Raw genomic sequence first — 72,089 nt, 5'->3', positions numbered from 1 at the left:
ATCTGTGGGATAAAAATCAGAATAATGGAAGAAAAGAAATTTCAAAGAAATACAAAATTGAGTGTTAACCACAAAATGTAACTCATTATTCTGCCTTGATCAAAGAACACCATCACTCATTCTGCTCCAGGAAATGTCATCTCTCATTTTTTCTCAGATATGTTATTAAAAACTATATTGCTCTGAAATTTAGAGGTATGATTTACATCAATTTCAATTTCCTTCATTATTCTGTTAAGAGAGATGAACAGTCTTGTGAATGAGTAATGCACTACCTTATCAATTTGGGGTTGATTCCTTCACCATTTGAGTGGATCTGTAGGATGAAGGTTGTATAATGCAAAGTTTTTACAGCATTATCAAGGGCATCTATTAAAACATACTGTTTGTGGCATGGTTTTTATAAAGAGTAAATTATAGTTATTGACATATAGAGATTACTTCATGAATGTTTAAAATGTCTTTTGCATTTACTGTAAAGTGAATGACAATTGACAAATTAGCAAACATTAAATCCAGTTACAAATAAATTAGATTATACCAAGTGTATGTAAAAGGGCACATACAGTTATGAAGAGGCAGTAATGGAATATTATTATTTCCTAGCAAGAATGCATTTTAGAAAACTGTAGTCCTTCAAATTTTAGGACAAACAGCTAGATTGTGTTAACCAGAAGCTCTCTTGAAATGTGAATTTTATTTTAGGAAAGAAATGAGGCAAAAATATTTTCTCCTACCAGTGTCATATGAGAGTTTTGTCAAGCTCTGAATTTCTGGGGCTTTTCTTATCAATAGACACAGTAAAGTATTCAGCTTTTCCTTTAGATCCATATTTTTCTGTCACCACCTTTGCTCCCTCTCCCCACTCCACAGTCCCTCAAGCTGGACAGTACTACCCCTTTAATCCATTGCCTCCTTTGATAAAACTTTGCTGCCTTGCTCCTAAACCTTTACATCTGATTGTTCTAAAATAACCTGCTTTTATAACCTTTTTTAACCCTCTCTGAGTAGAATCTACTACCAAATTTAAAACATCTAAATCCAGAAGGAACTTCGGTCTCACGTGGTGGCCAACACTCCTTCAACCACAAAGGCCAGTTCAGTCTCTCATGGGTGGTGAGTTCTTCCTGTTTGACGCAGTAGCACCAAGAAGCAGAGACTCTGCCCATCTACCTTAACTAAGTATGAACTTGAATGTGGAGCAGGAGCTTTTGAGCTATTATAGGAAAACATAATTACAAGGAGGACAACTTGGTTCTGGTTTTGAATCCGCCTGAAATTGTAAGCAAATCCCTTGACCCCCACCCTGGAGGTAGAGCCGCAGGACCCTGGGAGAACATTATCTCCTGATGCCAGCTCAATAGACATCAAGAAAAATAAGAAATTTCATGTGTTGTAAAAGATTTTTCCAACACTGTAGAATTAAATCACAAAACTTGAATTTTAACATCTCTCCAGTCCACCATCCCCTAACTGTACTTACTCTTTTGCTTACACTAGGAAAATCTGAATCTGGCCTATTTTGGCTATTATTTAATTTTATATTTCTATCAAGGAATGACCAGTTCTAGGTTTTTAGATGTTTCTGACCAAAATGAAAAAAGGCACATATTTTTTTACATATAGAGATTCTTCTTCCCAAAGGGAGACTTTGTCAGCAACAAATGAAAATAGGCATTTCAACAGTTTTTATGGGGATACTGATGATAGTAATAAAAGATCATATTTTCCAGAGTTGTTGTATTTCTTGTTTAATCTGGTGTATTTTACTTCTGACTTGGCCTGTCACTTAACTCAGCTTTTTATTCCATCTGATTTTATTATAAACTGTTTTAAATCTGCTTAGATTTTAGAAATTGAGGAGAGACATGTCATCTCATCCTTTGCCTCTGAGCATGGCTCTGCCTGGAGACCACAAAGATATATATATATCCATCTTGAATTTAAAAATCCCTCTAAGAAATGCATTTCTTAGGCATTTAAAATTTTAAATAAAAAAAATAACTTATCTTATTCTTTTGGGTGTGGATAGGATTAGAAGGAAGAAAGACCTCATGTCACTAGGTCAAATTCTGGTATAGTAGGAAGACTTCATTCCTCAATAACAATGATCATATACAAGAAAATCAGTTGTTCGGTTGGTCACCCAATATTAATAAGTTCTTTATGTGGAGGACCATGACAGCAATACAGAAAGTCATTTGGTAATAGAGAAAAGCAATGAATTAACTAGAAAATATCAAAAGAAAAGGAAAAAGCTCTGAAACTAGAAATTTGTAGGACAGAAGATTTAGGTGAAAACCCAGGCAGGGGGGAAAATATCAGCTGTAAGAAAATGAGATGTATGTATAGAGACTATTTTCCCAAAAAGGAGAAATTTGCTTGGAATGCAGTAGGCCAGCATCTCTAAGAATCCACACTAGACACATTCAATAGAAGATAACAAATAAATCCCAATAAATGTCCACTAAGTGACCAGATGGCCTCAGAGGTCCAAGGAGTGTTGTAACCTTTATGGTAGATGCAATGGAATGAGCCATATAATATAAAATTAAAACAAGACCACTACTAAAGACTGGCAGTGATTTTTTTTTGTGGAATCACAAACTGTTATTATTGCAGATCATTTCAAAAGGTTTGAGGCATGGAAAACCTACGGAACACCAAAAATATAACCCCAGCTAGTAATTAAAAGACTATATTTGTCAATTGTGGAATCCCTGAAATGATTTCTGAGAATACATTTCTCATTCTCATAAAGAATGTGCTAACTTTGTATTTAAAAAATAGGCCTTTACCACCACAGAGTGAACATTCATGGAACATTCAGGTTATTCACAAAGTAACTGAATAATTAGGTAATAGCATGAAGGAGAAGGTTCTCTTTACTGCACTCTGGTAAGTAAAAATGTGTTTCTAGGTGCAAACACAAAGAAGGTTAAATAAAATTATTAAAGAGCAAGACTAAAATTATCCCTCAACCTGTCCATAAGTAGGAAAGAGTTTTCGTTGGTTCTTTCCTTAACTGTGGCTGGTATTGATGTGCATGACTGCCTTCTAGAAATCATTATAGATTCGCTTCCCCATTCTTAGATATTACAACAGTTTGTGGCCCTTCAAAGATCAACTCTGTCCAACAAAGTCTTATTCCTTAGTACTCAACTTCTCTCCTTAGGGAAACATTGAATTAAATTTACTTTGGTGGAGAAAGGAGGAGCTAAGATGTCAGCGTGAGTAGAGCAGCAGAAATCTCCTCCCAAAACCATACATATTTTTGAAAATACAAAAAATACAACTATTCCTAAAAGAGAGACCAGAAGACACAGGACAACAGCGAGACTACATCTACACCACGAGAACCCAGCGCCTCACAAAGGGGGTAAGATACAAGCTGTGGCCCTGGCGGGACCGAGCACCCCTCACCCCAGCTCCCAGTGGGAGGAGAGGAGTCAGAGCGGAGAGGGAGAGGGAGCCCAGGACTGCTAAATACCCAGCTCTAGTCATCCACACCAGAGTGCAGACACACAGTGTGTGGTGTGCTGGATACTAGGGAAATGGGACAGCAAAACCTACGAGTGGGTCCCTGCAGCTGGTGCCCCTGGGACAAAAGAAAAGCAAGTGCTTTCTGAAAGTCTTAAAGGGAAAGGGGCCCCACAGATGCATGGAAGCACCCTGGCACACTAAGCCCAGCAGCTGGGGATCCTGGGGGACTCCAGGTGCTCTAACCCCCTAGGCGGATGCACAGCTGAGAGGCCTCTCACGGCAATAAACAGCCTCCTGCCCATTGCCCCTCTGGCATGGCTCCGCCATAGCTGAGCAGCCTGAGGCCAGCCACGCTCACAGAAGCAGGGAACAGCTTCATTCACAGCAGTCGGGCAAGAATCAGAGACCCCGTCTGTGTGCAGCTGCCCAGCACAAGCCACTAGGGGTCGCTGTTCTCCCAGGAGAGGAAGGCCACAAACTAGCAGGAAGGGATGTTCTGCCAGCCAACACATGTGCCAGCTCCCCACAACTACCTCTATCACCATGAAAAGGCAGAAGAATTTGATCCAGACTAAAAACACAGAGACAACCTCTGAGAAGGAGCTGGGAGAGATAGACTTAACGAATCTTCCTGAAAAAGAATTAAAATAAAGGTCATAACCATGCTGATGGAGCTGCAGAAAAAATGCAAGAGCTAATGCACAAAGTAGGGAGGGAGACCACAGAAATAAAACAAACTCTGGAAGAATTTAAAAGTTGAATGAATGAGATGCAAGAGGCCATTGATGGAATAGAAACCAGAGAACAGGAACGCATAGAAGCTGATGCAGAGAGAGATAAAAGGATCTCCAGGAATGAAACAATATTAAGAGAACTGTGTGACCAACCCAAAAGGAATAATATCCGCATTATAGGGGTACCAGAAGTAGAAGAGAGAGAAAAAGGGATAGAAAGTGTACTTGAAAAAATAATCACTCAGACAATGGAAGTTCACAGAACTCCCAACAAAAGGGACCCAAGGAGGACAACACCAACACACATAATAATCAAAATGGAAAAGATCAATGACAAGGACAGAGTTTTCAAGGTAGCAAGAGAGAGGAAAAAGATCACCTACAAAGGAAAACCCATCAGGCTATCATGAGACTTCTCAGCAGAAACCTTACAGGCTAGAAGAGAATGGCATGATATATTTAATGCAATGAAACAGAAGAGCCTTGAACCAAGGATACTGTATCCAGCATGATTATCATTTAAATACAAAGGAGAGATTAAACAATTCCAAGACAAGCAAAAGTTGAGGGAATTTGTCTCCCACAAACCACCTCTACAGGGTATTTTAGAGGGACTACTCTAGATGGGAGCACTCCTAAGGCAAAACAGATGTCACCAGAGAAAATAAAATCACAGCAAAGAAAGCAGACCATCCAAACACTAACTAAAGACAAAAAATAAAATCAACAACCCATAAAAGCAGTTAAAGGAAACACAAAAGAGCACAGAATAAAACACCCAACATATAAAGAATGGAGGAGGAGGAATAAGAAGTGAGAGAAATAAAGAATCACCAGACATTGTTTATAAAAACTCAATAACTGAGTTAAGTTAGACACTTAGATAGTAAGGAAAGTAACCTGGAACCTTTGGTAACCATTAATCTAAAGCCTGCAATGGCAATAAGTATGTATCTTTCAATAATCACCCTAAATGTAAATGGACTGAATGCACCAATCAAAAGACACAGAGTAATAGAATGGATAAAAAAGCAAGACCCATGAATATGCTGCTTACAAGAGACTCACCTCAAACCCAAAGACATGCACAGGCTAAAAGTCAAGGGATGGAAAAAGATATTTCATGCAAACAACAGGGAGAAAAAAGCAGGTGTTGCAGTACTAGTATCAGACAAAATAGACTTCAAAACAAAGAAAGTAACAAGAAATAAAGGAGGACATTATATAATGACAAAGGGCTCAGTCCAACAAGAGGATATAATGATTATAAATATATATGCACCCAACACAGGAGCACCAGCATATGTGAAACAAATACTAAGAGAACTAAAGGAGAAAATAGAGTGCAATGCATTCAATTTAGGAGACTTCAACACACCACTCCTCCAAAGGATAGATCCACCAGACAGAAAATAAGTAAGGACACAGAGGCACTGAACAACACACTAGAACAGGTGGACCTAATAGACATCTATAGAACTCTACATCCAAAAGCAACAGGATACACATTCTTCTCAAGTGCACATGGAACATTCTCCAGAATAGACCACATACTAGACCACTAAAGGAGCCTCAGTAAACTCAAAAAGATTGAAATCCTACCAACCAACTTTTCAGACCACAAAGGTATTAAACAAGAAATAAATTGTACAAAGAAAGCAAAAAGGCCCACAAACACATGGAGGCTTAACAACATGCTCGTAAATAATCAATGGATCAACGACCAAATTAAAATGGAGATCCAGCAATATATGGAAACAAATGACAACAACACAAAGCCCCAACTTCTGTGGGATGCAGCGAAAGCAGTCTTAAGACAGAAGTATATAGCAATCCAGGCATATTTAAAGGAGGAAGAACAAACCCAAATGAATAGTTCAACATCACAATTATCGAAATTGGAAAAAGAAGAACAAATGAGGCCTAAGGTCAGTAGAAGGAGGGACATAATAAAACAATAGGAAAACTCAATGAAACCAAGAGCTGGTTCTTTGAGAAAATAAACAAAATAGATAAGCCTCTAGCCAGACTTATTAAGAGAAAAAGCAAATCAACACACATCAACAGAATCAGAAATGAGAAAGGAAACATCACGACGGACCCCACAGAAATATAAAGAATTATTAGAGACTACTATGAAAACCTATATGCTAACAGGCTGGAAAACCTAGAAGAAATGGACAACTTCCTAGAAAAATACAACCTTCCAAGACTGACCAAGGAAGAAACACAAAATCTAAACAAACCAATTACCAGCAAAGAAATTGAAGCGGTAATCAAAAAACTACCCAAGAACAAAACCCCCGGGCCAGACGGATTTACCTCAGAATTTTATCAGACATACAGAGAAGACATAATACCCATTCTCCTTCAAGTGTTCCAAAAAATAGAAGAAGAGGGAATACTCCCAAACTCATTCTGTGAAGCCAACATCACCCTAATACCAAAACCAGGCAAAGACCCCACCAAAAAAGAAAATTAAAGACCAATATCCCTGATGAATGTAGATGCAAAAATACTCAATAAAATATTAGCAAACCGAATTCAAAAATACATCAAAAGGATCATACACCATGACCAAGTGGGATTCATCCCAGGGATGCAAGGATGGTACAACTTTTGAAAATCCATCAACATCATCCACTACATCAACAAAAAGAAGGACAAAAACCACATGATTATCTCCATAGATGCTGAAAAAGCATTCAACAAAATTCAACATCCATTCATGATAAAAACTCTCAACAAAATGGGTATAGAGGGCAAGTACCTCAACATAATAAAGGCCATATATGATAAACCCACAGACAACATAATACTGAACAGCGAGAAGCTGAAAGCTTTTCCTCTGAGATTGGGAACAAGACAGGGATGCCCACTTTCCACACTGTTATTCAGCATAATATTGGAGGTCCTAGCCATGGCAATTAGACAAAACAAAGAAATACAAGGAATCCAAATTGGTAAAGAAGAAGTTAAACTGTCACTATTTGCAGATGACATGATACTGTACATAAAAAACCCTAAAGACTCCACTCCAAAACTAATAGAACTGATATAAGAATACAGCAAAGTTGCAGGATACAAAATTAACACACAGAAATCTGTGGCTTTCCTATACACTAACAATGAACTCATAGAAAGAGAAATCAGGAAAACAATTCCATTAACAATTGCATCCAAAAAATAAAATACCTAGGAATAAACCTAACCAAAGAAGTGAAAGACCTATACCCTGAAAATATAAGACATTCTTAAGAGAAATTAAAGGGGACACTAACAAATGGAAACTCATCCCATGCTCCTGGCTAGGAAGAATTAATATTGTCAAAATGGCCATCCTGCCCAAAGCAATATAGAGATTCGATGCAATCTCTATCAAATTACCAACAACATTCTTCAACAAACTGGAACAAATAGTTCAGAAATTCATATGGAAACACAAAAGACCACGAATAGCCAAAGCAATCCTGAGAAAGAAGAATAAAGTGGTGGGGGGGATCTCACTCCCCAAGTTCAAGCTCTACTACAAAGCCATAGTAATCAAGACAATTTGGTACTGGCACAAGAACAGAGCCACAGACCAGTGGAACAGATTAGAGACTCCAGACAGTAACCCGAACACATATGGTCAATTAATACTCGATAAAGGAGCCATGGACATACAACGGGGAAATGACAGTCTCTTCAACAGATGGTGCTGGCAAAACTGGACAGCTACATGTAAGAGAATGAAACTGGATCACTGTCTAACCCCATACACAAAAGTAAATTCAAAATGGATCAAAGACCTGAATGTAAGTCATGAAACCATAAAACTCTTAGGAAAAAACATAGCCAAAAATCTCTTGGACATAAACATGAGCAACTTCTTCATGCACATATCTCCCCAGGCAAGGGAAACAAAGCAAAAATGAACAAGTGGGACTATACCAAGCTGAAAAGCTTCCTTACAGCAAAGGACACCATGAATAGAACAAAAACGCATCCTACAGTATGGGAGAATATATTCATAAATGACAGATCCAATAAAGGGTTGACATCCAAAATATATAAAGAACTCACGCACCTCAACAAACAAAAAGCAAATAATCCAATTTAAAAATGGGCAGAGGAGCTGAACAGACAGTTCTCTAAAGAAGAAATTTAAGATAGTCAGCAGATACATGAAAAGATGCTCCACATCGCTAGTCATCAGAGAAATGCAAATTAAAACCACAATGAGATATCACCTCACACCAGTAAGAATCACCACCATCCAAAAGGCAAACAACAAAAAATGTTGGCGAGGTTGTGGAGAAAGGGGAACCCTCCTACACTGCTGGAGGGAATGTAAATTAATTCAACCATTGTAGAAAGCAGTATGGAGGTTCCTCAAAAAGCTCAAAATAGAAATACCATTTGACCCAGAAATTCCACTTCTAGGAATTTATCCTAAGAATGCAACAGCTCAGTTTGAAAAAGACATATGCACCCGTATGTTTATCGCAGCACTATTTGCAATAGCCAAGAAATGGAAGCATCCTAAGTGTCCATCAGTAGATGAATGGATAAAGAAGAGGTGGTACATATACACAATGGAATATTATTCAGCCATAAGAAGAAAACAAATCCTACCATTTGCAATAACATGGATGGAGCTAGAGGGTATTATGCTCAGTGAAATAAGCCAGGTGGAGAAAGACAAGTACCAAATGATTTCACTCATATGTGGAGTATAAGAACAAAGAAAAACCGAAGGAACAAAACATCAGCAGAATCACAGAACCCAAGAATGGACTAATAGTTACCCAAGGGAAAGGGACTGGGAAGGATGGGTGGGAAGGGAGGGATAAGGGTGGGGAAAAGGAGAGGGGGCATTACGGATAGTATATATAATGTGGGGGTGGGGCATGGGGAGGACTGTGCAACACAGAAAAGATAAGTAGTGATTCTACAGCATCTCACTAAGCTGATAGACAGTGACTGTAATGGGGTTTGTGGGGGGTGTCGGGGGAAGGGGGAGCCTAGTAAACATAATGTTCTTCATATAATTGTAGATTAATGATAACAACAACAACAACAAAATTTACTTTGGTGATGATGAAGAAAAAAAAAGGTTGAGAAGCACTGTGACAGATGGTCTTTCATTCATTCATCCTTAGTTATGCAGCCAGTATTTCAAGAACATTCAGTGAATAAATGCCCTACATCAGGCACTGTGATGATTGGAGATATATGGTAGATTAGCCCCAGTCCCTGTATTCAACAACTCCTAATCTATCCAGATGGTAAGAGAGAAAAGCAACCAGCCTCAGTAGAGAGGGGTCAGTGCATCACAGGAGTACTTTGGAAACACAGAAGGGGTATTGAACCCAGCCAAGGTAGGGAAAGGAGCTAGGACTGGCTTCTTGAAGAATATGACTTCAGAACTGAGTCCTGAGTGATAGCTCAGAATTAGACAGACAAAGAGAACATGCACAAAAGCTCTGAGGAAAAGACATGGGGTAAAGGGAAGGAAATGAAATCCTTTAGTGTGAGAAAGAAAGTGTAAGCAGTAAGGCTGGAGTCATGTAAGAGTTAGATCCTAAAGGGCCTTCTATGCAACTCTGAGAAGTTCAAATTTTTATCTTGAAGGTATTAGAGCCATGAAGGATTTGATGGATGCAAGTAAGATTTGAGGGTTATGGAACTGATAGGACTACATCAAGGTGAGAAGGGTAAGGGGTGGATAGGTGATAAGAACAACAACCAAGTTTATAGTTTGAGTAATTGGTGGGGCAGGGAACACAAAGAAGGGCGGTTGGGAATTTGAGGTTATTTTGGAACTTCCAGATAGAGATTTCCATTATAAGTTTGCTATTCAACCTGCAGCATAGGAGGAAAGGCCATATTAGAAAAAAGACGGGTAAGTGAAGCCATGGGAATGAAAGAGATCACTCAGAAAGACTGTGGAGAATGAAAAAAGGAAATGGACAAGTATAGAACCCTGAAAGCATAAACATCTAAGAGGCATCTATAGAAAGAGTAGCACAGAAGAGCAGCTGAGAAATAGCAGGCAGGGAAGAGAAAACCAGAGAATGAAGAACATTCATGGGGCAGGGAGGTAGAGCTTTCGAAAAAAGAGGAGACTGTCAGTGACATCAAGTTCTAGGCCTACCACCAAAGTGCCTGAGAAGCTCTCACGCTAGAGAGCAAGCAAGAACTCATTTGGTTTGCCAGAGTGACATCACTGGCAACCTTTATGAAGCAAGTTTCCACAGAGTTGTGGGGGCAAAGACCACATTGCAGTAGGCTGAAATGAACTGAAGGTGAAGAAATTGGGTCATTAAAAGTTGACAGCTCTCAAGAAACTTGGCTCTGAAGAGGAAGAGAGTATGTAGATAAAGGAGGTTTTTGTTTCTTTGTCTTATGAGGGAAACTTGAAAATTTAATGCCAATGAAAGAAAGTCAAGAGAAAGAAGTAAATGACAAACTAGAGGAAGAAAGGTACCTGGGGAGGTGATAGAAAGATCCAATATGATTTAACTGTCCCTCACTCCTCCCGACTGGAATAAAGATCTAGAAGGAAAGAAACAAATTCAGGAGCTTTCCCTTGAAGATAGACACCACATCAAGAAAACAGTCTGTAAGTACTCTGCCCTTAGATCTACCACTGTGTGTTAACCTTTGCCTTATGTTTTGGAAAGGGTAAGGAATTGATACATCTCACTGATATTCAGCTGATGTCCAATTCTATGAGAATGTCCAGTCTCATGCTGACTACCTGTACAGCAATTGAAATAGATAACAGTGCTTGCCCTCCAGAAGCTCACAGTAAAAAACAGATGACATGGATACACACATTCACCACCACCACTGCCACAGGATGAGACAATATTATAGTAAAAGAACATGATGGTTTTTAAATAAGAATTTATATTATGTACAAGTTTGACATTTGTTACTTCTGGCTATAGCATGTATGGAAGTCTTGCTGGGAAACTGGTTAGGGTTAGGAGAAGCATTACTTGACATTCATACAAACAGGAGGCCTGGGAAGGAAGAGGGAAGGGAGAGCTTGACTAGACTATAAAGTCTGAGGGGAAAAAAAAACCTCTCTCTTAAATCCCCACCACCAGGCTTACAAGAACTCAATAAATTACAGTAGTTGACTGATTATATAAAGTCCTGGATCCAGAGACTTATTGATGAAAAAACTAGGCAAAGGTTGAACAGATAAGCCTGGATGGAAGACAGAATGTATACTGAAAATCAAAGGATTAATGGGGTATGAAACTATAGACTGGCCAGGAAATGGTGATGGAGTGTCAAAGCAATCAGGAAGATGGCAAGACAGCTCCAGAGATACTGTAAAGGTGAGGGTTGGTGCCCACACTACATACTACCTTTTGGTTTCAGAGAGAAAGAGTGGTGGAATAAATGCTAGAAATAGTAAAAGGGTTTAGTAATAAATAGAATTTTGGCATGGCCAAGATTTTAGCATTTTTCTGATGAAGGGGAGGAAATTTTGTCATTTATTCTAGAAAATCCTAGGTATTTAAGATTTCAGTTAAGAGCTGCAAAGAGATTTCCCATGAAAATAAGTCGTAAGTCTTATATAGAGCATCTTGAAATTATTCTAGCAGGCAAGAAGTAATAAGTGATACTGGAAAGGAAAGTTGGGGTCATACTTTTTAGGCTTAGAGTTTTATCCAACATCAGAAGCAAGCAAGAGATAGCACCAAGACTTCATCTCAGTCTTTGATTCTAAATCCTGTGGTCTAAATCCAAACTTTTTTGGAAGGGGAAATAGGCAACATTCTCACAATTAGAATGTTACTGCTATAACCTGGCAAGAAGTAATGAGGACTTGAACAAAGACAGGGACAACAAGAAAAGACGGAGAAGTTTGGATTCTAAAGAAATTGTGGAAATAGTGGTACTAGGATTTGACAACTAAGTATATATATTAGGCAAGAAAGAGGGATACATCACAATGAATGTGGGGTTTTCCCTAAAATGACTCATCAAAGAGTGCAACTAGTTGTGGCACGCCAATGAAATGAATGTGTGTTCATATTCCATCTAAGAGATCAATTCATAACAACCTATTTAAATAAAGACTGTTATGATGAGATTGCAACAAGTGTGGTTGGGACAGCCCTGACTATAGAAAAGGAGGAATTAGTAAGGATCTGTGGTTTCTTTCCCTGTAGCACTACTCCTTAGAAAGAATGCTGCAGTGAGCTTGCATGAATAAATCTAGTCAATTTAGAGGTAGAGACTTAGTGTTATGCACTTAGACTAAAGGGCTATTGAAAAGGATATATGTGGCTTATATAACATTGAAAATCAGAGATAACAGAATATTAGAAATTGTAACACCTTAGAGATCCCTTGGATCAATCATTTCCACTTTTTAAAAAAAACTGTTTATAGACCACTTCAAACATACAGAAAAGTGAAGAAGTATCGTGAATTCCCATTGACCTGTCACCAATTCAGTGAACATCAATTTATAATCAATTTTGTTTCATCTTTATCTCTACCCCCAGATAACTGTTTCAACCATAAATATTTTAGTATAAATCTCTAAAAGATAGGAATTCTTTTCTAAAATGTAATATCATACCTAAAAAATGAACAATTTTTTTACTGTCATAAAATATCTGCTCATCATTCAACTTTTCCCCAACTGTTTCATAATCTCTCTAGATAATGTCTCTGAGGTCTTTTTAAACTATACTTTCCCCTTCCTTCTTTTTATTTTTCCCGCTAATAAAATTAAGCCAGATAAGGCCATATAAAGTCTCCCACATTCTGAATTTTGCTGAATGCAGGGACCAGATCTTTCTTAATTTGGCTCTTCGGGTCCAGCAACACTGGCTCTCCATTGTCCTGGTTCTGTGGAAACTCAGTAATTTAAGGTCTGGTAAATGGAACTAAACTCATAGTGTTGAACTGAAACCATTTACTTATATCAATTTTAATTCATGAGTTACTGAAGTATATTTCAGAGAAACACAAAGTAATATTAAAATACTAATTCTTCAACTTCTTTTATTATTCCTTTTTTTTAAATAAACTGATAATATAGGATTCTATCAAAGTGAGTTTTCCTTTCAACCTAGTGAAAACTTGTATAACTGAAATTTTTAAATGGTTAAATCTTTTCTACTTATTTTAATTCAAGCACAGTATATTATTATATATATTCATAACTCAAACTATTCATCTCCATCTAAACCTTCAATTAAATTCCACAATGCAAACCTCTTGGCACTAGAGCCACATTTCATATTTATTCAGCTGAGACTGTTGTCTTGAAAAAGTGTTGAAGTTTGGAGGTTTTCTGGTGAGAGTACATATTCTGACATCACCTTGGCCATAACAGTGATTGGCTGCTGGAAGGCAAAGAAGAGTTTATAGGCAGCAAGAGCAAGTGAATGAGTGGGTGAGAGAGCAGAGGAAATCCTCAATCTGTGTTACTCACTCCTGTGAGCCTGTCTTCCAGCTCCAGGACTTCAAACAGGTAAGAATTAATATGACAACTTCATTATCTTAAAATCAAACACTCCACCTTTTTCATCTCTGGATTTGACTTTAAATTTTTTATTCAAATAATGATATTATTGCACTGTATAGAAAGGCTATGTAATTTAACACTTGTTTATCATTACACTAGCACCTCAGATTTTAGGTTCTTTCTAAATTGCTAAGCTTATTAACCTATGCATGTAAATAAGTTCTTAGTGTTATGCAAATAAACTAAAAAATTATGCTTCCTACTTCTATCTCTGTACCTTATAGATAGCTGTTTGTTTCCTCATTCTGATGCATTCAAAATAAATTGACTGAAATATTATTTTGCATTTGCAAATGTGCCTCAGTGTATGCAGATTTCTCCATAAATTATGCCAAAAAGTACAATCATATACAATATTTTTTTCCATATGTTATACATACATATACATTCAGTTTCAAAGTGTTAATATCCTATACCTCTAAAATCAGTATGGAAAAATATGTAGTACTAAAGAAGTAAATAATATTGGTGGTTTATCATACTCTTACCAATAAAAAGCTTGTACTTAGATTCCCAAAACTATCCTTTAAGAATGTTTGAATTGTTGTCTGTGTTAGTAGTGGTCATTATGGAGGTGTTTGCTTTTGATGAATCAGAAAGTAAATAAAATGAGATTTATATAGGTAGCCAATTGCTGCCTAAATGAATTACTTGTTTGTTTGTTTTTATATTTTCCCTGCTATGTTTATATCATCTAATTGTTTTTAAGGTTTATTATGAGAAATTTATGTAATAAAACCTCTTTCTACAGTTCTTCATATTTAAGTATTTAGCTCTTTTAGATATTGTAGATATTCCAACTCTTTTCATAAAGCTGCAGAGCAATAATCTTTTTTGCTGGTGGGTTTGACCATGGATGGCAAATTTCAAAGTATTACTTAGAGCACCCAATAACAATGAAAGCTTCTGAAACAGATGGGCCCCCTTTAGGGGCAAAGCCTCTTTATCCCCATGAGACAATCAAGAACTTTAGTTCCCAAAATGGAGAGGATTGTGAGTAAGTGTACAGGTAACAAAATCCAAAGACCCACTCCACCACAAAGCAAGTGTGACAGGGCCCAAGACAGCTTTTCCAGGCCTTGAACTTTACTCTGTGGACTGTTTATTTCAGCATCAGATACTCAGTAAGGATGCAGTAAATCTGGGCTCATGATGACAAAATGCAAAATCAACCTTTGGGGTACAGTATATGATATGGGTTTCATACATGTTAAATATTACTTTTCCTAGTGTACTTATGGGGAAGTTTTTATCACCATTACATATTGCTTCTAAAATATTGCCAAACCTGCCACTCTGTATGAGAAATCACTAAGTTAAACATGTATGACAGTGCAAGTTGGGTGGGTGTTAGGTAAGCTTTCAGTTAAGTTCATTTAACTTCTGTTAAAATAGGATTTTATCAAATAGAATAAAATTAAAATAGGATAGGATTTCATTATCTTCATTTTCTTATGAGGGATCTGTGTGGAACTGAGATCTTTGCATGGCTGCACATCCCAGGACTGTCTGGGAACTACTCCTATTCGGAGAGTTGCATCTTCAATTCTTCCATAGAGGTGAAGGTCTCCATGATGCCTATGCCCTGACCCTGGAGAGCCCCTAATCCATCCCACAACAGTCTCCCACACTAGCAATGGAAAGCTTAAATGGTGCTGGAGAATGCCCTTATTTGAAGAAATTTGCCCCTGATATTCCAAGGTAGAATTCTAATGAATTCTTATAGAATCATCCTTAGACTTGGCTGTTTGGTGCTACTTGGTATGAGAATAGTATTTCACATATTATGGATCATTTCACATACATTAAAAAAAATACCAAGTATTCTAAGAAATTTATAGAAAAATGGTTCCTAGGCTCCACTTTATAAATGAACTTTCAGTTCAGAACCTATATATACCGACATAGAAGCTGTAGGAACAATGGTGGAAAAGCAATCATTTAAATGTATTCAAGTTTTGCTTAGTTTTTAGTTATAAACAAAACAAATGGGTCACATAACTACCTAACAGTTCAATTTGCTTAGCTGGTATTCCTGGGCCAATAACATTAGGAGGCCTCCTTGGCTCAATGTGAGGTACACTAAGCATTCAAGCCCTTAGCAGAGATGAAGCAGTCTTCCACTGACAGATCGCAGCAGATCACAAACCAAATATGGAACTCAGGGTTATTTAAATAGATAGTGAAGTCAGTTTTCTACCACCTAAATAGAAGGAATGATTTTAAGACAAAAAAACAAATTTGGTCTCAATTAGCCAAAACTAAAATTGGACAGAAGTGAAAACAAATTAAATACTTCAAAAAAGTTAAAAGAGTAAAAATGTTACACTCTTAGCTTTAATATTTGTTAACTTGACTGCTTTATTAATTCCAGAAGCAATCACCAAAATGAAGACCGCTTTAATTTTGCTCAGCATTTTGGGAATGGCCTGTGCCTCCTCAGTAAGTTCTTTATTAAGAACCTACAGTTATTTCCACTTTTGTCTTTTTATGTAAAGAGAGAATATGTAATAATTAAATGTTCTTCTAAACAGATGAAAAATTTGCATCGGAGAGCCAAATTAGAGGATTCTGAAGAAAATGGGGTAATTAATTTTGGCATGCTTCCTTGGCCTGACTACACTCACTCTAGATTTAATGCACATTAAACATGAATATATCATTTATTTTGTTTATGCAGGTCTTTAAATATAGGCCGCGATATTATCTTTACAAGCATGCCTACTTTTATCCTCCTCTGAAACGATTTCCAGTTCAGGTAAGTATAAAAATTCGTTTTCTTTCTCAGCCATTAGAATTGTTTTAAAATCATCCATTTTTTTATTGAAGTATTTTTGATATACAATCATATTGGTTTCAAGTAAACAACACAATGGTTCAACAGTTACCCATATTATTAAATCCTCACCCCCACTAGTGTAGTTACTATCTGTCAAGTTACTATCTGTCAACACAGGAACATGTTACAGAAACCTTGGCTATGTTCTCTATGCTGTGCTACCATCCCAGTGACCAACTTATATTGTGATCAAGAATTTTTGTGCCCCTTTATCCCCCTCACCCTCTCTACCCACCCACCCTATCCCCTCCCCCATGGTAACATGAGTCGCTTGTCTGTCCTTGAGTCTACTGCTCTTTTGTTCATTTGTTTTGTTTTTATATTCCACAAATAAGTGAAATCATATGTTACTTGTCTTTCTCCACCTGGCTTATTTCACTGAGCATAATACCCTCTAGGTCCATCCATGTTGTTGCAAATGGCAGGATTTTCCTTTTTTATGGCTGAATAATATTTCACTGTGTATATGTACCAAATCTTCTTCATCCATTCATGTACTGATGGGCACTTAGGTTGCTTCTATAACTTGGTTATTGTAAATAATGTGACAATAAACATAGAGGTGCATATATCATTTTGAATCAGGGATTTTATTTTTCTCAGGTAAATTCCTAGATGTGGAATTACTGGATTGTATGGTATTTCTATTTTTAGTTTTTTGAGGAAACTCCATGCTGCTTTCCACAGTGGCTGCATCAGTTTACATTCCCACCAAGGGTTTAGGAGTTTAGGTGTAGGAAGGTTCCACCCATTACAATTCAAAGGGAATCAAACTTAACTACAAAACACCTAAATTCAACTCTCACTGATATTCAGCCAGAAAGACCAGCTACTATAAAAAGATTATTTTTAATATAATAACATTTATTCCTGAGTTGTCTTTGAAAGCAGAGATTCCCACACATGGAGTAAAATTATTTGTGCCCAGTCAAGAAGGATACAATAAAAGCAGACACCTTGGCACATTCGGTTCCAGCATTTTGAAAGCAGACAATTTTATCAGTCCCTGACAACCAAACTAGTGATGGGGCTGCTAACTGTCACTTCGTAGCTGATTCAGGACAGCTGTTTTACATCCAGTGACTTGGAGTCCTTTAATTGGTAGGGGAAAAACTGACTTAATAAATAGCAGAGACCATTTTAAAAAACATTCCTGATAATTAATAGTGATGGCTGAAGACTTTCTGTACCTCAGACCTGTGTAAGTCACTGGGGCAGTATGTCATACACTGGAGCTGAGCTACTGGAGATGTGGCTCAAAAGCTGCAGAGGAAAGAGAGAAATTCATTAAAGCTTGTGAAGAAACAAAACATTCTTAAAATTTGTAAACAAACACTAAAAATAAGAGTTTCTGTTTTACTGGGTTACCTGAAAAGAGGGCCTTTGAAAACTGGAGGGTGTGGTGTTGATTTTAAACATATGACAAACTAGATTTGTGCTATTTTGGTTACTATACAGTTTGGGTTCAGGGCACCAATTATGCACCCTTTGGCCCAGGACTCCTGAGACACTGAGAGCAGTCAGGGGATGCTGAAAACAACACCTCAGCACAGTGGCTTGGCATAACATTCTACCACATGTTGGGCTAAGCCATCTCTAACTCATACAATGATAGGAAATGATCATCTTAAAGTATTTCTAGCACCATAATAATTATGGGGAATGTTGTGGCCACAGAAATATGAGCACACATGATATAAGAGTGTGGGTTTTCAGATCTGTCTTCTATTCTTTGGTTCACCTCAGGTCCATGTGTAAACAGTGCTCATTTGAAAGTGTGCTCTGTTTTGCTCTTAAACTAAATGGAAGTGGTAATAAATTAAAATTTCTACCTAGTCTCTCAACTTTTCTAAAATATTAAGTACTCAGAGATACCCCTACCTAGAATTTTTATAGATATACATGTGTGGTCCAATCCAAATCTTCATAATGAAAAAGTATTAGGAGTGGTTATATGTTTCATTATTGATAGACTCAAAGTTCACAGATCCTTAAATAGATTTTTAAAATTCAAATATATAGTTGTAATGGTCATTACAAGGCTTTTATAATGCAGTTTCTCATTTGCTGTGCACATGACCATAAAAAAAATTTCCCACTAGGTTTTCTTTCTGCCACCTTGTTAGCATTCAGCCTACTGGGAACATGTTATTAACCCTTCTGTGATTTATTTCCACTACCTGGGACTATTTTTATTGACAGTCATCCTCACTTTGGAGAAGCAAAGGTGATTGGCAGTGGAAGGAATCACACCATACTGTTCTTAAAAAATTTATTGACTTATGTTGCCTATGTTACATAATAAAAACAACCCTTTACAGTTAAAAAATTCGAGTATAGTTGGCACACAATATTATTTGTATTGAAATACAATATTTCAAGTATACAACGTAGTGATTTGATCTACACTACTAAATGCTCACCCCTATAGTGTAGTTCCTATCTCAAAATCTCAATCATAATATATAAATTCTCAAATCTAAACCATGTATAATCAGCCACAGGAATGAAAGTAGAGCATAGAGAATATCATCAACAGTTCTGCAACATCACCCTATGCCAACAGATTGTAAATAGATCTTAACATATAAATTTTCCACAAATTATATGGATATGGGTCCATCTTAAGAATGTAGAATTTATAACATAGTTATTTTTAAAAAGAATCCAATAAAATATAGCTCCCAATCCAAAGTCTAATCTAATATTTATGATCTATTCTCCTACTTTACAACATTTGATTTCTAGGAATTTTTCCCTTACATGTCTACTTGTGTATTTTCCACAGCTCTTTATTATTTATTCTCTTAAGTCTACTGGGTATTTGGTGCCCAGATCATCACCCCAAAATGCATTTAGCTGTATTGCTTTTGGAATTCATGTTTTATTCAAACAAATCTCTCCTTATGTATAATCATTTCTCGAATACCAACTTGTGTGAAATATGACATATTTCATGTATAGCTGTAAAACTATCAAGTCTACATAACTTATCTGTAAAACTATCAAGATTACATTACTGGTCTATCTGCTTGGCTACAGAAATGGAAGTATAAATCAGCTTAACACCCTAAGCATTTTTAAATGAGGAAATGGCCTTTTTATGATTTCAATGATATTTGACTAGTGTGTAAACTCTTGGTGGGTAGGAATTTTATCTTATATTTCTTTAATCAGAGTCATCTCAGCTATCACAGTTCTTGACACAGGGAAAATGCCTGTATTTCCAACTTCATCTCGTGCTATGAACCTCATTGTCAATACAAGGCAGAAAAAAGGAATATTCAATTGGGGTTAGCACTGGAAGAAAGATAAAGAATCTCCTCTATTGTCTTAAAGGCTTTGATAACAGATGTTGAGATTTCTATTTCCTTTTAAAAAGTAGTAAAGCTCATTAACTTATAATTAGATATTTATATACAGACTCCTTGGTTAAATTATTCTCATTAAATATTGAGCTCTTCAGAGGGATGGTACTTTATCAATCTCCTAAATGAGTAAGTGAATTAATTTTTCTCTTACATAACTTTTACCTCATTTATATATAACATTATTTATGTATATATGCATACATATATTTACAGATTAATTTTAACTACATTCAAAATGACATATTTCATGCAAAGCTGTAAAACTATCATCTACATAATAATTATTGACATTTCATGTATAGCTGTAAAACTATTAAGTCTACATAATAGATTATTGATATACTCAAAGTTCACAGATCCTTAAATAGATTTTTTTAAATTCAAATATAGTTGTAATGGTCATTACAAGGCTTTTATAAGATTAATTTTAACTACATTCAAAATGACATATTTCATGTACAGCTGTAAAACTAAAAATTATATGCAAATTTAATTTCAAGTCAAATTCTAATTTAAATTCACCAGGAGAGCTCGTTATTTAAGAGAATCATCCAGTAAAAACTTATATTCTATAAGCATCATTTCATTTACATTTTACAAAGAATATAAACAATGTGATCTCTGTCTGCCTGAGATTTGTCTGGAACTGGGTAGAAAAGTCACAAGTGTTCTGGTCTTTAGATTCCTTCTCTACAAAATAAATTGGACCAGTTAACCCTCTTGTTTTCTCAGAGTTAAGAAACTTCTATTATTCATTGTTCTAGTTTTTACATACAAAATGTTTAACCTATTGCTTATGCTTTTGGGGTCAAAAATGAAGTATCTCATTTCATATCTTCATTATTGTAAAATGCTACTTTTTCTCTGATCTCATTTTGTATATGCTCAATCTAATCATACTTTTCTTACATTCACATGAGATTTGTTTTAAGTAAATAAATCAATCAGGATGGTAATACTAATTAGTTTGAGTAAATATTTGTGTGTATTTTATCTTATTTCAATGAGAAGGAAATTTTCTTTGGTGTTGAATACATGAGTATACTCATACATTTGTGTGTGTGTATGAGTTCATATGTATATTCATATTCATATGTATATATTTACTAGAGCAGTAGTGACTCATCTGAAGAAAATGGATATGGTGATAGCTCAGAAGAGGAGGAGGAAGAAGAGGTAAGGAATTTCTGCAGGATTTTTCATAACAAACCAGGCAGCACAAAAAACAAACAGGAATCTAGTCCACTATAGTCTGGGCTCAGCAAATAGCCATTGCCCACAGTGTTCTATTTTGGACAGTGGAATGTTATTTAAATTTTTAAGAATCAGCTAAAATGACCTGTTTAAAACACTATTGCAGTTTGGGGTCAAAGTTTCCTACAAGTAGTGCACAAAAACAAAAATGTTCCCATTTTAAGTGAAGAAAGTGTACATTCTGATAAAAAGGAAAAAGTATTATTTATACTAAAGTGGCTAGAACATAAGACAAGTACATAATAATCCTACATTCAGTGCAATACTTGTTTTAAGGACAGAAGTTAAAAACTCAACTTACTAAGTTGATAGTGTATGAAAACTAATCATATGCTCTACAGTGTTACTGTAATTCATCTGCCTTTCTTGACCCACCAAGTAGCGTTGTTCATTTTCACAGGAATTTCATGTATTTTTGTCTAATAATAAAATTCATGCTCTTACAGAAATGCAAATACTCAAGATGTATCTCAAATAATAAATATCTTCCTATATAGTACTGCAAATTAGTGTGGTTCATGGTTAAAATTCATCTCTATATCTTGGAAATTGTGCTAATATGTTTATAATTGACACTTCTGCACGGGAAACATACTAATTAGGTACATGTTCCTGGATAGTCAATTATAGCTATCCATTGGTTTGGGAACCTTCTAAACTCAGGTATTCTTACGTGCTATTTATGAATGGACAATAACAGTCAAAAATGGATCATGGATACACGTCTGCTATCTTGGAAACAAAACTGTGTGAAAACTTTAAAAAAGAAAGTTAATTTGATTTTTTTTTAAACCATAAAAGCAACGTTTCCAGTACATAATTTACCCTAATAGCTTAGAGGAAGGACTTATAAGAATGTCAAGCCAGTACCAGGAAAAGTGCCACCTACTAAATCCCACAAAATTTTGCCTGGAATTCCACATAGTAATTTTACACAAGAACTAAGCTAGGGTAATCCACTTAACTACAGCTGTGCTATACCGTGATTGTAAAATTGCCTTGCCAGCTAGATTTCTCAGTTAGATTACATATCTTATGGCAATGGTTCTTCACTTGGTCGATGGGGATGGAGGAAGATTGGTAGGAGTCCTTTAGGACCCTGATGAAATCACACACACTTAAAATTTTCTGCCAACAATCTCTGAACATTTATAATCCTCCTAGAACCTGTCTACAAACTTCCCATGACCCAGGGAATAGAGAACATAGATTTCATCTCTGCTTTGTGGGGGAACAGTGGTGTACCCTGTTTTGTATCTCCTCACTGCCTAGCACAGTTTCTTACACATATATGGTGCCCAGTAAATATTTGGTGGTTTAGTTTCAAAAACTTCAGAGGAATAAATGCTCCAAAGATCATCCACTCAGAGTGGATGAATAAACTTTGAGGTCTTCCATCCTAAAGAGATTCTAAAACCTCTTTAACTCCCATTGCTTCCCTAAAATTTCATTGGCAATTCAAGTTAAATACACAGAATCTCTCCAGGAGAGCTGTACTCACATGAGAAGGTACTTGGGCCTTTTGGTGATCATAGACTTTTCCCATTGCTAAACTATTCAGTCTCATTTTCAAAAAATTTTTGTCGAAATATCATGTACAGAACACAATTATTCTAAGTATATAGGTCATTGAAATTTCAGAAATTGGGCACACAAGTGTAACCAGCACCCATATCAAAAAGCAGCATATGCTTTGTGCTCCATCCATACATTAACAAGCACCTCCAAAGCAACTGCTGCTCTGACTCCTAACAGAGAGATTGCTTTTGCTTCTTTTTGTATATTATACAGATGGAATCATGCAGCATACAGTCTCTTGTGTGTGGGTTCTTCCACTCTCAACACTTCCATAGTGTTCTGTAGTTCTAATCATCCATTCTCATTGTCTGTGTTTCATTATGTGAATGCACCACAATGTATTATTCTGTTGTTGAGCAGGTGGGTAGTTTCCAAGTTTGGGCTATAACAGAGGGTGCTGCTATGAACATTCTACTACTCCTTCTGGTGAGCATATGAATTCACTTCTGGAGGCCATTTCATATAGAAGTGAAATTTTTAAGTCAAAAGGTATGTATATGTTCAACCTGAGCAGCTGCAACCCAAGCGATGTACTAATGTGAAACCCACACTATCAGAATATGAGGGTTCTAGTTGCTCCACATTCTCACTAACACTTATTTCTTTCAGTCATTTTAACCATTCTAATGAGTTCATAATACTTTTTAAGCACAAATTACTGCTAGTTGTTATATTCAAAAAGATATTTGGGGCATAGTACCCATCAACAGACTGACCTACTTTCCTTTTTAAGTCATTGCAGCAGGACATCCATAAATAAAGTGTCTAGGAAACGAAAGCATCTTGTAGGAAAAAACATGTAAGTCTATGAGTTGGGACTTTTAGTCATGACCTTGCCACTAATGACCTGCCATCTACTTGAACTCATGTGAGACCTCTGAAATGAGAGTACAGGACCTGACTAGCATATTCTCTTACTCTAAAGACCTTTCCTCCATCTCTCCTGAATGGTTTAGTGTGTTACAATAAAGCTAAACATGAAAAAATAAACAGTATGGTGTTAGTGGGATATTCAACACAATTAGCTTGGAGACTGTTTTGGGGTGGATTCCAGCAGTCCCAAGATTTCACTGAAACAGTGGAATTTATAGATTTGACAAAACAAATATATTCTCCTTTAGTCACTTTGTTTTAGTAATAAGGCAGGCTAAATCTGGGTTTTGTTTGAAGTCTTTAAAACATAGGTTGCCTAGATAAAGTTATCTTAACATCATAATCTCTTTAAAAAAATACACTGAAATGAATTCAGTTTTCCAGTACTCATTTAAGTATGAATTTCTGACTTTTAATATTAACTATGAGGAGATTAACTCAATTAACAAACCATTGCTTAACAACATGGGGTAAAGGCAAGAGAATACAATGTTAAATAAAATTATACTATGACTAATAGTATTATAACAAGCATTCATTTGAAGAGTATTAATTTTTAAAAACATCTTCACACAGTAACATAATATACAGCTAAGGACTTCTTGGAGCATTTAGTTTCTTCACTGTACATAAAATTTGGTTGTGTGTCAAGTGCATGAAATCTGAATACAGCATACAGCACAGAACTGGTTTATATACTGGGAAAAGACTTGAACTAAATATATCTTTTTTCTTTAGATAGGCTTGAAAGCAAATGAAACATATTCATTCTGTTGAGTAGTAAATAAGACATGCAATCAATTTGAAGATAGGTGTTTCTATAAAAAAATTCTTTCTGAAAAAATATCCTTGGTGTAGTACAGACAATTCATATAAATCCTAATCATCAGCAAAAACATCATGGTACATTAGAAAGGGCTCAGCTCTTTGAGTTAGAAAGATGCAGCCTCATTACTACTATGAGACCTTAAGCAAGTTATTTAGCTTTCCTGAGCTCACTTTTCTTTTTCAAAAGAATGAGAGCAGTACCTTACAGGGCTGCTATAAGGAATAATTTTTTAAAAAGGCATTAGTTCTCAGCTTATTTGACAGCAAATATAAGAATTAATTTACTACCATGCCTTAGTAGTTGTTGATAAGACTTTAAAAGCCTAAATCATGTATGGTATGAAGCTTTATTGTCAGATTTGCTGAAATTATCATATGAATATCTTTAAATTGATTAAATAGAATACAGAAATATCTAAAACAAACTATAGTGTGGTAAATAGGCGAGAGAACTTTGAGCTGAGTTCTGACAAGTGAGAAGCGAAAATGTCACAAGATGATTTGCCAACCTCGGGCAATGAGCTGGCTGAGATTTTCCCAGCAGTGGTTCACACATCCAAAAAATCTTGAATTATCTTCCAGCCAAAATAAATTTTCTTGCTCTTAATGTTTTCACCAGGAGACTTCGAATGAAGAAGAAAACAATGAAGAGAATCAAAATTCTGATGAGAATGAAGACGAAGAATCTGAAGCTGAGAACACTACACTTTCTGCTACAACACCTGGCTACGGAGAGGAGACCACACCTGGTATGGGGAATACAGGTCTAGCCGCCATGCAGCTTCCCAAGAAGGTAATAATTCCTCCAAAATGTTACACCAGATTTCATTTCTTTACTGAAGTCTAAGGTTATCCTGACACTATACACACGTATTTTATATTATCTAACTGTGAAACTTACTTTGAAAAAGCTGAAAAAGTGAATGCAGATTCAATTTCCCTGTTTACAATAAAGAAAGATCTTTCCCCAGGCGACTTCTCTCCCCGTGTTGTTACACTGACTTTCACAGACGGAGGGCAAGCATCTTAGCAATGGATAAAATGTCCTGATTGATGCCATCGCCTTTCAGGAAAGAGGTTTCCAGGGCAGAGAAAGTGAGTAGCAAAGCTCTAGGAAGCATCTGCCACAGTGGAAGCTTACCTATCAGGCACATACTTCTACATTAAAAACCAGTGACAAAAATATCATTCTGAATCTTTTTTAAACCTCCACCAATTCTTCTGTGAGTTAAATTGGCTGCAATTCAAAATGACATTTAAAACAAGACTTCCTGTGCAGCCTGGTTGGATAAAGTAATGGCCTTAAGTTTAACATTTGCCTGTCTAGATTTAGATTCTTTCAAACTTTTCCTTACAGGCTGGGGCTGTAAGAAACAAGGCCAAGAAAAAGGAGGAAAGTGACGAAGAGGAAGAGGAAGAGGAGGAGGAAGAGGAAGAAACTGAAGCGGAAGTGGATGGAAACGAGCACAGTGTCAACGGCACCAACAGCACAGATGTGGACAACGGCAAAGGCAGCAGTGGTGGGGATGATGGGGAAGGTGAAGAAAGTGCTACTGAAGCCGATGCAGAAGGAATCACAGAGGCTGGCGAGCAGGGTAATGGCAGCCCTATGGAAACAACTCCAAACGGTGGATTTCAGCCTACATCGCCACCACCAGAGTTCCGGGGTGCCACCCCCATGGCGAGCGAGCTCAGCACCACCAGCTCAGGCGGGGAGTATGAACCCACGGGCACCAGTGAATACGACAGTGGGTATGAAGTCTACGAAAATGGGAACGGGGAGCCCCGTGGGGACAATTACCGAGCCTATGAGGATGAGTACAGCTACTATAAAGGGCGCAGCTACGATGGTTATGATGGTCATGATTACTACTACCACCAGTGAAGGCCGCCTGGGATGAAGTCATCCATTCTGGCGTTTCGAGTGTCTACCATTTTCAAAGTGCAACTCAGGAAGGTACAATATAACAAATGTGCTTATTATAATGTGGAATGGAGCTCCTGTTCCAAAATGATTTCTATAATTGCTTCTGCAAGTAATGGGCTTCCTGTTGCTTTTCCCTGGTATGTTATTGAAAGGCCATTATAAATCAGGGCCATTTATCAAGTAGTTAACCAATCCATGAGATCAAGGTTGATTGAATGTTTTGAGGTTGTAGTTGTATAAATAGTATTTTTAATGTGCCTGCATTATTACTAACTGCTAAAATATATTGTTTGTGCAAGAAGTACTTCTAAGATGAGATTGACATTAATGACACTGTATATAATAAATGCTTATTTCTTTAATCACACTACTTAACACTGTATATTAGGTTTAATTATTATCCTCAAGTATTTTTATGTGACCTATATGTATATTCTATCTATAGGTTTGTACCACAAATAAAAATGCAATACTTCAAATGTGTTATAATTAAGAAGAAAAATGAGAGATTCAGAATTGAAAAAGGTAGGACCAGTAGGGTACAATTCAATCAATGGATAAAAGCTTATTTCCTCTGTGGTTTAAAACTCAGAAACACTATAAACATTTTCTTGTGGATAAATCAACATAGCTGAGATTTTGACATGCATGTGGGAATAGTCAGACATATACACCAGGGTATAAATGTTTTTTATTAGAGTTGCCAGATTTAACAAGTAAAAATATAGGATGCCTAGTTAAATTCGAATTTCAGATAAACAATGAAAAAAAATTTAGTGTAAGTGTGTTCCTTGCAATATTGGGCCTCTGTGAAGTATTTGGGACATACTTATATTAAATAAATGATTCATTGTTTATCTGATTCAAATTTAATGGAATGTCCTGTGCCATACCCTTTTCCTATTTGACTTGACTTTAGGTAGGGTAGGGAGAGGGATGGGGTAGAAAACTCTTAGATGTCTATATGCGCGTACATACACACAAACACACAGGCAACCAAAGAGGACTGATATGAAAAGCCTTAACTGCAATTTATGCCTTGATATAAACCTGAAAGCAAATTTCAAATGGGAATAGTGCAGGAAGGAGACAGTGAGTAAGAGTAAGAAGACAAACATTTATTCATCTTTCAATATATTCATTGAGAAGATGTTTTGGGCATCTGCTATGGAGCTGGGTAATGTTTAGACACTGGACATATGAAAATGAAGAACCCTGTCCTCTGAGTGATTTTTGTCTGATAACTAATGGTTGTAAGGCATCACATGCATCAACTAATTGTCTACTATCTTTTTATTTTGAAAAATACTAAGTCTTCAGAAAAGTTCGAAGATTACTACATGAGCACCCTTATTATATGTTTCACCTAAATTCACCAATGGTTAACATTTTGCCATATTGATGTTATCTTCTATCTATTTCTGTGCGCCTCTGCCTTTCATATACATATACTTTTTTGCAAATGTGGTTGGCAAACATAAAGAATGGTTACGGGAAGTGTGACATCATGATGCTTGACTCCTAAATACTTCAGCATTCAGTATAAGAACAAGGAATTCTCCTACACAGTCACACTGTCATTCTTAAGAAATTTAACATTGATGTAACTTTCTAAAGTACAGTCCATATTCAAATTTTCCCAGTTATTCCAATAATGTCATTTATTACTAACTCATTTATGCCTCACAAAATTCTTATCAGGTGGGTATTTTTATTATCCCCCATTTTACTGATGATTGAAGCTCAAAGAAGCTATGCAGCTTACACAGGGTCACAAGTGGGCAAGCTTGAGTTAAAACAAAGGCAGACTGGCTTTAGAATCTTTGCTCCTTACCAGTATGCTATATTCATTAGTGTATATTCATCAGTAACAGATGTTGAACCATAATGTGAGCAGGAAATCTCAAATGATGAGAACACTGCTGATAAATGAGCCTTGTCTTATTAGATCACAATTTTCTTAGACCCTGACATGTTTTATGACTTGAGCCCTAAAGAATATTTTCAAGGAAAGGCGATCTTCTCCTATTTTTGGTATATCTTTTTATACAGGCAGTTCGGTATTGTGCAAAGTCCATGAGCTCTGGAGTTAGATGGGCTTGAATAATGGCTATCAAAAGTAAATCACTATCGTTTCCTAGTCTTCATTGCCTCATCTCCTACATATGGAGTGTACTTACTGGGTTTCTGTTCAGGATCCAACATGTTATGAAGTACTCAGGATTGTCACCTCCCTCCTCTCCACTCCCCCTTCTGTCTCTCCTAACATTTAGGTGTATTCAATTATAACAGAATTGCCTGGCCATAAAATCTGTCTTTTGGGAATTCATAGTTTTTTTTTGTCTTAATGCATCTTTAATGACAAAGTCAGTTGATTAGGTTAAGGTCTTGGGAATGGTGTGATCAATACAGATAGTAAATATTTTTGACTTTGTAGCCATATGCTTTTCATCACAAATAGTCAGTCTGTCATTGTAGCAATAGCAGCCACAGACAATATGTAAATGAACATGATTGTGTTCCAATAAAACTTTATTTACAAAAACAGATGATGGGGAATATTTGGTCCATAGGCCATAGTTTCCTGACTCCTATTTTAGATGACTGTATAAAGTCATAACCATAAAGAACTGATTAATTTTAAACTTAAGCTATTGGTAATCACTTAGGATATAAACAAACTATCAGTGAGCTCACCACCTTTTCTTTTTTCCCAACTTGAAGCTTGGTCCTTTATTTCAAACTTTATTTTTAAAATTAATTAACATTCATGGTATTGGAAGCAGAAGTCTGTGACTTGTATCCTTTCTGCCACCACTTACTAGATGCTTCTGACAGTTACTGGACCTAAACACCTCAGGAAGTTTTATCTTTGATAAATAATATTCAAAGATAATTTTTCAGTATACTATCTTCTGAAATTTTGAGACAGGGATTATCAGGTATATTTCACCCTTTAGCCAGATGATGCAAAGCTTGATTCTAGATGTAGAATAGCTAATGTAAAATCAATGGCACAACATAAACTATATTTATGCTGTGCAGAATGGCCAGGTCCAAATAGGTAAGGATGCTATTTTCCTGAAAAGCCTTTGCTATCTTTCAAGTGGGATCCCCAAACTGGGCAGTTTTTCCTTGAGCCTTATCTTCCCCTTCCCCAGCTGCTCATATCATCAAATCCAGTAGTCTGATGGTTAATTCATGAGTCAGCATGACTGGGTCAAGGAGTGCCCAAATTAAACATTATTTCTGGATGTGTCTGTGAGGGTATTTCTGGTTGAGATTTAAATTTGAATGGTTGGGCTCAGTAAAGTAGATTGCCTCCCTCACTGTGGGTGGGCATCACCAAATCCATTGTAGGCCTGAACAGAAGAAAAGGCAGAGGAAGGAGGAATTTGCCCCTTTTGTTTCTGTAAGATAAATTCCAGCCGAAATAAGCAGGTGAAGAGAGGCAACAAAGGGCCAGGTAATTTATTTGAGTACCCCCGGGTGAGGTTCCGTGGCCTTCCTGTCACAGGCGAGGGAAGTCATGCGAAAGTAGACAGGCAGCGAGTTTTTTAAAGAAGGTGGGGGGAGGCAGAGCTTATATTTACAGCGGTGCGAGGATTGGCTAGCCTAAGGCACATTTTTCAGGTTGGGAGGGAGCAGCAGCCCGGGACTTTTCATCAGTGTCTGACGTGCTCCCCTCTCCCCCCCGCTCCCCCCCCGCCCAGTGCCTTCAACCTTACATTTCAGCCTTTGGGTCATAATGGGTAATGACTTAATTTGGCTACTTCTGGCTGAAAAGGGGCGTTGTGTCGGAGGGCCGAGGGGGGTTCGTAGCATGTAGCTATATCGCTCTGACTGCAAACATCTCACTCTTTCTCTAGAGGTCCTCACTTCACTCTGTCCAAGCTCATGGTTTTTGTTTCATTTTCTTTTCTACAGATAGAGACTCTAGCTGCTGCTAGGGAAAAGGGGCAACGATGGCTCTGGCTGCTTCATGCTGAGAAGGGACGCAGTGATGGGTGCAGCTAGGTTTCTATTACTGGTTAGTTGAGAGGGCCTCAGAAAGTTGGTGCTTTTATTCTGGAAGGACAAATTTGATGAGATTAAGAATGCATGGCTGAATATGAGAACTAGAAATATGAAGAGTTTAATTGAGAATTATAGCTAGGTATTATGGGGAAACTAAAATTTTGTATTGAGTTTACATTTTAATGACTAGTATTAGGATTTAGTATAGATAAGACTGCATTATTGAAACAATATTTTTCTCTAAAATCACCCTTATTTTTATTAGAAGTAGCTAGATTAAGAAAATAATTAACACGACTTTATTATTTGCATAAGTGCAGCAAGAAGAGCAATTGATTATATAGGCTCTTTTAAATGTGCTTTGCTGGAACTTTTTGTAAGGAATTTCAAATTGAACTTTTAAAGGCCTCTCAAGGCCAGAAAGCCAAGCCAGACTTGCTATCAGGTTTTGCCTGCAGTACCTGTAGATTTGGGTGAATTTTTCTCTTCTCGAGGTTTCCAAGACATCCTGAGGTTCCTGCACCTGCCAGGAAGTGACCTTCTTTACTCACCTGGTAAGGCTGCTGGGAACCCTGTAAGCAAGGTACCAGGCCAATTCTTCCCAGGGGCTTTGTTGGCTTTATATAGTCAACTTTAGTTCCTTAAAGTTCATATCCGAGTTTATGCACATGTCTCTCAGGTATGATGTTCCAGTCAAAACCTTGGTAATATAACCAGTGTTTTTAATTGGTCTTTTTACAAGGAAAGCAGATTCTTATTGAACTTGTGCAAATAAACATACTGCTATGAAATATAAAAATAGTTATTGAGAGTTTTCAAATTCTGGAGGGATCAGGTAGAGAGAAAGATAAGGTTTCAATTCTGCTTATAAAGGTAGTCATTTACTAAACTGTTGTCAGCTTAAGAAAAAAAGCTTAAAACAGTTTATCAACAACATTTGAAACAAAAAGCCACCAAATTATCTTCCTTAGTTTACTTAATCCTATGTAATACCTGTTTAGCTGAAATCTAGTTCTTTACTAGCTTAACAATAATAAAACAGTGAGTATAGATGACAAAAGACTTACAAATGACAATGGTTAAAGATCTGATGACGGCTTACTGTAAGACAGTTGTCATAGGGAAATTCTGATATTTCTGTAACACAAAACATTTAGTAACAAAGTTTAGCATTATTCTTTTTGACAGTGCTTTCTAGGTAATTAAGCAGGTAATTATATATCAGATAAATGAGTTTAATTAGCTAAATACTTTCTCCAATGAGAAAAGGTTCTTCTGACATGTTCTAGGAGCCCTCTGGAAAATATCAGTTAATTAGAGGTAAAAGTACCTTTTTGAATTTGATTTTGGGAAGTTGTCAGAAGAAAGTTTCTTTGGCACTTGCTTAAATAGGATTATAGGTTGCCATGAAGCAATACTTATCTAATTAACTAGAATGACAAGGTACTTCAAAGGCAAATAAAGAAGGCTACACAGTTATTAAAGTTTAGCTTTTAGTCCTTTTAATATTAAGATTTCATTTTCTTAAATATCTGACAACTCATTGAGACTTTAAGCTTGAGAAACTGCTTTGATAAAACAATTAGAAAACTTATTGCAATTTTTTAATATTAAGAGCAGATTAACAGTTAAGAAAACTTTGTCTTTTTAACTGAAAACAAAATTTTAATTTTGCTGTGTATTTGATACTGGGATTTATTTGCTATACTTATTTTTAACTATGCTAGGTTATTTACGAGACCTTTACTGAATATTAGACAAAGCCAAGCCTTTAGGCATTTATTCTTAAAATATTTAGCACATAACATTAACTTAAATCACATTAGGTAAACTTAGGCAGCTGATAACAAGGACATGCTTGCCTCAGCCAAACTCAGATTAGCATTAATGCTTAATACTTTTTATCATATTTCCTGGAAGTTTTAGAATGCCTAATTTTTACAAGCACTTCTTTTTAAATAAAATATTTTTCATCTATACACCTAGACACACAAAAGTACAAACTGAGGTACAACGACTACAGTCAGCAACACCCCCACACACAAAAACATATACACAGAGAGATAAACCAATATAAAGACTTGAGTTACTGATATCCAATTGCCTTCTTTCTCTCCAGCTTCTAGTTCATGGCTTCTGGAACCAGAGGGTGGGAGGAGCGTGTTCCGGTGGGGGAAGAGGGCGGTGAAGGTGGAAGGAGAGGGGGAGGGGGTGGTGCAGCCACCAGAAGAGGAGAGCAGGACAATGGCATGATTGAGAATGTAGGACTTTAAGATGGAGGCGACACGTGTGAAGACAAAGGACTTAAAGATGGTGGTGGAGAGAGGGGGAGGGGATTGCAAGCTGAGGAAGGCAGGCGACTGAGGTTTTCTGGTGGATCTGAAAAGGAAGGACTGGGCAGAGTAAGAGGCTGACAATATTTAACTGGAGATCGGGCCAGGAGAACCTGAGTTATTGAATGTTTACATAAAGGTTTGGGCGGGGGTGCAAAGTCTAAAAAGCCTGCACGTATGTGGCAATAATTAATCAAGGTGATGAGGAGGCTAAAACTGAAATTTCCCTCAGGGGGCCGGTGAGATTGATTGTCCAAGGGATACTGAGGCCCGGCCTCAGAGCAAAGAAAGACTATCTTCTGTTTGGGAACTTCCCAGGACAAACATAGAGTAGCCAAATTAGAAATGAGACACTGCAACGGGGTCTGAGCCTCTGCTTTCAAGGGCTGGTTCCCCATGTCTATGCCACTTCCCAACAAATCCTGCTGAGAGGAGCGCCCAGCATCCCAAGTGCACCAAGTCAGGGGAGACGTCCTGGGAGCCTGGGTGAGGGACGTCTCCCACACTGCAGGGTCAGGGGCGAGTATCCCGGATACTCGCAACGGATGGGCTGAATAGCCAGACCTGGATGTACGCACGATTTCTAACGGACCAGGTGAAACGGAGTTAGGAAGGGAAGCAGACCGTGAGAAACTGAGGGACTCATCAGAAAATAGTCCACGCAGCAGACAGCAGACTGTGGACCCAGGTCGGGGAAGGAGGGGGCGGGGCCGCCGGTGGCCGGTCGGGACCCCACACTCACATTCCTTCCCAGGTTTTGGCACCAAATGTAAGATAAATTCCAGCAAAAATAAGCAGGTGAAGAGAGGCAACAAAGGGCCAGGTAATTTATTTGAATACCCCTGGGCAAGGTTCTGTGGCCTTCCTGTCACAGGCCAGGGAAGTCACGCGAAAGTAGACAGGCAGCAAGTTTTTAAAGAAGGTATGGGGAGGCAGAGCTTATATTTACAGCGGTGTGAGGATTGGCTAGCCTAAGGCACATTTTTCAGGTTGGGAGGGAGCAGCAGCTGGGGACTTTTCATCAGTGTCTGATGTGCTCACCCCTCCTCCAAGTGCCTTCAACCTTACAGTTTCTTGCCTGCCTGTTTGAACAGGGGCATGTGTCTTCTCCTGCCCTTGGACTGGGACTTACACCATCTGCTTCCCTGGTTCTCTGGCCTTTGGACTCAGACTGGATTTATACCACTGGCTTTCCAGGGTCTCCAGCTTACAGATAGCCAATTGTAGGACTTCTCAGCCTCCACAACCATTTGAGCCAGTTCCTCATAATAAATAAACAAACAAATAAATAAACAAATATCCCTATGTTAGGTAGAAGGATAGACATGAGCAGCTGGGGAAGGGGAAGATAAGGTTCAAAGAAAATTTGCCCACTTTGGGGGTCCCACTTGAAGATAACAAAGACTTTTCAGGAAGATAACGTCCTCACCTATTGGGACCAGGCCAAACTGGTCCCAACCAGGTTCCATTGCAGGTGCAACTGAACAAGACTAAGAACCACCCCAAACCACACCTCATCATAATCTCACTAAAATAAAATTGTAGTGTTGCTCCCCCAGCAGCCCCCCACCTCCCCACTGTGGGCTTTTCTGTGTGATTTTGGGAAAGGACATGCTCACCAAGAGGAATGGATGTATAATTAGAACTGTCAATCAAATGACCTCACTGTCAAACAAAGAGGTGCCTCCAGGGAGGACATGGTAAATAGGCCCTCCCCTAGAAAATCGAGACGTTTGTCTACCTTGACTCCAGCCGGCTCCTCCCTTGGAATGTATTCAAATAAAACTTTCATTCTGTTTTGTGTCTCTGCCTTTCAGTTCTTTGTTTCGGCAGGGACAAGAACCTAGAACAAATTCGACCCACAACATATATGTACATGGATATATATTCATATATCCTATTGGTTCTGTTTCTTTGGAGAATCCTAACTAATACGAGTATACTAAACACTTTGAGAATAATTTTCAGTGCCCAACACCTGCATTGCTATTAGGGACCAACTTAGGCATGTCATATTCTCCAAAGATGGCTCCAAACCAAGTCCCATTTCACAAGCTCTTCTGCAATGTAACTCTGCAACTTCACCATGGTGTGGAACATATTTCTGCACTCCTTTGAATCTGACTGCTTTGACTAATTTAATGGCAATGATTCTGTAACAGTCCCAGGCTTAGTTCATGAAACTAACCTACCAACTTCTGCTTTCAACTCTTAAGAACCTGGAGGGTATCAGGAGTGGGGAGGCCTCCTGAGAAAGAACAGACTATAACAACATAATTTGCATTGGAACTTTTACTCTTAGACCAACAAATCCAATTAATGAGTTTTTGACCCACTGTGTATTTTAAATCCTGAGCCACTGTGTAGGAAACACAGCCTGTTCTGTTGGAGAGAGGCCAGATGGAAAAGCACCAAGGCCCTGTCTTGGGTGTGTAGCCCAGTCAAATCTTTGGATAACTCCTGTAGTTGCCCCTCTGCAAATGCCCCAAATGAGGGATCCTGAGTGAGGAGCCCACAGCGGAGCCAAGCCAACCCACAGAACCTTGAGAGAAAATCATAAATTGGTGTTTTAAACTTTAAGTTTGAGGTAGTTGGTTACACAGCAGTAGATAACTGGAACAGGATCAGATAAGCATAGGAAAAATTGGGGTCCATGTGAATTAAGAAAGTCATGAGAGAAGAGCTAAAACAAAGCAACACGACTGACATAAAGTTAAAAACTAAAAGCTGAGAGGACTAGATATGCCCCCATTTGGGCATATTAGTATATGTCCCATACAGTGAATAACTGTAAATGTTGTCAAGTTCTCTATCTTAAGAAGAGTCTTAGTCCTAAAAAACAAAAAGACCTCTGAAAAAGACCATTTTTAGAATGAGATATATCCCCCTTGAGGACACACAGCAAAGTTTTGCAGCCCCTTCCAGCAATGTCACTATGTCCTTAAAGGAAGGCCTGGTATCATTATAATTACATTTTAACTACATCCTCTGAGTTACATTTAAGGTGTAATAAGATATTTTTCTAATATAAAAATAAAAGCAAATTATATTGACATGTCTTCTCTTTGCTAGTAATAGCTGAATGAGTAAACAAATAGCCCAGAGAAATGAACACAGCTAGATTCATACTGTTCTGTGACCCTGTATCTGGCTGAAATTTTTATGTATTTCTGTTGAAATTCCCAAATACTGAGAGAAAAAAATAATAAAAACTAAAAATAAAGATAATTTTGGGGTAGATGAGAAAGTTGGTTGCAAGTGACATTTTAGAAAAGTGACCTTTTTTAAACTTAGGGCGAATATTGATACTCATGAATGAACATAGTTAAAACAGAAACATTTTCTTCTGCTAAAAACGGATTCAAGACTCCCAGCACACTCATTTTTTACTCTATTCTGGAGATCAATGGGGAATAAATACTTCTATGGAAAGCCTAAATCCTTAACGACTCTGTAAGGGTCATATGCCAAAGAGGAGATAACTCAACAAGGCCCTCTCTTTTCGTCTCACAAAATTCTTTTCATCTACTGATTTCAGAAGGGAAATGCTATACATTTTTGGCACAGAAATAGAGAGTTATTAGTTATATAATATATATATATAGTATATGTTTACCACTAACTGCCTAAGATGATACAGAGAAATATGGTACATAATAGTGTTAAGAATAAGTTGGGGACCAAGATTCTATAAGATAAAAATATTTCCTATAAATCTTTTTTAAAATAAATAAATTAATATTTATTTATATAAATTTATATAAATATATGTATTTTATAAATCTATCTAGATTTATAAATGTTTTATATATAAATTATATATATTTTAATGTAATACACACACACACACACACCCAAGCAACTGGGCCTAAAGTGCAAGTACAGAGATGATGGGTGGGATGTTCCAGAAACAGATGGGAAAACAAAGCAAAAGCAACACCTTACTCCTGTCTGAGGGTCCAATAGCTGGAACTAATAGTATAGGTTTCTAGTTAGCTAATGTTTTATATGATTATTCTCACTCAAGTGAAGGGTAAGAAATGAAAAAACTATCACAACATGAAACATGTTCAGTGAAGTACTTTCATGTTAAAATCTCTTTGAGGAGCAACTTTACATGTCAGCCTGGCCCAGGAAAGTTGGGCTAGGTGCAGATTGGTAGAGGTGCCTATTTACGACCCATCAACCAAGAACGGTAAGAAAGCCCAAGTGTCCTTCCTATTGCTTCCTAGTTTTGTTTTTTTTGTTTTGTTTTCCAGTCAAATAGAGATAGTGAGAGGATAGATAACCTTATTTTACGGAACCCTGCTCTTTAGTTTTAGTTACTGGTTCCTACGAAGTGTTATGGAAACACTGTTTATTAACACAAAAACATTTAGGACACCTATATTGAATTTCTAAAGTTTAGGCTCAACCCTAAAGGCAAGTTTCAAGAGAGGAGAAGTAATACCTCCACTTCATAAAACTTTAACAATAATCATTCTCAGGTTTTTCCCCTAGTTTCTTTTCTTCTCTTCAACCTTTCAGCCGGAATAGATTCTCTTTCTCTCTCCTTTTTTTTTTTTTTGCTTTTGTCAATTGTAGGTTCTAAATTTAAGTCTCAAGTTAAAATTTTTTTTTGAGTTGTGAATTCATTTTAGCTTTGGGGGCATATATATTTAGCCACTGCCAGTTTACTCCTTGGTACAATGAGTAGCTAAGTCAATTTTTTCTCTTAAAAGTCTAGGATTTCTCTCAAAGAACACAGGTTTGTCTAGATAGAATTAAAACTCGCCCATCACTTTAATGAATGGAAAATCTCTTACACTAAAATTCTTGGAGAGGAGAAACAAGGAAAAAGCACATGTAAGAAATATCTGAACTGCAAAATAATATCAATGGAAAGATAAATCATTTCTAAAACTGCCCCATATATGAGGCATATACTCTTCTACCTAGATCATTCAAAAGTATAGTTAATATTGTGGAACTGTGTAGAACTTTAAAACACCAGGAACTTGCTAACTATTATAGAGATTCCTGAATTATTCATTGCTTTAACAGAATATTAAAATGAGCATTTTTTGTGGCATTCACATCTGTCTCCTGCTTACAGGAGTGAGCTTTGTATTTCTGTTCAGTCTTATAGCTGCCTGTACACACTTGCCTGTCATCCCCGTCCTTTGCTTGCCTTTTCTTTTTAGCCTCTCTCTCTTATCACCAAAATCCTTTGCACACTGCTGAAATTTTAGTTATCAATACTTGTGCTGTCTAGAGAAAGAGCCTACCATAGGCTTTCAGGCTTCAACTCTATTATTTCTTTCAATATTTCATTGCTTTTTCCCCTTATCAAATAAGTCATGGAAGATGACATGGCAGGAAAATAAACAGTAAACAAAAGGAGGAACAGGAGGATATCATCTGAATACCAGATTATTATTTAATGATGGGAAGAATGAGTGGAATGGGTAGCTATTATGCATTTATCATTTAATTTAGAATTAGGTACTGGGCTAAAAAAAATAAGCCCCTTGCAGACATTTGTTAATTTAATATTTATGCTGACCTTATGAGACAGTGTAGTGCAGTGGTTTTCAAAAGTCACTTTGGAGTGAGATTGCCTAACTATAAATTCTGGCTTTTTATTTTTGCTAGATATGTGACCCTAAGCAACTCATTTAACTGCTTCATGTCTCATCATTAAAATCAGGGTAATAACAGTACCCATATCACAGAGTTGTTGTAAAGATTGAGTTAATGTACCACATTAGAATAATGCTTGGATCACAGTAATCACCCAAAGAAAGTTTAGCTTATTACTGTTGCCCATTTTCAGATGGAGAAATTGAGGTTCAATTTGAAGTTCAATTTAATTGTTTAAGCAACTGACAATAGCAAACAAGTGGTAGAATCAATATTTGAACTCAGAACTGTTTGACTCCAAAGCTATTAGAGTTAAATGCCTCCACTGTCAACAACAATGTTCAAATAATGTAAGATCCATGGTTGAATGGCTGTGAATCAACAGTGGCCCCAGCCCATTAGCTCAAATTCTAGTCCTGGCAAGTGTTTTTTTTTTTTTTTTGGTTTTTAAACATGTTTAATTCTGTGTGTGTGTGTCTTATGTAATTTAGACTTTGCCCAATCATCATCACACATTCCCACTGGCAAGTGTTTTAAAAACCAGCTCCAGACACTCAGAAGATGATTCTGCAGAATTTAGATAGAGCAAAAAAATAGGGATTCAACCCAAACTAGGAAAGACACCATCTCTCAGCTAAAGCTGTCCAAGGGCTGTTTTGTTTGCTTTATTTTGTTTTTTGTCTGTTTTGGAAGCTAGGAAAAACTGGGAGTTTACACTTAAATCTCATTATTATTTATAGTCTGCTAAAATTGTGTTTAACTATAGTCTGTATCACTTGGGATGAGTTAAATAACCCTTATGTTATCTTTTACTGATGTTTCACATATAGTTCTACTGTAAATTAGCCCTTCAGGTATTATAAAATTTTTAGACTGAATGGAACCTCCTCAACTATTGCAGTCATGAATTTGGGAGCCTAACTGGGCAAAACAGCAGAGCAAGCAGTTGCCCTGGAAAGGCTTAGTCCAGTGTGGGTGTGCTACGTGCTTCCTTGAGAAAGCCAATGTCCTCACTTGACCATTTTGTAACATTCAGATCCAAACCCAAACTCTCAATGTTTCCCACAAAGCCACTTCTGCAGTTCCCCCTACATCAATAAAAGTCAGCTTCATTCTTCCAGTTGCTCAAAGCAAACAAACTTGGTGTCATCCTTGGTTCTTGATTTTCTCTTGCAACTCACTTCTGGTACATCAGCAAATCCTATTAGCTTTACTGTCAAAACATATTCAGAACATGACCACTTCTCCCCATCCCTTCTGTCACACTCTGGTTCAAGTCCTTATTATGTTGTGCTCAGATTACCCTAAGAGCTGCCTAGCTGGTCTCTGCCGTTTCCTACTCCAGAGCACCTTCAGTTACTCCTCTGCCCCAAACCTCCACGGGCTTCCTTCTCACTCAGGATAAAGTTAAGAGCCTTGCGGTGACCTATAGGTCCCATATCATCTGCCGTAACTACCTTTCTGACCTTATTTCTTGCTGTTCCCCTGTTTAGTCCCTCCTCTGTAACTGACCTTGTCTCACTTTCTGGAATGAGCCAGCATACTCTTGTCTCTGGGATTCTCCTTTTCTTCTTCCTTCTGCCTAGAATGTTCTTCCCTAGTTGCATGTCTGCAGGTCTTTACTCAACAGTCACCTTCTCACTTTCCCAGGATGCCCTACCTGTGTTTCAGCCCAGTGTCCCACCCCTGGTGCTGGTTAGCCCCGTTCCCCACAATATTTTTCCTTCTTAGACTTAGTCTGTGTCACTGTCTAATGTGTCTTACTTATTTATCTTGTTTATTGCCTGTCTCCCCACCAGATCATAAGCTCCATGAGGACAGAGATTTTTTTCTGTCTGCTTTGTCTGCTGCCATTTCGCCAGTGCCTGTCACATAATAGGCACTCAGTACATTTTTGTTAAATGTGGCTATATTTAATTCAGACAAAACTGAAATTATAAAATTTCCACACAAAAAGATAGCTAAAATAACTTTCATTTATAAACTTGTTAGCTACTCAGAGTCCTAATTAATAGTTTTGAAATCAGTTCTAATGATTTGACAATATGATATACCAAACTGGGGTATTTATATTTTCTGTTTATCCCACTTTCTGGAACATTTGATAGCAGCTTTCCACCACAAAAACATTTTTAGATTAAAATTACTTTGCCCCCTATGGTTATCTGTGGGCACTGGTAACAAATTGTTTGTTAGTGTGAAGTGAACAATGCTGATTGGCCATTGGGAACTCTAACAAACTTTAAATTTCAGCAAAATGCCCAGAGACTGTTAATCCTGCAGAAGAAACCAGGTATTCTGAAGTTAAAAGCTACCAGGTAATTTGGCTTTGTTGATTTCTTGATAGCAAATAGCTTTATAATAGAGTTTATATTTTCAGGATACATGCCATCCAGGTAGGGAGATTGCTTTTGAAAACAAATGCATATTGAAAGTATTCTCTACTGACAACAACTGTGTAATATTTAGTGCTTTGTTTTTTAAAATAGAGAAGTCATCAGCTCTAGAAATTATCAGCTAAAGTTGAATGCTTCACAGCAACTTTCTTTTTGATTGAACTGTTAGCATTATCAAGAACAATGGCAACTCAAAGACTATAATTTTACTTTACACCTTTACTTACAAACCAGAATAAGGATAATATGATCATATTCATACTTTCAAAATTCATCTGTGCAGCTGTTTGTACTAATCAGCATTGAGTCATTTGATAAATGACTTGTATTATCCTGATCCTAATGCTTGGACAGCTAAATTATAGTTAGAATTAAAGCCTTTAAAATTGTAAAAATTTAGAAAATAGCCTAAAATTTTAGAATATATTTAGTAGTTCTGTTAATTTATCTAAATACAAGTTTTTACCTTGAAATAAAGATTGTAACAGTGTTTAATTATTTTTCTCCTTAAAAGTGCTTTTCCCTAAGTAATCTCAAAGAATGGCATATATTTTTTTTCTCATACTGGTTGCTATATGTCTTATAGTAAAATACTTAACATTCATCAAAACTAAAAGATGATCATATTGATTTTCATTTCAGTCTAATGGGTACTTGATTTTAATGAGCTCACTAGATCCTCTTAGTATATTTACCTAAGTGTGAACATGTACCTTTATCCATAGCTAAATGTTAATGTTTTAAATGTAATTTTGTTGAGCACAATAAAAAATATGATTTGTCTTTAAATTAACTACATGTAGATTTGTCTGTAATAAGATAAGAGAATAGAAACTTACTCTAGTTGGCATGGCAAGAACACTGGCTCCATGGCTACATTGCTCAGATATTAATCCTAATTCTGCCCCTTATTCTGGGACAAGTAATTTGACTTTCCATGTCTATTTCCTAATATATAAAATAGGAATAGTAATGCCACCTAACTCATAGGGTTGTTGTGAAGCTCAATTAATTGAATATGTGTAAAATTTTAGAAGAGTGCTTGGCTCATTTTAGTATTCAATAAACATTAGCTCTTCATACAACTATTACATAAATTGTTTCACTTTCAGCCCACAGATGGCTATTAGCTCAGATACATTGCTAATAAATACAAAGATATATATTAGGGCCCCAGCCCGGTAGTGGACAAGATTTCATCGCTCTCAGTGGAGTCTTCTCCCTGGCTGGCTCACTTAAAAAGCCTACTATGAGTTGCTATACTAACTTAATGTATTATTATGAGTTACATAAACAATTAAATTAAATGATCTCTAAAAACAGAAGGAAAAAATTCAGGCTGACAGTACAGCAAATAAATACATCTATAAAATCCATTTCTATCAACTGACTTCATTGTTTTAATAATTTTGGACAATTTTTATTTTCACATTGGAATAATTAGGCATATGAAAGCTCTTAAAGTAGCTGCAGTTGAATATACATTATACATAGTATCTTTTTTTAAACAAAAGGATGGCTAGGGGAAAGGATATCTGTATATATTTTTGTGTTTTATTCATTCCATGGCTGCAGTTCATAATTGGCAATTCCTTAGGGTAAAATCTTACTGTCTTTTTACAGGTATTCTCAAAGATGCAAATTGTCTGTTTGGGACTGCTCCTTTTCAGTCTGACCTGGGCAGCACCGGTAAGCATTTACAAACTCAGTTACGCATCGTATGATCTCTTGCTCTCTTTATCTAGTTTTCTTTTAAGCAATGTCTTTTTAAAGTAGTAATACTTACCTAGTTCTGTTACGATAAAGTAACAAGCAAAAAGAAAGCATCCAGCATCTGACACAATGTCTTTTCACCAAGGAGGCCTCAGTGAATGTGCTAAATTACAAGATGCCATCATGTTGCCTTTTAACAAAAACACCAAAAAGAGTATTTTTGAGAAAACCAATAGCCAGCCATGGTATTTCAAATCAGCTAATGCTAATGAGGAAATGCTCAGAGACCCAAGTTATAACCTGTCAAAAAAATTTATCCATATTTACTAAAAATGGAAAGACTTTGACTTGAATACTGTAAGGCTAACCAAGTAGATCTTGTAAATACATGGCAATACAAATGGACCAGAATTTTTCTGTAATCCTTGCAACACCCCTACACTGGTATCCTGCTGATGGTGTCATCTTCATCAGCAAGGCTAAAGACGGGAAGAAGTTCCCCTGAGCTTAACCCACACGGAGCTCCGGTTTCCTTCTGGAACTTTCTTCTCTCTGAGGCACCCAGATGAGTCGTCAGGCTCTGACTACACTGTCCTGTGAAATGCTGTGTTGCAGATATTTTCTGCAGCGCAGACACAGTGCTAATTAGACAGTGTCTGGAAAGCATCCTAACTTCTCAGAGTAACCTTTTCAGTTGGAGAACCATGGAAACAAGTGGTTGTTCTGTTGTGAGAAGTACTTAAATATAGGTCCTGGGTGAGTGGGTGACTTTCTGGGTAATGTGCTGACAAGCATGGCCCTTGCCCTCTGGTGAGGACAGTGGAAGTTGAGGAAGGCACGTCCCCTCTGGAGTACATCCTATTACAGTTCTGTGGGAGCCATGCTGCTTAAAATAGGCATCTGCCAGGCCCAGTCCACACGACTGTACTCCGTCAGGGCCATAGAGGCCCATGCTTAAGCATGACAGGGGTTGAGTGGGCCTTGCTGACGCCGCTCATCCCAGCAACTGAGGATGCATCTATTTTGAGCAACATGTTCCAAGGAACAGCTGGAATGGCAGTGTCCGATCGTTTTCCAGTAAGTGTGTTATGTCAGCATCAATCCAGTGACCACTGGTCAAGAGAGGACACCAGCTTTCCTCCCCAGAGGGAGACAATGCCATCTCCATTACAAGGCCATGCTGGAGCCTGGGACAACTGCTGAGTGGGTGTTGCGTGGGGAAGGGTGGGTGCATATTTCAGATGAAAGTCTGGGCAAGACATAGCAACAAGTTTGGATTATCAGTAGCTAAATATGATGTTTTCCCCCAGATATATAGATTCTGTTTGAGCTACCTAAATTATTTAATAATAGATTGGTGATGTCAGAAACTCTTATATATTGAGTTACTTACATATGTTCTGTAATTATAACCCGAATTCAAACTGTAGGGGAGGAAAGTTTTCCTCAGCCCTCTTCATGTCTCTAACTGGGTCTGAAAATTAACCTGATAAAGACCAATTAACAGGAAAAAAGCATGTAGATTTTATCAAATTTTACATGTACACAGAAACCCTCACCAGAGAATGAGGTCCCAGAGAAGTGACCAGAGCAGGAAGTGCTCACACATTTTAGACAAAGAAACAACACATTGATGAAGAATGGGTAAGACAAAGGGGTTTGGGCCTGGTAGGCCAACGTGGCCTAGGTAGTTTTGACCTTCCTTAACTAGGAAGATCAGGGTTAATTCACTAAGATTCCTTGGCAGATGTCTCTGGTGCCATCTCTAGACTGATAGGAGTATGTCTCCAATGAAAGAATTTATTTCCTGCCTTTTGGCAGAAAAGGGGAACTTTTTCTGCATTTATGACTTCTTAATTGCCTTCAGCTCAAAATAATTTTTATGTCAAAGAGGCATATTTGGGGCTGACATTCTTCCTTAGAAAAACAAAATTTTTACATGGAAAAAAAAAGATGACTATTGGGCCATATGATTCAATGAATATTCATCAATATGCAATTAAACTATAAAGACTTTGTTATCAGTCACCTTGTAAGTTCATGGTTCATTACTGTGAACTATATTAAGGTACTGTATACTTTCAATTATGTTTTTAATATATGCATGTATGTTCTGGAAGAAGCTGCTTCAAATAGTCTTTTCTTTCTTTTGCTTAATATCTACCCATCTCATTTTTATGTTTCCTCTTTCCTATAGCCCCATTTCCAGAATGATTTTCACTGCTTTGATATTTTTGAGAAATGACCCAGTGATCTACGTATTTATGTACAAGGTCATATAAGAACCAACATAATAAAGACAAGTTATAAAATATGCTTCAAGGTACTTAATATAAACTTCAGGAATATTTCATTTTACTATTAAATATATTTTTTCATATACCAGGTCATTTAAAAATGCATTATGTTAGCCCTGGGACTTTGAGACAGAGGATTAAGGTTAAAAGATCTCCTTTACTTCTATGACTACAAGCTGCTTACGTGTAGGCAGTTCTGTTTCTTTTACTGCCTATCTCACTGGGGTTATTATGGGAATCAGGTGAGATTATGTACATGAAAGCAGGTACAAACTGTAAAGTGCTATGTAAATACAAGGTGTTATTGACAGACTATTTTTATTTCTAGAATGGAATGGAATCTTAGGCAGATCTGCCTTGGAGCCCAGTCAATAGAGTACTTTTACTAAAGTTTTAAATTTATTTCTAAGATGATTTTATCAGTCAGGGTCCAGTTAGGAAAATGAAATCCATGATAGGGAGTTCATTAGAGGGATTGTATTCAGAGAATAGTTATAAAATATAGGATGAACAGAAAGGGCAAATCAAGGGTGGGGAGCAGTCCAAAGACTGAAGTGACTATCACCGCTTGGGCCAGAGGACCAAGGAAAAAGGTGGTGCTCCCAGTGCACTGGTTGGGGGAAGGGGCCCCACCAGAAGTAGGACCACCAAAGAGATGCATCTGTTTCTGGAGATGCATCCAGAGAGAACAGGCAAGAAAATACCTTGGCTTCTTCCTGCTTCTACCCTCCAGTCTCAGGCCAGGCCTCCCATCTGCCAAACCCAGACTGAAGCCAGAGGGCAAAGGAGCTCAAGAAAAGAAGTTTGTAGGGACCATCCATCCCAGAGAGAGCAGAGGTGCGGAAGCTGAAAGTGAGCAAGATAGATGCCCATCTCTTACAGTAAAGGAAACAGAACATTGAGGTTTATTCAGGAAGATAAGGCGGATAGGAACTTTTTGTTCAATCTTTCCCTTGAGGGTTTGTCTCTCTTACACAGTTGCTACTGCCTCAATGCCTGCTTCCCCTGCAGCATCCTCATTCAAACACAAACCAGTGCCACCCACTGTTCCTCCTCCCACATCTGAGATGACCTAGGAGTTTCAAAGATAAATGGGGAAATAAAAATACTGAGAAAAAAAAGAATGATTGTGTTTGTTCCCTCCATAGCAAGCCTGCTCCTAGATTCTCAGGTCCTCTTTGGCACACACTCCCGTGGTACCTAAATTTTAGCCCAGAAGACTGGCACCAAGCCACCGGGGGCTATTCCTCAGTTTCTGGCCTTTCTCTTTCTCAGTACCTACCTCGCACCACCCTCCCCACACCTTGCTTCAAGATATTTTGACACTTTTGTATCCGACCAAGAGAAAGTATTTATCCCAATCTGCAGACCACGCCATTTTCCTTTCCCTGAAAGAAGAACCTGTCAAGTGACTGTCAACAATAAAGCCCCGTTACTGAGAGCAGTCTTACCCCTTACATGCAGGGCTATGGTTTTATTCCTGCTGGACCATCAGCAACATCATATCTTAACTCGTGAGGCAAATACGAATTTATACTATCAAGGCATACATATAATCTGCATCACTGAACTCTGGTTCTGGTTCATGGATACTGAACAACTTTTTTTCCAGTGGATATCAGTGACATCGGAGCTTCCTCTCCTGGAGTGCCACCCCTCCCAGCTTGGCTGTTTGTTCTCCTCTGCTTGAATGTGGCTCTGTAATGGAGATGGCGCTGCCTCACTCCTAAGGAGGGAAGCCCGGGAGGGGGCCTGGCACCCTCTTTTGTAAAACTGAAACAAATCTATGTCATGTGTCTGTCTTCTTTTTTCCAAAATGATTTTCCACATTAAATAACACAACCCAGTAAGAGAAAAATAAATGAAACATTTACTGTTTGAAAAATGAACAACGGAATGAATGTTTGGTGAAGTTTATTTCTTGTTTCCTTTCAGGCTTCTCAACCACAGACTGAGAAAACTAAGCAAGACTGTGTGGAAGAACAGAAGGTAAACAGAATTATTTTTCTCAAATAAATCTGTTTCAACTCTGTAAAGAAAAAGGCAGTAAAAGGAAAAATTTAACTGTCAAAATAGTCTTGTATACTTAGAAATAAAAAATTACACAACATAATTTTGGCACTTAATTCTCATAATGGTTGATAGAAAAGGGAAATGCATTCTGAATGGAGATTTGTTTCTCTTTAGTATGATTGCTTCCTCCAGAGGGGTAAATGAGGAAAACTTCTGTGGTGTTATTAGCAAACTATTTTCCCACACATGTACGTAAAAACAAAGCAATAAACTGTGGAGAAAACACAGGGAAGGGAGTTAACAGGTCCTAGTGGGAACTTAGGATAATGTGGAGTGAGTTTCCTATCTGTATCCAGAAAGTTAAACAAGTACCCTCAGCTTTCATGTCACCAAATTGCAGCTTACTTCTGCCTAGCATGGTTTTCCTTCTGACAGTCTCAGAAAATTCTATTCAAAGAACTAACAATCTTCTGTTCTTTATCTCAGCTGAAAATTACAAAGGCAAAAACTGCAAACAATAGTCTGAAAGTTCATGCTGTGAGTTTTGCTAATTTGACATCAGACATGAATACTGTAAAACCTGCTTTTCTCCTAATTCTCCCACCCCCTTCCACCTGAATGTATTTCCAGATGCTCCCTTCACATTGAAATTTGGTAATAAAATTGATACACCCTGATAGAGAGTGGTTGAGAGTCATCCCTAGGGAACATGGATGTAGAGATAAACAGGTAAGAAAGGAATGAGTTGCTATCTTCAGGAGTGAGCTGATATACGCCCTCTTGCGTTTATAAGAAAACCACCATTTGTTAGAGGCAGCATTAGACCACCCAAGTTCAAAGGCATCTTGTACTATCAAAAAGAGAGCCAGAAACCTTCTTAGTAAGAGATAAACTCATCTTAATATAACATTGTGTTTTTGTAGATAACGTACAAAGGCCACCATGAGAGACAAGGGTATTATATGTATAAGTACATTCACACATCATCTGGGAGGAAAAATCAAACTGACATAAAGGTAAGTGGAACCCCGGAGTGGTCATCCTAATGATAAGCCCCAGTCTGGACAAAGCCTACCGTGTTCCAGAGCCTTCCTCACGCAGGTGGGCCCTCTGGTGCCCTGGCCCAAACCCTGCCCTGCTTCAAGAACTGGCCCTGCAAGTGTGGCACTGGCCAACTCCGGATGCCCATGCATTTTTCTCATTATTGTTTCTAGGTAGCATTTGGTTTTTTATAAGGAGGGTTTCTGAACATATTCTATTATTGCTACAAGAATTTCCTGGAGGGATGTAAAAGAAATGCCATCCCCTGAATTGTGAGGGATGTTGTCTGGCCAAAGAACAACTTACACAAGTCCAGCTTGGTGAGTCAATGAATTTTATTAAGTGGTGGCAGCACCCAGGCAGCTGGTCTACAAAGTTGCTGTTCTAAAATGGTATCTTTAAACAAAATGGCTTCACTTCGGCTAGGTTTCTGAGGATCACCTAGGCTACAATCATATACTCTAATGGTGAGGATTAGAAGGCTAACAGCAGAAATCATTTTGGCCTGAAGAGTGACATGTTTTAGTGCCCCTTAAAAATTCATTCCACTAAAAAAAAAAAAAAAATTCATTCCACTGATGATTCCATCTGTGTAAGGATGCTCAGAAGAGAAAGAATAAGGGCCTTGTCCCTGGAAAAGGACAATAACTCTTTTCACTCAGTCCCTTCTTGCAGATTCATGGGCCAAGGGGCTGGAAACTTAAAATGCCATCAGCAAAAGGGCTATTTACTTCTTCCAAATCTGGCTTCATTTCCCATGAAAGTAGTTGTTTCCCTTCAGAATGTTATTTGGTTCTGCTCAATATTCTTTAGATACCATCTCTGAGATTAATTCACTTGTTCACTGAATAAGTTAAAATTTATTTGTTGTAATGAATATGCGTTAGGCTTCTCCTATTGTGCAACATAGTGTGTAAGATAAAATGATTGAGAAAACAATTATTTGTCTTCTTAGAAGTAGAAAAGAAACAAAAAGCACTTATAAAAATCATTATAACCCAAGACAGAATGTGCAAAGCGCTATGTGAGTAGCACCTAAAAAGTTGTGTTTTAGAGGCTTACAATAGAAAAAGGTTACTTCCTAGTCTGGTGTTCAGAAAAAGCAACATAATGGAAATAACTGATCCAGGCCTTGGAACATTAGTAGAATTTGAGCAAACAAGTGAGTAAGAGAGGCCCACTTCTATTCTCTATGAAAAGAATAGCATGAACCAAGGCATGGAGATAGAAAAGCAGAGCACAGGAAATCAGACCAGCTGACTGATGCATGGACCATCACAGAAAAGCAACATCACCAGAAATCATTTAAGATAAGCACATGCAAAAATGATTGACTATCACATACCACAGTTTAAAAGTTGTTTCATGTTTTCATTTATAAAAGAGCTCCACTCAGTTTTTAATGAAACACATAGGTCATTACTGTACATGCTATTGTTTTTAAAGCAGTAGAAGCACAAACTTCAGAATAGGATGAGGAAAAAAAATAAGAAGGTATTACTATAATCTACTGATTTTCTAAGGTATCTATTTAACTCAAAAGGATATATTAGTAATGAGCAAGATGAATTTGATTGCAAGGGAAAATATAAATATCCATATAAAACTTTCCAAGAATGAATGACACAAAATAAGTAAAACGTTTAAAATACTTTTATTCAGAAATAATTTACTATAAAGTTTGTTTCTATTATATTTTTTCCTCATTGCAAAGTCTTACTTATCTTCAAAATGTTTCTGCCAATATAAAAGATGAGTGAATAATGATGTCATAACTCCCCAAAATAAATAATTTCAAATTATATCTTAAAAAGACTGCAAGTTGGAAATTTTGTGTACTGGATCTTAGCCAGTTTCCTAAGAGTAGCCATAAGCTATTTTTATCTTGAGATTCAAGTGTGAGATGATTCAAAAATTTCTCCACTGCTTTGAACAGTTAATAAGATACATGTAAAAGCAAGCAGTCCCCCAAGTAGAACAGTACTCTTGTTTGGGGACAGAGAGAGTGAGAGCAATTACATCCATACTGGATAACACAGCAGCAGGGTCCACAAGCTTACAACACCCGCAGCCGGAGGATCACATTCAGGTAGTACGTGGACAGAGGGCTCCGGAACTAGGCCACTGCCACTGCCATGTGAAAGAAGTACCGAGACTGGGAGAACATGCGTGTCTCCCATAATCAAATGGCTGTCATTCACAGTATGTAGGGAGGTACTACACTGCCATCTGGTAAAGAGCTATATACACGTCTGTGTGAAATGACGGTTGCCATCGTTTATACCCCATAGACACTATGTCAGATGTTTCATATGTACTGTATCATTAATGGAATCATTGAATTCTCCCAACAATACTGAAAAGTAGGTATAATTTTTCTTATTTTAGAGCTAAGAAAGCTGAGCATCAGAAAAGTAAAATAAGGCTCCCAAGAGCAACACAGCTCATAAACAACAGAGCTGGGCAATTGCTTCCAATACCCGTACTCTTTCCAGAGCACACCTACTTTCAGTGAACACTTGCCTGAGGGTTCAGGGGGGACCCTTTGGCACGTGCTGTCTACTATTCCACTAAATGTGATTCCCAGGAGTTTGGCTTCTCCAAATGCAGGCTATCTCCTTTGCTATCTTCCCTACACACTTGTCACGTAAGTCCAAGCTTCCAGATGAATAAATGTTTTTTTTCCATCTGGGAGCTCTCATATATTATGTATTTAATTAATACATCCAAGAAGATGTCCACATGCTCAACAAAAGCCAGCAGATTAAAGTGGTGTCCAGATATACAGAAAAAATAAAGCTGTATTAGTAAAAACAGGACTCTGATGAGGGCAAGGCATGCCTGGTCAAGGCTAATAAGGCCATCAGAGTCTGGTGTGATTTGGGACCCCACCAGCTCAAGGAGATCCATAGACAGGTGATTGGTCTGAACACAGTAACATAGTAAGAGAAATGCAAGTGTCAACTTAGAGAAGAGAAAGCATCATCCAGTGAGTCTGGAGTAAATATTTACTTTTCCAAATATTGGAAGAGTTGCACATTCAAGAGAAATAACCTTAACAATTGTTGCAGCAGGAAAGAAAGGATACTAGTTGCTTGTTGTGGGTTTAAAAAAAAAATCTTGAAAAAATTAGAATATCCGTAAATAAAAAGACCTAACATGAAAAGTAACAGCTCATAAAGTGTTCAAGGAGGGAAGAGCTGGTCGTAGCCATGGATACTGGGAAAGACCTGTATTGGGTGAACAAGATGGGCTGTGATACCCAACTCTACCTCTAACTGGATATTGCTTTTTGAGCTCAGGTTCTATATCCTCTCAACATCAATATGTCTAATATTACAGTGATTATCTTTTTCTCTTATCTTCATTTTTGCATGTCAACATTCCAGTCCATTTTAGTTATTAACCCTTCTTCTATTTGGGCACCAATAGAAGGTGTTTTTTCTTTGGCATAATCCAAATCCAAGTGATTACATCTCATTCCTGGACACTGTAGCATCCTACTAACTCCTAATTTCTTATTAAAGAAATTTTACCGTAAGTCCTTCTAAACTCTTGACTTTTATTCTGTTAATCTCTTGCTAATAAACCTTCACTATTTCTTTATCCCATGCAAAATAAACTGAACTCTTTACCCTAGTGTCCCAAGTTGTACAGATCTCTGGCACTCCGCATGTTTGTGAGAGCAGTTAGATATGAGGTCTCTGCTCCCTAGCCCCATCCTCCATAACTCTGCCATACTCTTGCCTCTGCCCTTCAGTAAGTCCTTGGATATTGCTTAGAACATGTAGCACTCAGCCCAATTTCTTACATATCCCAGTCCCTCAATAAATACTTATTTTTATTTTTGTATTAATCACTCATTCAAAGGCCTATGTAATGATGTCATAAATTTTAGCTCACCCTACAATTTTGAGGTGGAAAGAAAGCGTGATGTTTATTCTATAATTGTTCTGTTACTCAAGAGCTTCCACCCATGGGTTAATGCAGTGTGGAGGGAGCATACAGAAATTAAATTCAACCTGTTTAAACTTAAGGTTATCTAATCATCAAAATTGTTCTTTGAGTAAATCTTTCAGTCTCTTTTGGATAAAAGCACTCAGGCCCTCACTCCCCCTCCTTCTCCCTCTAAGATGGCATGCAGGCATATGAGGGAGTACTGTCCACTGCATACCATACCCCAAATGTACAAACATGGCTTACACCAGAGTGGAGAGGAAGACATGGGATCCTTGTACTTGGATGGGGCAGTGCAGATTGACCACTTGTGTGCTACTTATCCTGCTGCTATCCTAAGATAAAGTCTCTCACTACCATAGCTTAGGATCCAAACAGCACAGTTGTGGCTGGGGTCCAGTGGGGATTCAGCCTCCCTTGATTCTCATCAACAATTCAGCCTCATCTCTGAGTATGAGTCACACTTGTCCCTAGTGTATATGCTCCACCTACATTCCTCCTTTTAGTCATCTCACTTCTTACACTGTGACACTCTGGAAAGCTCTTGACCAGACTCTCAGACACTTTCAGATCTGGGCAATGTCACAGAGGAACAGCAGTGCAGCACGGGCAAAGCCAACGTCAGCCCATCTTGCTAAGGCCCACACTGTTCTGTGGAGTGGCTGCAACCTGACTGCAGTTCTGGTTGTCAGGTGCAGCCTGTTACGTGGCCTCTCACCCACCATCTGCCGCAGAGGGACAACCGTGCACAACACTCCCCTCACTTCCCCACTCCATCCTTCTACCCTGTTATCTCCCAGGGACTTGGCTTGTCTGCACCTCTATCGCACACTTATAATCTAGAATAGTAGCTCTCAAAGTGTGGTCTACAGCATCATCATCAGCTGGGAGCGTGTTATAAATGCAAATTCCAGAGCTCTACGCAGACCTCCGAGTCAGAAACCCTCACCACTGGGTCCAGCACTCTGTGTTAGCAAGCCTTCAAACTACTCCCAATATGTGCTACATTTGAGAACTATTGATCTAGACAATCAGACTTGGTCTATTATATGACAAAGGGGAAGAAAAGGAAATTAATTACACGTTTTTTCAGACAGTGGCTGGAAAACTGCTGCAAAATCCTTGGAAGTCAGAAGCTGAGTATTACCTAGATTCCTCTATATGTATGTTTCTGTAAAAATAAGAAAAAAAGAAGAAATAAAAAGGAAAATAAAATCTTCCTCTAGGTAGATGAGTACCTCTGAAGACCAGGACAAAAGCAGAGAGAGAGAAAGGGAATAACTATTTTTAAAAACATGTACTCCATTTCATGGACAATGACTCACTAGTTACAAAATGAAGGCCACCCTCTTTCTTTCTTCTAAAAATGCCACTATTATCAATTTGCATTTAAACATCTTGTTTGGTGTAGACTCACAGAAATTTTAACAGTGAACTTTGCATTTTTAATCCAAATATTTCTCTTTGTCTCAGTGCCAATCAATGTTAAACTAGTCACTGAGATTTTAACCATGGTTTCAATGTCTTTGATTATATGAATTATATCTCTATGTTTAAAGAAGACCATATTTTTAAATCACGTGGTCCTTAAATTCAGAACCTCCTTCAAAATCAGACCCTAACTGACATTTCCTAATTTATTTCTCATTCTATTATTTAGGATCTCTCTACTTTAACTACATAGTTTCATTCATATCATCTTTCAAATGTTTCTTGTTTCCAAACATTTGAATATGCCACTCACTTCTAAAATATTCTCACCACTTCCCTTCCATGTATCTGAATCCTACCCATCCTTCAAGCCTTGTTCATTCTTCTGTCTCCATGAATGCTGCTTTGGCTACTATGGAATTATGTCTACTAACAAAATTCTGTTAATAGACTCTTTTTTATTTTATTTTATTTTATTTTTATATTGCCTAGGAATTATTAGATTGTTTACATTTAACATAAAATAATAATCTATGTTGAAAATTACACTTCAGCAGGAAGAAAAAAACAAAGACAATATTGCTTCTCACCATTCTGGCAAGAAACGAAATCAAAAGCCAGCACCTAAAGAAAATATGGTCCAGAAAAGAGGAAAAAACTTGTCTCTTCTTGAAGCCAATGACAATAGCCTAAGTAGTAAATCCAAAAATCCTTTAGAAAAAAGACAGACAATGAATGAAGACTATAGTATCAGTAACAAACAAAATACCCACAGTGACCTGAAGGTGTCCACTTATCATGAATCCACTGAGGACAGAGATGATGCCATCAGCCAGCTACATGGCCAAGAAGAATATGGTGCCACTGTCATCAGAAATATGCGACATATGATGGAGCCATGGAATGTGCTTGAACTCTCCGGGAAGGAAAACAGAGAGAACAAACTCAGGAATGTCCTGAACACAATTCCAGCAGGTGCCCCCTCAAAAGATAAGAAGAATCATCAAAGAGATCTCCAAGCCCACAATATTCCAGTAAAAAACAAAAGCACCCACCATATCGCATTCAACGCTGTCTATTCAAAACGGCTTCCAAAAGTCAAAAAAATCCCCAGTGCTTGGGAAGGCAGTGGTTACCCAGACCTTCAAAAGAGGGGGGACAATGACATTGTTCCTTTCAGTGGAGACGGCCAACCTTTTAAGGACATATTGGATAAAGGAGAAGCTATTGGTCCTGACACAGAAGGTGCAGACATTCAAGTAGAGTTTTCCAGTCCAAGTGAAGCTGAGACTGTGAATCCTGATGCAAGAGGACCAGGTTATAATGAGATCCCAGAGGAAGAGGAAAATGGCAGAGATACAATTGGAACCAGGGATGAAACAGCAAAAGAGGCAGATGGAGCTGATGTCAGCCTAGTGGGAGGCAGCAATGACATCACAGGAAGCACTGATTTTAAGGAACTCCCTGGAAAGGAAGGAAACAGAGTGGATGCCAGCAGCCAAAATGCTCACCAAGGGAAAGTAGAGTTTCATTATCCTCCTGTACCTTCAAAAGAGAAGAGAAAAGAAGGCAGTAGTGAGGTAGCTGAGAGCGCTGATCATAATGAAATTCCAAAACATGGCAAAGGTAGTAGTAGAAAAGGTACAGAGCATTCTGTAGTGAGTGAAAAGCAAAGGCTGCCTCATAAGGGCAAAAGTCAGGGCCGGCTCATTCCTTCTCATGGTCTCAATAATGAAATTAGAAATGAAATAGGTCCCCATGATTATACACCCCACAGACAAAATAATTCTACACGGAATAAGGGCATGCCACAAAGAAAACGCTTCTGGGGTTACAGAAAACCCCATTATAGGAGGAGGTTTAGCGCCCCTAAAAAGCATGACAGTAGTGAATCATCTGACAGTGGCAGTTCGAGTGAGAGTGATGGCGACTAGTCCACTAGAAAATCCCAGCAGGACACAGGTTTGAACGCCTGGACACCGGTGACGTGATGGTGAAGGCAAGCCACGGAGAGGAGGCAGCAGATGGAAGGGCGGAGCAGCAACTGAGCAAGCCAAGACCTGGCCTCTTGGCGAGAATTGTTGCTATTTTTATGGGTATAGTATGAAATTCTATTCAGTTATGACGCATTTTTTATGGAAAAAATTCATTAAGGACTTATGGAAGAGATAATATTTGAATAGCTGTCATTTAAAATAGTTTGTGAATGTCACAAAAGTCTTCCTTTATTGTTTGCTCTGTAGACATGAAAATAAACAGGATCTCTCCTATGATAATCTGTCATTAAATCCATCTGTAAGAAAGTCCGTTGTCTGTGGTACTGCATTTCAGAGGCAAAAAGGTCAGTCCTGCCTCTGGCAAGGGCAGCGCTCTGGAATGAGTGAGGGAATAAAGCCCGAAAGCATTCCCCATCCCGCCCCGGTTAAGCCAGCCTTTCCTTTTTTCCTCTGACTTCCCTCTGCTCTAATGAAGATACCCTACTTCACATCTTCCTATGCTCCTTCCTATGTTGCACATTTATAACTTTTTATAAGGCATTTTTTGTTTCCTGAAATGAATCTCCATGTTATTTTTCTTAATTCTACCCCCTTTCAGAGAAAGGGGGAGTGGGATGGAGGGCGGGGAGCCGGGAGAATTTGAGAAGGGGAGGCACAACTGCAAAGCCAAGACAAAAACTTACTTGGTAGGTCCTATTCATTGACTGATCCCAAATCATTTCCAGCCCATTTCTTCTTCCTGTCCTTTAGTATACTTGCTTTTCCAGCTAACAGCCTAGTGAAACTCTTCTGGAAATTAGACCTAAGCTTCCTGGCAAGGAGTGGAGTTCTGGAAGGTTTTTGCTCATTCTGATAAGGAGAGTTTATAGCTGTCATTTAAACTAATACCACCCCTTCTCCTTTCGTACCCTAGTCTTTGCTTGACATTAGCATGATGCTTGGAGTACAGGCACCATTTTATGATTGTGAAGGAAAGGTGTAAGGTAATAGAAAATACATATATTGGTCTCTTCCCCCAGCTCCTGGCACAGAACTCCTAAAACCCTTGCAATTTCCTAAGTGATAAGAGCATGAGGAGCATCTTTGGTTCAAATATTTGGTCTCTGACCTCAATTCCTGACAGAGTTCCTAAATCCCTTGGAATTTCTTGGGTGATTGCAGTCTCTTTTGTTCTAATGAGGTGACTCTCGGTGGGCTTCTGGGTAGGGACTGGTCACCAGAAAGGCTAGATTAGAAGCTTCAATTTTTCAGCATTACCTCCCATTCCCCAGAGTGGGGAGAGGGGCTGGAAATGGAGTTAACAGTTGATTGTGCCTATGTGATGAAGCCTCCTTAAAAATCCCAGAATGTGGAGTTCGAAGGGCTTACAGGTTGGCAAACACCATCCAGATGTTCATTGGTATCCTTTACCCTTTCACAATAAACTGGTGAACGGTAAGTAAAATGCTCTCCTGAGTTCTGTTCACAACTTTAGCAAATTAATCAAACCAAAGGAGGGAGTCATGGCAACCTCTGATTTACAGCCAATGCATCAGAAGCACAGATGACATCCTGGACTTCAACTGGCATCTGAATTGGGGGCAGGGGGCAGTCTTGTGGGACTGAGTCCTTTACCTGTTATCTCTGAGTAGATAGTGTCAGAGCTGAGCTAAATTGTGGGACACCATCTGGTGTTGCAGAGGTGGTTGGTGTGGGAAAAAACCCACACGTCTGGTGTCAGAAGCATCATAAGTCTGACAGCAGGGTGAGCAAGGACAGAGGGGTATGTGTTCTAACACAGAAAGGACACAACAATCATAGAGATGCCACTAAACCAGCTCCCTCAACCTTCTGCCTCCAGGGTACTTGTAGTGTGAGCAAAATAATTCTCTATTTGTTAAGCAACTGTTCTTTTTTGGTTTTTGATAGCTGAATTTAATTTCTAACTGATATACTTCTCAGTTCCTGACATTCCTCTAAAGGAGAAGGGCCAAGAGAAGAAAGAGAGTGAAGATAAAGAAAGGTACACATTATTTCTCTTGCTCTTTAGAGGAAGTTCCAAACAGCAGAAATCATGACTGGCACATAGACTACTGAGTTGAATAGTCTACATAACACAAAGGAATACAAGTCAATGTCAATACAACATTATAGTGCCTTCAAAAAATCTAGACCCCCATAGTGGGTGGATAGAAGGTGATTTTTTAATAAATAAAAGTTGTAATAAAAGCTATAGGATATATCAGATTCTCCACATACAATAAATAATAATGGATAACATGCCATTCTTGTTAAAATTCCTTTAATCTGCATAGCTACCTTATTATATAGGTAACCATTTTACAGATGAGGAAACTGAGGCAAAGAACTGTTAGTAAGTGTTCCAACTAGTAAGCTGGGTTGTATCCAGGCAGTCAGTCCCTAGACTCTTTGCTCTTAAGCACTGTATAAACCACATATATAGATATACATAATGCATAATATAAATTCCATACATGAATGTATATGGAGACACATACACATGGAGAGAGTATGTATATATTCATGCACATATATAAATATGTGTGTGTGTATATACATATATAGCAAGAGAGAAAGAGAACATGAAATAAATGCTAAGTGGAACTTGAAAACAAGGAATATCTTTTTCTCTCATTTATTCTCCATCTTCTAGGTAAAAAGAAATCAGTATCAGTGGAAAGACTTAACATGTCATCTAATAAATTAGCTACCATCAGAATTCCAGAATAAACCATTTCTAGTACTTTGCTTTTTTTTTAAAAGGCAATTTTGGCACACACACACACACACACACACACACACACACACACACACACACACACACAACTGGAAGAAATTACTGAAGAAAAACTACAAGAATTTAAATTGCAGATAAACATACTGAAATCAACCTGCTACTTATATCCCAGATTGTTTCAGACTTACATGTGAATAGTCTGATCACATGAAAAACCCTTGACATTAAAAGAAAAAAAGGAACTGATAGAGAAAACAAAATTTTTTGGCGTAGAGACCTTCCAAAGTTCATCTGTCCTAGTCTGTCATCTAGTGGAGAAACTATGTTACGGTTCCCGGATCAGATTTTTTTCCTGTCTCCAAGTTTTGAGTGTTCACATGCGTATTTATTCAAAACACTGACAATGTGCAGATTTTCTTCATCCATTTACAGAAAACTCAGAATCTTTCAACATCCACCATGCATTGCTATGAGATCCAGACATTGAGGAGCGAGTTCAAAACGGAAGAACCGAAGATATGAAGGCACAACCTGCAGTCAGGAGAGTAGGTCTGTGTCTTACACAAACCCAGGTTTCAACAATCAAGCTGCACCAGCTTCATATATACATAATATATATAAACACAAATTTCCAAAATAGGGCAGAAAATTTCAGTCTCACAAAACTGCCTTGTATGGGCATAGTCTGCCACCTTGTGCCCGAAAAGGACTCTCCGAGCTCTGGCACTTACTTCCGCATGCTAACTCCCTCCCACCTCACCTGACTAGATTTCTCTGCAAAATCAAAATCTACCTTGATTTTGCAGCCATAATATATCAACTCCAGCCAGTCCCAGCAAGATATCTGACTGTTTGGCATAACATTCAGCTCAGTTGAAACACATTTACTTAATGACCACCTTTATTTACTTACTTCTGCAAAATTCCACGAGGATCAAAAGAAGAGATGTTCTTGGTCCTTACCAAGACTACAATTCAATTAAGGGGAAAAGCATACAAGAAATACAAGGCAGCCTGCAGTAAGTTCAATAAGAGAAATAAAAATGCAGACATTGTAGGGGTTCTGAGGGAAAGAGATGGACTCCACCTGAGGGTAAGAGCGAAGACACAGCAAAGTCCTTTTGCCTGAAGGCGCTGCACATGCAGACGGGCTGCAGATGATAGGCCCCACCAGGCAAATGAGGCTTGACAGTCAGTGGCCTTAAGTGATACTACATGTACCATTAGAGCTTAAGAAAGATCACTCAAACCAGGGAAGTGGCGGTGGGTGAGACGGGGTAGGGGTAGTTGGAAGGCAGAAGACTAGCAGAAAGGACACCCAAAGGGCTCTTGCTATCATCTAGAAGAAACCTCACAATTCCTCCTCACTCAGTCTTTAGGACCTGCTCAAGAAGGCATTAGTTTCAAAGATCCTATGGTGCTTTCAGATGTCCACATTTCAAAAACAATTTCTAATAAGGCAAACTCTACTAGTCATGATACTGATATCTAGAATCACAGGCTTTAAAATCTAGTATTAGATGGCCCCAAGGAAGAGGAAAAGAAGCAGACAGGTGTGGATGAAAGCCATGGAAAGGGGAATAGGATGCAGAAGGGGGAGGGGGGTGGGATAAGGGCTGAGAAAAAACTCAATGACAAAGTCTAGAAAGAAAGGAGAACAAAACTCCAATACAATCTCAAGGATAGAAACCCAGAGGAGAAAAAAGCAAAAATGATAAGTGAATTTACACAGTATCTGTGAGAAAATCTACATGAACATATATGGTTTAGGCTGTAGAAGATCTGCAAGTGGACAGTTTTACTAAATAAACAATAATTTATAAATTCACAGTGATACCTCATAAGATGCTCCCTATTTAGAAATATGGTTATTGCTGTATTTGAATTTTAAGTAGATTGTAACAATTGTTAGGTTAATACGTTTGTAATAGAATTTAAACCATTTATTTAAAACAGTAAAAGAAGCCTCTGGAAAATCTTACAGAGAAAAAGAAAAGATAAAAAATTTAAAGAAAGTAGCTAACGAAAATAAGAATATAACACCAGATAAACATTCAGTATGTAAGATAAGAACAAAAACAATTTTATGATTATAAGTTAGAACATTTCTATATGGAAACATATATATACTAGAAAATCTTAAAATCTGAATATATCATTAACCATGAAAGAAATTGGAAAATGTTATAAAAGAAATAGCGCTCAAAAAATCCTCAGGGCCAAATGGTTTACTAGTGTGTTCTTTAATTCTTTCAACAAATAGATAATTGACATGATACATGGACTTTGTCTGTTTTGGAATTAGTGGAAAAGATGGAAAGCTTCATAAAAAGCACTTCATTTTATGAAGCTAAGATGACCTTGATATCAAACCCTTAAGAAAATAGAACAAAATAAAGAAACCATAAGATAAATATCACTTATGTACATAGATTGGAAAAATCCAAGCAAACTTAATTGCAAAAGTGATTTTAAAGGTTCATTTTATATGACCAAAAAAAGCTTATCTCAAAAGTATGGAAACAGTTTAATAGTATGAAATCTAGTCACATCATCGACTTCCATCAAAACCAAACAAAAAAGGCAATGCCATTCATTCAACAAACATCTGAGTTGAGCTGGGCTCACTGAGTTCAGTTGACTTTCTGCTACATGCCAGATACTGTCATAGATGCTGAGGATGCCCTTGTGGAGCTTATGTTCTAGTAGAAGAAAGGCAGGCAGTAAATGAATAAAAAGATCGTGTATGTTAGATGGTAATAAATGTTGCAGAAAAAATAGAGCAAAGAAGGATGATGGGAATTGCCATTGTCAATAGGATGATCAGGGAAAGCTTCACTGAGGTGACATTTGAGCAGAATCTTAAGGAAGATGAGAGAGCTAGCTAAGTGGATATGAAGGACAGAAGTGTTTTTGGCAGAATTAACAGCAAGTATCAAGGTCTTGGGGCAGCATCCTGCCTGCTGCACCCAGGACAGCAGGGAAGCCCATGCAGTTAGGGTGGACAGGACAACGGAGAGTGGTGGAAGACTGACTCCAGGCAATGGCAAAAAAGAAAGAGCTTGCAGACTAGGAGTGAGTTGGAAATCCAGCTGAAGGTTGTGAGCAAAATGTGGATGGCCCAACTTATCTGAAAAGGATAACTCTGGCTATTGTGGCAGAGAACAGACTGTTGTCTGGTAAAAGTGTGAGCAGGGTAAGGTCTGGAGGCTGTTACAATAATCTGGATGATGGAGATGGTGATAAGTGGACAGATTGTGTATGTGATGAAGCAAGCACAAGCTGACAGGACTTACTGATGATTTGGATATGAGGGTTTAAAAGAATAAAAAGGGGCACAAATGACTTTAAATTTTGGATTGGGAAACTGGAAGGATGTAAAACGTCATTCTCAAGTATTCAACATCTGATTGTCAAAATATGAGTCAACATGGAATACCAGGAAATGGTATACTCCTAGCATGATAAAGAATGTAATCTTAAAAACAGCTGATATTATGAATAATGGTGAAATACCAGTGGCATTCAGATTTAATTTTTTAGTAAACAAGGGTTTATAATGGAGAAAAACTGGGAAAACACCAAGTATCCTTCAATAGTAGATTGAACAAATTGTGGTAGTTACATAATGAAATTTTTTAATGATTTAAAAATAGTAATGTGGCAAAATGACACATTAAGTTAACAGAACAGGATGCCAAACAGAATATAAAGTGTGATACCAGTTTTTTTCAAATGTCCATGAATACATATTTAGAAAAGGGACTGGCAGAAAAAAATGTGATACATCTGTGTTTGTTTCTTTACATTTTTCTATATTCTTTGCAAATTTGTATACTGAATTTTTCTTTTCTTTTATGATAAAACTATATATATTATTTTGAAAAAGAAATACATGCAGACTGATTCAGTGCTTTTAGTAAGAGGCAGACAAATAAGAGTAAACTAAAATAATGAGGCCTCCTCATTTACTCAAAACTATGCAATCCCTATTAAGACCATTTGTTGGAGAATCAGAGTCGACCCTCGTTTCCACTGAGTACCGGGAGACTTGGGGGCGTTTGAGGGCAGCTTTCATACCACTTTCTCCATCTTTATTGATCCTTCTAATCTCTGATCCCCTTCTTATAAACATGGCTCACCAAAGGGGCTTCCCTAAAAGGGGCTCATTCCTTTCAGCAATCTGGGTCTCTGCATGAGGGAACTCCAGCACTGAACAAGTCACAAAGGCCAACTGTATAGGTGAACACTACAACTCACGGATTATTGCTCACAGATTCTACTAATCCAGATCCTATAAACAGGGGACAGTCTCCCTAAACCCAAGCCTTTGGTAAACAGCAAACACACCTCACATAAGCCCATTTGATTTTCTGCCTTTCACACTTTGAACTTTTGCTCCTCTAGAGTAAAAATTTCCAGAGGGACTATTATTCAGATAAAACAGCCCTTGTTTTTTATTACAGAGTTCAAAAGTAATGGGATATGGGAATTATAAAAAAGGATCGCCTGATTGTATATTTAAAAAAATCACTTCCTATAGGGAGCTATCATTTCCAAATTTAATCATGAATGTGATTTTTGTTTTCTTGTCACATCTTCTGTTCTGTTGTTTATGGAGATGGGTTGCAGTCATAATCTGTTAGAATGACCAATTTGTACGTGACCTCATGGCTTGCCACAGGTCTACAGCCACCAGATTTTTTTCACATGGTCGTGAACTGAGAAAGCCATGCCTGCAAGCTGGGAACAAGCTGTTTTGCAAGAGCCTGTCTAAAGGTCCATGTTTGAAGGGTGTATTTTAAGTTCACCTCAAATCATATTTTCCTTATCTGTTTACAGATAATCCACAAGGACATGTTCTCTCTTCGGTGTTCTCTCTTCAGAAATTCATGGACATTTGAAAGCATTCCCAGAGTGGCAGGTGGGTACAGAGGAAGATCTGACTGGCTGTAGACCTAAAGGAGGACTGGGAAACTGATTTGAGGGTCACTAGGAAGATGCCCATGATTTCAAACTTTGCTTTGTACTAAAATCACTTGAAGAACCTGTTAAAAATGAAAATGCCTGGGCCCCATTCCTGTTCTTCTATCACAAACATTACCCTACTTATTCACTAATGCAGTGTTTCTGAGATCAGGTTCAGATCAAAGTCATCAGTATCACCTCTTTGCCAAAAATACAGCTGCTTTCCTCACACAATATATCTGTAGCTAGCAGCATATAGCGACCTTCCTCATTGTTTTTACATGGTTGCGTAGAATTTCATTGCTTGGATTTACTGTTGTTTTTAGCCAGCCTACTGATGAATATTTAAGTAGTTTTCAGTTAATCATTATTAAACCCAGTGTTACAATAAACATCTTTGATTGTGTATCTTTGAGAATAGCAGTTGGGAAAATTCTAGCAGTGCCAAGCCTACTTTAAGTATCAGAGATACAAAGATGCAACATCAAGTTGCATATGCCTGAATCCAGGTTCTTAAGAATAAGCGGGCAAATATTGCACTTCACATAAATTTGCTTCTGTGACACTTCATTGCACACAATATGCTCCCAGGGCAGCTAATTCCAAACACTGATGGTGGTCTAGGTCCAGAGTAGAGTCATCTAAAGACTTTTAAAATAAAGCAGAACCTATGGAGTCCTATCTTCAGAGCTTAGGAAAACTTCCAGGTGATACTAATGCACAGTCAGGTTTGAGAATCACTGCCATAGAAACCTATGTTTTAGTGACTCTAAGGTTGAACACCAGGAAATGGTCACTAGGTGGCAACCTCACTCACTTTATTTTTTTTTAGCCCTGAAAATAAAATTAAGCAGAGCAGAGTCTTTTTTTATTCTCATTCACGATTAAATTTGGAAATAATAGTTCCCTATAGGAAGTGATTTTTTAAAAGATACAATTAGGTAGCCCTCTTTTATAATTCCCATATCCCATTACTTCTGAACATTGTAATCAAAAACAAGGGCTCTTTTATCTGAATAATAGTCCCCCTGAAAATTTTTAATCCAGCTTTTGTTTGCACACATCTCCCCTATAAAACCCTGAATTTCCTGTTTCCTAAGATACTAGCTGGAATTTATCTTAACCAAAACTATCTCTTTTCTTTCTTACTAATGTCTGGATCTCATTAAAGCCAAAACCCAGGTGTACTCAGTTTTGTGAGACTAAACCCCATGATATTAACACTTTGCCATTCTTCTTCTAACTTGGCCTATAAAAAGGCATAGATTCTTGGAAGGAACCTCAGTGTTCGTCTAGTTCAGTGTTCGCCTAAAGCAGGGTCACTTTCTTTTATTCCTAATAGCTGGTCATTTTACCACTGCTTAAATGCTTATGATAACAGGGAACTCACTACCTTACACTGTTGGTTCTAGGCAGAATGAGTCATTCTTTTGCCACATGACATCTTTCCTGGTCACTACCCTTCTTCTCACCAAATTAAACATATTTCAATGACATTCCATGTGACTTGTCACCATGCTTGTCACCTTCAATTAATTAGGCACAATGTCCACAGATCATCCACAGTATGACAGCTACCTCCCTTATTCTGGCCACTTATTTGGTTAGTATAGTCTAGGATTATTAGATTTCTTGGCATTTTTAAAATGCCTGTGCCTGTGCTTGGCCCAAAATAGAAACTGAATTAATATAGGATTCTTTTGCTTCTTATTTAATTTCTAATTAGGTAAGCACCACCCCCTTTCTGTTTTTTGTTTGCTTGTTGCTTGCTCCAAAGGAACCAATGTTGGAACAGCTATGCTCTGTATGCCATGTAATTTATTTTCTGAACCAAAATGCATAATGTAAAATCTTACATATTATCTTATCAAGGTTTTTTGAATCTTGATTTATGATTCTATAAACTATCACTCCCACTTCCTGAGATGCAAATACACTGTTACCTTTTAGGCATTCATCTCAGCTATTTGTAAGAATTTTAAACAGGGCAGAGGCTAGGACAGCATGCCCTGCTGCATGCTGATATTGGCTCCCCTTAGCTCTTTAGCATTTCCTAAGTCTACAAGACCAGTAATACTATTAAAATTAGAATAGTGAAGTCAGAACAGTGAAAAAACTATATAAAAAAACTGTGATAATGTGGACCTAAAAAAATAATATCTCTTCTCACCACTATCTTACTACATCATACCATAAGTTCTTACAAATGCAATAAGGCAAAAATTAAAAATGGGATACATATTGGAAGGAAGACATAAAACTGCTTTTGTTCACAAATGATAGTGTCTATATAGAAAACCTAAAAGAATCAACAAAAAACCTCTTGGAACTAAAAAGTGATGATAGCAAGTTTGCAGGATACAAATTAATATACAGATATCAATTACTTTCCTGTATACCAATGAAAAACAGCTAGAATTTAAAATTAAAAGCACAATACCATTTATATTAGTAAACCCCCAAATTAAGTACTTAGGTACAAATATAACAAAATATGTACAAATTCTATATGAGGAAACTACAAAACTCTGATGAATGAAATCAAAGAACTAAATAAATGGAAAGATAGCACACATTCATGGATAGGAAGACTCAACTTTGTCAGGATGTCAGTTTTTCCCAACTTGATCTACAAACTATGCAGTTCCAATCAAAATCCCAGCAAGTTACTTTGTGGCTATCAACAAACTGATTCTAAAGTTTATATGGAGAGGCAAAAGGCCCAGAATAGTGAACATAATATTAAAGGAGAAGAATCAAGACAGTGTGGTATTAGAGAAAGAACAGACAAGTAGATCAATGAAATAGAACAGAAAGCCCGGAAATAGAACCATATAGTCAACTGATCTTTGACAAAGGAACAAAGATAATAGAATAGAGCAAAGATGGTCTCTTCAACAAATGGTCTGGAACAATTGGACACACATGCAAAAAAAATGAATCTACACACAGACCTTACACACCCTTCACAAAACATTAACTCAAAATGGATCATAGGCCTAAATGTAAAATACAAAACTCTAAAACTCCTAGAAGATAACAAAGAAGGAAACAGATGACCTTGGCTGTGGCAATGATTTTTTAAATACAATACCAAAGACATAACCCGTGAAAGAAATAATTGATTAGATGAACTTCATTAAAATTAAAAACATCTGCTCTGGAAAAGACAATGTGAAGAGGATTAAAAGACAAGACACAGCCTGAGAGAAAATATTTGCAGAAGACATCTGATAAAGAACTGTTATCCAAAACATACAAAGAACTCTTAAAATTCAACATAAGAAAACAGGCAACCTAATTAAAAAATACATCAAAGTTCTTAACAGGCACCCCTCCAAAGAAGATATACAAATAACAAATACATGTATGAAAAGATGCTCAATACCATACATTATCAGGAAATGTACATTAAAACAAGATACCATTACACACTTACTAGAATGGCCAAAATCCGGTGTACTGATAATACCAAACGCTGCTCAAGATGGAACAACAGAGACACTAATATTTCTGGTGAAAATGCAAAATGGTGCAGCCACTTTGGAAGATACTTTCGCAGTATCTTACAAAACTAAACATGCTTATTATATGATCCAACAATTGGTCTCCTTGGTATTAACCCAAGGAGTTGAAAATAATCTCCACGTGAAAACCTGCACAGTGATGTTTATAAAAGCTGTATTCATAATTGCCAAAACTTGGAAGCAACCAAGATACTCTTCGGTAAGTGAATGGATAAATAAATAGTGATACATTCAGATAATGGAGTATTATTCAGCACTAAAAAGAAATAAGCTATGGAGCTATGAAAAGATATGGATAGAGGAAAGTTAAATTCATATTACTTAGTGATAGAAGCCCATCTGAAAAGGCTACATACTATATGATCCCAACTATATTACATTCTAGAAAAGGCAAAACTACAGAAACACTAAAATGGTCAGTGGGGGTCGGGGGGTAAATAAGCAGAGCAAAGAAAATTTTGGGGGCAGTGAAAATACTCCTTATGATGTTTTAATTATGCATACATGTCATTATACATTTGTCCAAACCCATAAAATGTACACCACCAAGGGTGAACCCTAAGGGTACACTATGTGCTTTTTTTTTTTGAGTGATTATGATGTATCAGTGTAGGTTCAGATATAGGTAACAAATCATTCTGGCAAATGTACCCCACACATGTACATACAAGTGTGGTATTAGGGGGTATATGGAGAATCTCTGTACTTCCCTCTCAATTTTGTTTTGAACCTAAAACTGCTCTTTTAAAAATGTTTTAAAGAATAATAATAACAGATGACTTTCATTTCTGGGAAGATGGAGAGGAGGTACTTTTCCCTATTCTCTCACTAAGTACAAAATCCCTGGACATCTGTGTAAAACAATCCAAAGAAAAGTCTGAAAAAATTAAGCAGACTGCCTGGGGACCATGGGACTCAAGGAATGACAAGGTGTTAAGCATTCCGGGTGTTCCTTGTGCCTCATATATCTCAGTTCTGGAGCTGAAAATATTGGCACCCAAAAATGACAACTGGAAAAGACCAAAAAAAAAAAAGCCCCAACAGAAGTCTGCACTCTCTGGTCACAGGAGCAGGAATGGGGCAGCCTAGCAAGACTGAACATTTTAGTTAATACCATTTCATGATTGCCATGACCTAAATGTGTGCCCTTCTAATTGTAGATAAAAGACAATTCAGGCTGCCAAGAAGAGGTGTACTAGCTAGGGCAGTAAAAGCAAGACAATAATGGCTGTACTTCTGCCAAACACTACAGAAATATCTGTGGCCTCACTCCCACCACTCAAGGCAAGGCTGAGTGGGAACCCTAGACTTCTACCCTTGAGTGGCTATAACCAGGTGCCCTGTCCCCAGACCCACCCCGACTTGGATGGTGCCACAGAAGCCTAAGAAAGGAGCTGACTTTCATAGCCAAGACTTTTCACAGCTCCAGCTGGCCTCTAAGGAGATGACTCTTTGGTATCAATGGAGCCCATGTCTCACTTCCCCATTTCCTTACCTTCATTTCCTCTCCTCCAAAATAAAACATAACAACAACAAAAAAACTATTAGTACTTGAGTCCCTTTTCAGTCTGTTTCTGGTGCAACTGAAAGTAAGACAATACCAAATGGCCAAGTAATGGAAGCAGATGGACATGAGATTTATGGGAAAATCAGGCTCAAATATATATCTGAGAGTCATCAGTCATCAGTCATCAGAGAGTTGGGAGTCATGAGAGTGTATGAGATCATTAAGGGTATGAGTGATAACAGAAAAGAGCAGCCTAAGAGTGAGTTGGAACCCTTGGTCATACTAAAGTTTAGGAGTCAGAGAACCAAGGAGGAGCCAGCAAAAAAATGCCAAAACCAGCCAGGGCAGCAAGGGAAACTCACGGCAAATGAAGAAAGCATTTCCAGAAATTAGAAGTATTGATTCCTGGATCCCACTGCAGATCAAAAGGACCAGGATTTCTGTGGGTTCACGCATGAAGTTTGAGGTTTTAAAGGCCTCTCAGATATTCCTTAAGCAATAAGTTCAAGAAAATGCTGACCTTAGAAACTCCTGTCTTCTACCCTTTTTTTGTTGGGGGTGGGGGTTGGTTGCATAGGTAGCATGGCACAGATAGGCTTTTATTCTTTCTTGGTAAGTCCACAACAGAAAAAAATGCCCAACATCATAGTTCAGCATGTATAGTTGAGATCTCAAAAGCTGATCCCACTACCTAAGCAAAGCAAACCCTAAGGGTATCTAAACAAAAGGTGTTACATATGTACAATCTTGCATTAGCTGAATATGGATCTTTTTTACTGGAGTTGAGCTTGAGTTGATAATGTAATATTTGCGGGGGGTTTCACATTTTGAGCTAAATCATTAACCCAAGACAGTTCTATAGAAAATCTGATTCTCCTTAAGATGTAAACTCAGATCAGACAGAGCAAAGTTTCAGGTTTTCTTCAGTTCTACAGATAATTTTTTTGCAATTATGACTAATAATTATACAAAGGAAAAGTTTTCTTTATTATCAGTATTTATGCATCCAAGTGAAACGTCTTTGAAATAGTCATTTTAGGAAGCTGTATGTTACATTTCTGAAAATCTTTTTGAAATACTTCCAGCATCCGTGGCAACTACATTGGAATGGCACGTCTCTATTCTTTGAGGTTATCTTGATTTTAATATTACTAATACGGATAACAGTTAATACCATTTCATGATTGCCATAAACTAAATGTGTGCCCCCAAATTCATATGTTGAAACCTAATCCCCAGTATGATGGTATTTGAAGGTGGCATCTTTGGGAGGTGATTAAGTCATGGGGACAGAGCCCTCATGAATGGGATTTAGTGCCTTTATAAATGAGACCCTAGAGAGCTCGCTTGCCCCTTCAGTCCTGTGAAATTACAGGAAGATGGCTGTCTGTGGAGGTGAGAAGTCCTGTTAAAGGTACTGAATTATAAAGCTCCTTCCTTCTGCACATCTCACCTGCGCAAGTGCATGCTCCACTGTCCCATCAGACTTCACTTACAAAACACAAGTTCAAATGTAGTCATTAAGAATTTCAAGATGGCAATGACAGAGTGTTAAACCATCTGTGGGTCACTTCTGAGTATGGGGCTGGTGTGACAGCACAGGCTGCCGGCCCATGGAGCCAGCCCTGCAGATATCACTGCTATTCAAATACAACCAGTTTCTACTGCTGCATAGAACAGTTTCAGACTGTCTTTACCAGCTTCTCTTTGCTGTAAAAACTTCTTAGGTTTTTTATTTTGTTTACTTGTAGATAAAAGAAGATTCAGGCTGCCAAGGAGAGGTGTACTAGTGAGGGCAACAAAAGCAAGCCCCGAGAGTTGGCTGAGGGCAGGGCAGTGCCTGGAGAGAGCACCTTCCTGACTGGCTTACTGGAGCAGGTCAGGGAGTCTGACACATGGCAGCTTTTACCTCAAGTTCAACATTTCCTCTGTAGGTGGGTTTCAGCAAACATCCTAGAGGCTACTTTATGCAAAACATGGAAACACAGTGGGACAAAACTAGCATCACCCCTACCCACTCTGTCTGCCCCACCTCATTTCCTATGCTTCCTGTGGCTGCCATGCCTAATTCAATGGATAGTCACAAAAATACTCACTATTAAATGACCTAAGGTCAATTTATATTCTCATGTTCTAGATTTTTGCTAAAATCCACATGTGTGGCTTAAAGGAGTATACTAACTCTGAAAATGAGTTTCTTAATTTCCTGATGTAATTTCATGTGAGGGCTCTCTTATCTTTTCACTGATACTTTTCTCCCTGGGAGAAAACCAATTAGTTCTTTTGTATGTCATATATTCTGCATTAAAGCACTAATTTTGGCACTAATTATATTTTGAATAGAGCTTAGCTGTATGTCATAACTGTAGAAGAATATATAGAGACTATATTTAAAAGTCCCCTTTCCCTCCCTAAAATTATAATGTAATTTTAATGTAAATGCAATTTTCAGTGTAAATCTTAACTTGGATGCATTTTTCTAACTGCTATAGTATAGGATAAGTGTCCCTGAAATCTGGCATATGCCAATGATGATAGTATGGGAGCGAGGTTATATATTTCTGATCATTAATTTCCAGGCCCATGTATGGTACATTACAGATTTCCTTAAATCATTTTGTGATACTTTCTGAAATTCTTGAAAGAGTATCAAGACAAAACTTTACTTTCATTGGTATTAACCACTGAATACTAATAGGATCAAGAGGAGATATCATAAAATTCATTAAGAAACATCAGGCATTCTCTCCTCCTCCACAGAATTCTTCTTGTTACTCCTGGAGTCACAGGGATACCGTCTGAACTGAGGTGGTACCAGCTCTCTGACCTCACAACTTAGGTTTAAGCAACAGAGAACAATATATATTGCAAGGGAAATAGCAGCTGCTAAAATAATTTTTATACAATACAATGAAATTTTAAAGGATCCTGAGGAAGACATTCTTAGATAAATGAGTTGAACTTTCCATGAAGCTTCTCAGACAGAGGAGAAGGCAAATCAGTGAAGGAAGAAATTAGAACAGTAACGACCAAAATTTCCCCAAAGTGAGCATGAGGTAAAAGATTTTCCAGTCACAATGAAAATAGAATTTGCTGACAAGTCATGTTTGCAACAGACAACTCACAACTGGGAAAAAGAAATTTACAAAAAACATTATTTTTAACTTCACAACTTGGATTATTTCCAAACTACATCTGGGAAGTGCCTGCATGTGCTTTACCATTATGTTGCTCCTTTGTCTCTCTCACATCTCTCACTCCTTTATCAACACTCATATGCCAACTAAAGGGTAGTAAGAAGTCCACTTGAATAAAGTATCTAATATAGCCTCAAAAAACTCATAGAAGCAGAGTAGGATGGTAGTTGCCAGGGGCCAGAGGGAGAGGAAATTGCTCTTTGATGGGTGTAAAGTCTCAGGTATGCAGATGAGTGAGTTCTGCTGTACAATATTGTACCTGTAGTTGTCAGCACTGTACTGTACACTTACAAATTTGTGAAAGGGTAGATCTCAGTTAAATGTTCTTAACTACAATTTTGTTTAAAAGGAAGGAAGAACTCAACTGCACTTAATTCTAGCCATAATGAGCACTATTATTAGAGGGGTGCTAGAAAATCTATGATAGGGCATTTTTGCAGCATTTCACATGAGACTGAAAAAGCACAGATTATTCATCTCAAAGAACTGACTTTCTTAATACCACCACTGAAGTTCAAAAGTCAAAATTACGTAAGTGTAATTCCAATGCTTCTTTAGACCAGCGTCAAAGGAAATTCTATTCACAATCCACATTAATATTTCTTAACTTCCCTTTCCCCATTTCTCTTGCATTCCTGTCTCTTTCCCCAAAGCTCTCCCAGGTCTTTCTTACCACACTCCCCTGAATGTTTTCCCTGAAAACCTACTGACTTACTAGCTGCTTTCTTTCTCTCTCTCCTCATTATTTTCTACATAGTAAATCTGACTTTTTAATTTATAACTTCTCCCCACCCATATCTTCTAAGATTTTTGCCTTTGCAATTACCTTGGTCTACCTCAGTGTTTCTCAATTTTCTAATTCTTGCCTCTCCCAGGAAGGTGTTTTAGGCATTTTTTTCCTA

The 72,089-nt window shown here is 37.7% G+C and overlaps 2 protein-coding genes, 1 long non-coding RNA gene and 1 other non-coding gene across 5 annotated transcripts; 3 read left to right on the top strand and 1 right to left on the bottom strand.

Annotated features, from left to right (window-relative positions):
- Positions 1-16,152: 16,152 nt before the first annotated feature.
- On the top strand, positions 16,153-30,146 carry IBSP (integrin binding sialoprotein). Its single transcript, XM_017667096.3, has 6 exons — positions 16,153-16,206; positions 16,299-16,349; positions 16,445-16,522; positions 21,085-21,150; positions 25,127-25,300; positions 25,865-30,146. Exons 1-6 carry the CDS (start codon positions 16,153-16,155, stop codon positions 26,390-26,392), a joined length of 951 nt encoding a protein of 316 aa, XP_017522585.3. The 3' UTR covers positions 26,393-30,146.
- LOC118972945 (small nucleolar RNA SNORA32) lies at positions 18,632-18,752 on the top strand. Its single transcript, XR_005062101.1, has one exon. It is a non-coding gene; the product is annotated as a small nucleolar RNA SNORA32 (small nucleolar RNA).
- A 4-nt stretch (positions 30,147-30,150) lies between the features above and the next one.
- LOC140849595 (uncharacterized) lies at positions 30,151-32,819 on the bottom strand. The gene is made up of 3 exons (XR_012131675.1): positions 32,542-32,819; positions 31,519-31,588; positions 30,151-30,502 (listed from the first exon to the last, which is right to left on the bottom strand). It is a non-coding gene; the product is annotated as an uncharacterized lncRNA (long non-coding RNA).
- A 9,613-nt stretch (positions 32,820-42,432) lies between these two features.
- MEPE (matrix extracellular phosphoglycoprotein) lies at positions 42,433-57,560 on the top strand. 2 transcript variants are annotated; one of them, XM_017667092.3, is made up of 4 exons: positions 42,433-42,491; positions 46,748-46,801; positions 47,749-47,841; positions 53,809-57,560. In XM_017667092.3, exons 1-4 carry the CDS (start codon positions 42,438-42,440, stop codon positions 55,186-55,188), a joined length of 1,581 nt encoding a protein of 526 aa, XP_017522581.3. In that variant the 5' UTR covers positions 42,433-42,437; the 3' UTR covers positions 55,189-57,560. The 2 variants fall into 2 exon arrangements, with proteins under 2 accessions (XP_017522581.3, XP_017522583.3); XM_017667094.3 differs by lacking the exon at positions 42,433-42,491 and adding an exon at positions 43,043-46,658.
- Positions 57,561-72,089: the final 14,529 nt, after the last annotated feature.

Source organism: Manis javanica, chromosome 5 (assembly GCF_040802235.1).
Source record: "Manis javanica isolate MJ-LG chromosome 5, MJ_LKY, whole genome shotgun sequence".
In the NCBI taxonomy this organism is placed as follows: Eukaryota; Metazoa; Chordata; class Mammalia; order Pholidota; family Manidae; genus Manis; species Manis javanica.
Note: the sequence above shows the minus strand (reverse complement) of the source record. Positions and strands in the feature narration are given on the sequence as shown.

Coding starts and splice junctions, on each gene's coding strand:
- IBSP (XM_017667096.3), top strand. CDS start 16,153: ATGAAGACCGCTTTAATTTTGCTCAGCATTTTGGGAATGGCCTGTGCC. Junction 16,207..16,298: donor GAATGGCCTGTGCCTCCTCA/GTAAGTTCTTTA, acceptor TCTTCTAAACAG/ATGAAAAATTTGCATCGGAG. Junction 25,301..25,864: donor CCATGCAGCTTCCCAAGAAG/GTAATAATTCCT, acceptor TTTTCCTTACAG/GCTGGGGCTGTAAGAAACAA.
- MEPE (XM_017667092.3), top strand. CDS start 42,438: ATGCAAATTGTCTGTTTGGGACTGCTCCTTTTCAGTCTGACCTGGGCA. Junction 46,802..47,748: donor ACTGTGTGGAAGAACAGAAG/GTAAACAGAATT, acceptor GTGTTTTTGTAG/ATAACGTACAAAGGCCACCA. Junction 47,842..53,808: donor AAAATCAAACTGACATAAAG/GTAAGTGGAACC, acceptor ATTACACTTCAG/CAGGAAGAAAAAAACAAAGA.